This window comes from Lepus europaeus, chromosome 1 (assembly GCF_033115175.1).
Source record: "Lepus europaeus isolate LE1 chromosome 1, mLepTim1.pri, whole genome shotgun sequence".
Classification (NCBI taxonomy): Eukaryota; Metazoa; Chordata; class Mammalia; order Lagomorpha; family Leporidae; genus Lepus; species Lepus europaeus.
The window spans coordinates 93473593-93534540 of NC_084827.1; the positions used below are offsets into that span (position 1 = coordinate 93473593).

General features: G+C 42.1%; 1 protein-coding gene and 1 pseudogene across 1 annotated transcript; both read left to right on the forward strand.

Annotated features, from left to right (window-relative positions):
- The first annotated feature begins 10309 nt into the window (after window positions 1-10309).
- Window positions 10310-14931, forward strand: LOC133762950 (non-histone chromosomal protein HMG-17-like; annotated as a pseudogene).
- Window positions 14932-35224: 20293 nt separating this feature from the next.
- On the forward strand, window positions 35225-50281 carry TNFAIP6 (TNF alpha induced protein 6). The gene is made up of 6 exons (XM_062199682.1): window positions 35225-35401; window positions 39593-39730; window positions 41608-41769; window positions 43555-43783; window positions 45906-45946; window positions 49915-50281. Exons 1-6 carry the CDS (start codon window positions 35308-35310, stop codon window positions 50079-50081), a joined length of 831 nt encoding a protein of 276 aa, XP_062055666.1. The 5' UTR covers window positions 35225-35307; the 3' UTR covers window positions 50082-50281.
- Window positions 50282-60948: the final 10667 nt, after the last annotated feature.

Here is a 60948-nt window from a genome sequence, read left to right on the forward strand (position 1 = left end):
GCTATGTGTCTTTACCACTGTTAAAAGTAAAAATTTTAGTGAGATCCATTTGCATGGGAATCTTTGTAGGACATTATAAAATGTAGGTAAAATCAGTGCCTATCTCTATGAAAGTTAACTGTTTTCCTTTTTAAAAATTTATTTATTATTTATTTGAAATGTAGAGTTATAGAGAGAGGGAAAAACAGATTTTCCATCTGCCAGTTTACTTCCTAAATGTCTGCAACAGCCAGGAAGGGAGCCTAGAACTCCAAGCTGGTCTCCTACATGGGTGGCAGGGGCCCACACACTTGGGCCATCTCCCACTGCTTTCCCAGACACAATAGCAAGGAGCTGGATTAGAAGTGTAGCGGCTGGGACCCAAACAAGTACCCATATGGGATGCCAGCATTGCAGGTGGCAGCTTAACTAGCTGTACCATAACACTGGACCAAGATTTACTATTTTCACTTCATTAGGTGGAAGTGACTTCATGTGGGAATTCAAAGAGGAGGCTCAGATCATTCAATGTAAAAGTTAAAGCAAAGAAGAAGAAAAAAAGAGAAGAAGGAGGAGGAAGAGGGGGAAAGGAGGATTCTGATTGTGGCACTCATCTTTTACACAAATCCACTCCCACAACAAGTTTCCCCCAACCCACACTTATATACCTGGCTTTGGCCTGAAGATACAATGCATCCAGGCAGCAATCTGCCTTCCAATCTACTTTCCCAGAACTATCTTACATTAGTCACTTCAGCCATTCCCATCCAATTAGCCTTACACATTCCTGTGTCTTGTATTCATTCAGAATCTGAGTTGGAGCAATTCAGGCAACTGTTCACCAGATGCCTGGATCCTCTCTTCTTGGTTCTTCCTAAAGTTGGACTGACATTTTGCTAAGTTGAACTTTCAGTCACTTTTCCTAGTTGGAAAAAAAGTTATTTTAAAAAATATTCTCAAGGTGGCCGGCGCTGTGGCTTAACAGGCTAATCCTCCGCCTTGCGGCACCGGCACACCGGGTTCTAGTCCCGGTTGGGGCGCCGGATTCTATCCCGGTTGCCCCTCTTTCAGGCCAGCTCTCTGCTATGGCCCGGGAAGGCAGTGGAGGATGGCCCAAGTCCTTGGGCCCTGCACCCGCATGGGAGACCAGAAGTACCTGGCTCCTGGCTTTGGATCAGCAAGATGCGCCAGCCACAGCGGCCATTGGAGGGTGAACCAATGGCAAAAAGGAAGACCTTTCTCTCTGTCTCTCTCTCTCACTATCCACTCTGCCTGTCAAAAAAAAAATATATATATATATGTATATATATATATAAAATATTCTCAAGGTAAATAGAAAATAGAAGACAGAAATATACTTTAATTTAAACTCAAAGTTAAATTCTTCTCACTAATTATATTAACTATATTTTGAAATAGTATCTAATTCTAATTGCAAAGAATTAGATCTCCAGTGATCTCAGTTGAATTCCCCACCTCCAAAAATGTGTCTAGAAAGAAGTCCTTACATAAGCATATAATGTTTCTTTGGAAGCAAAGGCATAGTGTTGTGGGCAAGGCAGGGCATCAGGGAAGGACAAAGAGTTCAGAAATGCCAACACCCACGCCATGTGCACTGTCCAAATCTCATCCCCATCCATTCAGCATGACTGAAGACTCAGCACACTCACTCTTGCCTTCCATCAAGCCCCAGGCACTGTGACACCTTCTTGGAGTACACAGCAGCCCCATCTCAAATCCCATCTCCTTTGGATCTTCAATCAGGACCTACCCTAAGCACTACCCCTGCCTATGAAACAAATGATCCCAGCCTAGGTGGGGGCGATTCTCTCTATTGAGGTTGCCTACACTCACATCTCAGTGTGTGCTTTCTCTCTGCCTTTCAATAAATCCTGCTCATCTCTTCACCTTGATCTCTGTTTCCTGGTTGTATTCATACATATGGGAAGATAATAACTTGGACTAAGTCCAGTTGGGAGTCTCTCTGAGCCCAGCCAGGGCTCTTGATCCCCACAACAATGGATACTTTCATATTCTGTCTTTGTTATTTGTATTTTCTAATTTTTATTTACTTAGGGTTATTTCCTCAATAAATGAACAAAGCATGTGTAGATAATGCTTATACACATAAGTGAATAGAATTGAGATGGCAATTAGTTGCCAAGGATATAAAAATATGTAACAGAACAAAAATGAATTAATTTTTAAAAGTACTTGAATAAATGGGTTTCGTGTGCTTAAACAAATGGAAAGCTGGGATTCATAATGACTTTATTTCCAAGAAAAAGAGATTTGTCTTAATGGGATAAAAGCCAAACCATAATACATAAATTTGATGTCGAAGTTACAGAGCACAAAGGGCTTTTGTCATTTTTTCCTTTTCTTGAGTCTCCACCCAAATCATCAGTTCAGCACTTGTTTACTCTAGGATTTATTCTATGTCAAGCATTGCTAAACTTTGGGTAGGAATTCTAAGATGAGTAAGGCCTGGTCCTTGCCCTGGAGACATTCACATTTATCCTATCCCACCAGAGTACTGTAGTAGGCAGCCAATGGTAGACTGGTGTCTCTTAGAAGGGGTTTATAAAAAGACTAACATTGTTCCATGGTCTTTCCACACCTTCTACTCACTGATGTAGCCAAAAAAGAAAACCCGGGAAGTCCTTTTGTGTTGGCACTCTAACTTCTGAAATTACTGGGTTAGCTATATTCCATTCTGTTTTGGCATCTTTTTCCTGAGCTTAAGCACTGGTAGCCAGGGCACCCCCCTCCTCAAGGAAATACTCAACATTCTCATAGCGAAGTGACATCCTAACAGTAGGGATTCCATTTTAGAGTACCAGAGACTCCATCTTGAGAAAGCACCCTCCCACAGTGAGACTATGTTCTGAAACTAACTATGGTCTAAAACTAAGACAATAACAGTACACTGCATCCTACTTGGCAAAACATAGAAATCCCCTAGCATCATTGCTCAAGCTTAAAACAGATAGGCTACACCTGGATTAATGTTAAGATTGTAATCGGCCGGCGCCGTGGCTTAACAGGCTAATCCTCCGCCTTGCAGCGCCAGCACACCGGATTCTAGTCCCGGTTGGGGCACCGGATTCTATCCCGGTTGCCCCTCTTTCAGGCCAGCTCTCTGCTATGGCCCGGGAAGGCAGTGGAGGATGGCCCAAGTCCTTGGGCCCTGCACCCACATGGGAGACCAGGAGAAGTACCTGGCTCCTGGCTTTGGATCAGCGAGATGTGCCAGCCACAGCAGCCATTGGAGGGTGAACCAACGGCAAAAAGGAAGACCTTTCTCTCTGTCTCTCTCTCTCACTATCCACTCTGCCTGTCAAAAAAAAAAAAAAGATTGTAATCTATGTTCCACATATGATTTAGGTTGGTACCTGGACTAACGTTAAAATTCTAATTGATATCGTCAATACTAGAATGTAAAAATGAAGAGATTGAAGAAACGCCAGAAACAGAATTCAAAAATTGATTGTAGGATTACTTAGAAGTAATCAGAAGCAAATACATGAAGCAAACAAATCTGTACATGACAGAAAGAAAAATTTTTTCATGAATTTGAGATTTTTTTAAAGAGAAATTAAAATTTTTATTGGAAAGAATAAAAATTAAATCCATTTATTTATAAGAATAAAAATCCAATAAAAATTTTATGGAAAGAAGAAGTCAATAGAACAAATAAAAAATGTGGTGGAAAGCCTTTACAACAGAATCAGTGAAGCAGCAGAAACAATATCCAAGTTAGAAGACAAATTGCTGGAAATTTTACAGTCAGACCAAAAAAAAAGAAAAAGAAGAAGAAGACATTAGAAAACTAAAAAACATTGTTGGAAATCTATGGGATACCATCAAACACCCAATATATGGGTCATGGAAAGAGAGAATGGATTAGAAGCCCTTTTAGTGAAATAATTACAGAAAACTTCCCCAGTTTGGAGAAAGAAAGGGACATCCAAGTACAAGAAGCACATAGAACTCCTAATAGACATGACTAGAAGAGATCTTTACCACAACATTATAGCCAAACTCTTCACAGTAAAACATAAAGATTCTAAAATGTGCACAAGAAAAATGCCAGTTTATTTACAAAGGATTTCCAAATAGACTCACAGCTGACTTATCAGAAACCCCACAGGCAAGGAGAGAACGACGAAATGTATTTCAAGTCTTAAGAGAAAAAAACTCAACCCAGAATACCGTAACCTGCAAAGTTCTCATTTATGAATGAAGGTGATATAAAGACCTTCCATAACAAACAGATATTGAAAGAATTTCTTACCACTCATCCAGCCTTACAAAAGATATTTAAGGATAAGCTGCACACAGAACCACAGAAACATGCTCATCACAATGAAAGAAGGTCAAAGCAGAAACTCTTCCAGTAAAGGTACAAAGGAAATCCAAAATAAACAACAGGTATATTTATGGAAAAATGGCAGGGCCAAGTCATTACTTATCAATAGTCACCTTGAATGTAAACGACTTCAATTCTCCAGTTAAAAAACACAGACTGGCTGAATGGAAAAAAAAATCTATTTGCTGCCTACAAGAAACACATCTCACCAACAAAGATACATGCAGACTTAAAGTGAAAGTATCAAAAAAGATATTCCATGCCAACAGTAACCAAAAAAGAGCTGGTATAGCTATCCTAATATGAGAAAAAAATAGACTTTAACACAAAAACTGTTAAAAGAGACAAAGAAGGGCATTATGTAATGATTAAGGTATCAATTCAACAGAAAGATATTACTATAATAAATGTATGCACACTTAATTACAGGGCACCTAGCTATTTAAAAAAAATGTTGATGGATCTAGAGGGAGATATAGACTCTCATACAATAATAATGGGAGACTTCAATACCCCACTTTCAGCAATGCAGAGAACAACCAGACAGAAAATCAACAAGTAAACAACAGTTAATTGACACTATAGACCAAATGGACTTAATGGATATCTACAAAACTTTTTATTCTACAATTGCAGAATACCCATTCTTCTCATTAGTGCATGGAACTTTCTCTAGGATAGACCACAGGCCAGGTCATAAAGCAAGTCTCAGCAAATTCACATGCATCTTCTCTGACCGCAATGGAATGAAGCTGGAAATCTACAACTCAAGAGTCTCTAGAACATACAAAAACACATGGAACCTGAACAGTGTGCTTCTGAATGAAGAAGGTCCTAGAAGAAATGAAAAAACTGTTGATTAATAGGTTTTTTTATACTATTTGTTGAAGTCTTTACTTAGTATAGAGTTAATCTTCTGTGTATAAAGTTAATTGAAAATAGATATTAGTAAAAAATAAGAATGGGAATAGGAGAGGGAGAAGGAAGAAGGATAGGGGGTGGGGAGGAGGTTGGGTAGGAAGAATCACTATCACTGTGTTCCTAAAGTTGTATTTATGAAATGCTTTAAGTTTGTATACCTTAAATAAAAGGTTTCTGGGGGAAAAAACAAATCTAGTCACAGAAACATATACAAAATTTACCATTTCTATAAGGTCCAAAATCAAGTAACATTACATGATACTCATATATCAGGTTTTTTAAAAAAGATTTATTTATTTGAAAGAGTTACACAGAGAGGAGAGGCAGAGAGAGAGGGAAAGAGAGAGAAAGAGAGAGAGAGAGAGAGGTCTTCCATCTACTGGTTCACTCCCCAACTGGCCACAACAGCTGGAGCTGGGCTGATCTGAAGCCAGGCGCCAGGAGCTTCCTCTGAGTCTCCCACATAGGTGCAGGCGCCCACAGACTTGGGCCATCTTCTACTGCTTTCCCAGGCCATAGCAGAGAGCTGGATTGGAAGTGGAGCAGCCGGGACTCAAACAGGCACCCATATGGGATGCTGGCACTGAAGGCAGTGGCTTTACCCACCATAGCACTGGCCCCATCTTCATATATTATTTAGCAATGTTTACATTGTGATAAAATGGTTAGGTTAGGAAACAAAAAAGTTAAACAGAAATCATGTGCATGTTTCTTGGCAAGAAGTAGAGAAATGAAATAAGGTAGAAACACAAAATAGATACAGATACTGGTAATATTCTAATTCTTAAGTATGAGTGGTGATTCATATGAGTGTATTATTAAGAACTACAAAGTGTATTTTGGTTTATGCATTAAAATACACCTAATGACAAGGGAAAAAAGATCCTACCTCTTGTTTTAAAAAAAATATTTATTTATTCGAAAAGCAGAGTGGCAGAGAGGGAGGGAGGCAGAGAGAGAGAGAGAGAGAGATCTTCCATCCACTGGTTCACTCCCCAAATGCCCACACAGGCAGGTTAGGCCAAGTCAAAGCCAGAAGTCAGGAACTCCATCAGAGTTTCCATGTGGGTGGCAGAAACTCAAGTACTTGGGTTACCATCCACTTTCTCCCAGGTGCATTGGCAGGAAGCTGTATTGGACACATAGAATAGACAAGACTCAAACCAGGCACTCCAAGATGGGATATGGGTGTCCCAAGAAGCAGCTTTACTCCTGCACCACAACACCCACTGCTGTCCTTCCTCTTAATAGTGCTATAACGAGATAAAAAATAAAAAGAATAGTGCTATAATGAAAACTAAATTTCAACATGAGTTTTGGGGGATAAGCATTCAAACCATAGCAGAATATTGCCTGAAAAAGGAGCATGAGGAGGAATTTTGCCAAAATTCATTGAATTCAAACATATAGTGCCTATGCATTTTATTGTTTATAATTAATATCTCCGTACACATAATAATAATAAAGAAAAATAAAAATAAACCTTTAAGGAGTAATTCAGTATTGCTTCTTAGAAACAGAAGTTGTAATATCAACACCCTGAATTTATCTACTCAAACAAAACAGATTAGTCTGTCATCATGTTCTCCCAACCCAAGAACCTAGACATGGTAGAGAAATAAACAAGAATGATGCTGAATCATCAGAGAAAAGAAATTAAAAACGTAACCAGCTGACCTCAATGGGCTTTTACTGCAGCCACACATCACTGGAAATCCCTCACAGAGGAACTCTGTGGTTTTGCTTTACTCACAGGCCTAGTGGTTAATCTGTAGGAGGAACTACAAGACAGTCACTAAAAGTATGAAAGACCTAATAATAATAATTTTTACCTTCAAAAAAAATGTAACCAGTTTGCATGACATCATGTCTGACTAATATATAGAGATAGAAAAAGGAGCCCCATTTCTCACCAGTCAAAAGTAAACCTAAGATTAGTTAACTAATAAGTAGAACATAATGCTATTTTTCTGCAACTTTTTCATATGAAAAAAAAAATGAGATCTTTGTATAAAGACTTCCAAAATCAGGATGATAATTTGTTAGCCCTAAATCTTAAAGAAATGATACTTTATTTTCTTTTTTTAAAAGATTTATTTATTTATTTATTTGAAAGTCAGAATTACAGAGAGAGGTAGACAGAGAGAAAGGTCTTCTATCCTCTGGTTTACTCCCCAGATGGCCGCAACAGCTAGAGCTGTGCCGATCCGAAGCCAGGAGCCAGGAGCTTCTTCCGGGTCTCACACATGGGTGCAGGGGCCCAAGGACTTGGGCCATCTTCTACTGCTATCCCAGGCCACAGCAGAGAGCTGGATTGGAAGAGGAGCAGCCAGGTCTCGAACCGGCGCCCATATGGGATGCCAGCACTTCAGGCCAGGGCGTTAACCTGCTGCGCCACAGCACCGACCCCATGACACTTTATTTTAGTGAACTATCAAATCACTTATGGGAAAAAGTCATTCTTAACTATTTCTCTTTCTCCTCCTATGTTTGTTTTCATAACTATTTCAATAATAAGAATAGTAGTAGTAGTATTAAAGACCTGTATTAACAGCTATTTCCAGTTTATCAACTTTTTTGAAAAAAAAATTAAGTTGTAAACTTCTATTCCAAACAAAAAATGAAGTTCTTAGGAATCTCAGCTTGACCAGATATGAAACAATTTTAAGACTTTAATGGTGTATTGAGGAAAACTAAATTTTAAAAAAACACACACATTTGTCATTACCAAAAAAAAAAAAAATCTTTAGATGAAAATAACAAATACCCATGCTGCATAGATAATGCAGATATTTCCAGTAATCTGTTCAATGGAAAAAAAGCAAACACGTCAGTTCTTCAACGCCAATCTTTAGTTAATTTCCTATTGCAGGGATTTCATATTCACTTCCTCTTGCTGGATGACTAAACCAGATGATGGTAGAGATGGTAGGCGGCATTTACGCAGCTCCACCCTGCTCAGCCGCCTGGGCGAACAAATTCTCAGCTAGCGCATTCACTGCCTTTATCTTTTCCCTGTCTTGCAGTTTAGGGTTATCTGGACATCTGTGTGTGTAACTGAAGTTGTGGCAATACCAACATTGAGGTGGGTCTCATCTCCTGGATTTTCCTTATCCTCTTCATTGACATTCTCTGGGCGGTCTTTAGCAAGGAGGACCCCTGCTGAATCATGGCCTATAACCCCAATATGTACTCTGTCTCATATGTCTACTTTGCTCTCCTCCAACCTGACTGTCGGCACCTCTCACCCCTTCTTCCTGCACAGGAAGGATGGAATACTGGGGTCCACACCCCTAGGGTCTCCACATGGAGTAAGGTGGGCATTTCATCTGCAGTGCGGTGGGTAGGATTGGGCCTGGTCCCTCCTTTTCCCCACTTTCACTATTCTGGAAACTGTGCTGGTAATGGCATGAATGGAACGTATAAAGATGATAGTCCTCCGCATATCTGCTGCCTGTAACAGTCGCTGCCTCCTCACCCTTTTCTCCTTCAACAACATCAGACTGCGCAGTCTCCATCATCTCCCACACTGTGAAGGCACTTCCTGAGGTTATTCTTCCCTACGCAGTCTGGTGTGCAAATATGTCTTCCTTAATATCGTTCCTGCTGATGAAACCAGACCCATTTCTTTCTTTTTTCTTTCTTTCTTTTTTTTTTTTTTTATGACAGGCAGAGTGGACCGTGGGAGAGAGAGGCAGAGAGAAAGGTCTTCCTTTACCGTTGATTCACCCCCAATGGCCGCAGCACCACGCTGATCCTAAGCCAGGAGCCAGGTGCTTCTCCTGGTCTCCCATGCGGGTGCAGGGCCCAAGCACTTGGGCCATCCTCCACTGCCTTCCCGGGCCACAGCAGAGAGCTGGACTGGAAGAGGGGCAACCAGGACAGAATCCAGTGCCCCGACCAGGACTAGAACCCGGTGTGCCAGTGCCGCTAGGCGGAGGATTAGCCTATTGAGCAGCGGCGCCAGCCCAGACCCATTTCTTACACTGAACCATTTTACTGATCCCAACCCTTCCTTGCAGGTAAACTACGCCCACCTAAAAATCACATTGCTAAACAACAGACGAACATGGGGCCGGCGCTGTGCCAGAGTAGGTTAAGCCTCTGCTTATGGCTTCAGCATCCCATATTGGCACTGGTTCGTGTCCTGGCTGCTCCTCTTCTGATCGTGCTCTCTGCTTACAGCCAGGGAAAGGAGAGGAAAATGGCCCTAGTGCTTGGGCTCCTGTACCTGCAAGGGAGACTCAGAAGAAGCGCTTGGCTCCTGGCTTCAAATAGGCCCAGCTCCAGCTATTGCAGCCATTTGGAAAGTGAACCAGCGGATGGAAGATCTTTCTTTCCGTCTTTCCCTCTCACTGTCTGTAATTCTACTTCTCAAATAAATAAATAATTTTTTTTAAAAAAAATATTAAAAAGAATAAAACAGCAAAGAGTAAGGGGAAACTAGTGCCACAGTTGTCTCCTGGCTCCTAAAAATACAGAAGCTCCATAAGATGGTTCCTTTGGAAAAAAAATCACCATTTATGTTTATAATAGAATGCAAGGACTTTGGGCTACAATTCATATATGGCAAAGTACACATATTCTTCTTCTCATTGTAACCCAATGTAACCCAAAATCTTACTGAAAATCATAAAGTAAAAATGCAACAATTCATAAGCACAGAGAGAATGAGAGAAAAGATACTAGCAGCCAAGAGATGGCAACAAAACAAAATTATGGTGACCGACTGAGCAGACTAGAGGAAGCTGAAACTAAATGTTTGCAATAGGGATGAGGGTGGCAAAACCAAGATTTGGTGGCCAAACTCTCCAAAGGGCCAGAAATTATGACTACAAGTTATCTCTGAACGCAGGAAGCAGATGAGGCTGAGAACAAGGGGAGGGGTTGATGAGTCACATAAAAGCAATTCAACCACAGACCCTCCTCCCCACTCAGCACAGTCACAAAACATCCCCACTCCTCTGCAGAAGGCTAGGAATTATTACCAGGGAAAGTCACCACCAAAATCTCCCGGCTTAGGAATACCAGGAACATATGGCGCATGACTGGGGCAATTCACTGGCAGCACAGACCGGAGGCGAAAGTGTGCATTCTAAACAAACAATGAGATTCACCAACCCACAGCTCCCAGAGCCCTCTGCCACCACCATCCTGGAAAGAAATCAAAGGATTCCTTGTTGCAGAAAGTGACCTGCCCCAGAAAGGAAGGCTAACAAATACTGGCCAGAAACAGCCTGATCCCTGACCAGTCACTTTGCTATCCACTCTACCACTGGCTGCATCTCAGATCCGCAGAGCTTGCATTGCCCAGGGTCAGCTAACATTTGAGGAAAGCCCCAGGCTGGAAAGAAAAACAACTGGTTTGTGCAACCTTCCAAAGAGAGGAAAAAATAGGTTATATATAAAATATTAGAGACTATAATAACAGTCTTCACAATGAAATAGGAACAATGCCCTCATAATTTTGAGGAAAAATATTCAAACATACAGAATTGTATGCCCATGAAAATTACCAATCATTAATCAAGAAATTTTATTTATTTATTTATTTGAAAGATGAACTTACAGAGATAGAGAGGGAGATACAGAGAGAGTGAGAGAGACCCTCCGTCCATTAGTTCACTTCCATTAGTTCACTCCCCAAATGGCCACAATGGCTAAAACTGGGCCAGGCAGAAGCCTAGAGCCCAGAGCCTCATCTGGGTCTATTCATGGGTGGCAGGAGCCCAGGTACTTGGGTCACCGTCTGCTGCCTTCTCACATACATTAGCAAGGACTGAATCAGCAGTGGACAGCCAGGACTCAAACCAACATCCATATGGGATGCCCGTGTCATCCCAGACAGCAGCCCAACACGTTACATTTTAAAAGCAACATTCTTCTTCCTTCTTTCCCTCCTATCTCCCTCTCTCTCTCCCTTCAATCCTTCCTTTTCTTCCTTCCTTCCTTTCTTCTTTACCCTCCCCCCTTCTTTCTTCCTGCTCCCTCCCATTTATTCAAAGCTCAGAACCACACAGAGAGAGGGAGAGACACAGAGAGAGAGGGAGAGATCTTCCATCTGCTGGTTCACTCCCCACATGGCTGTAACAGCCTAGGGCTAGGCCAGGCCAAAGCCAGGAGCCAGGAGCTTCTTCCAGGTCTTCCACAAGGGTGCAAGGATCCAAGCACTTGAGCAATCCTCCACTGCTTTCCCAGGCACATTAGCAGAGAGCTGGATTGGAAGTGGAACAGCCAGGACTTGAACTGGCATGCATATGGATGCTGGTGACACAGGCTGCACCTTAATGTCACAATGCCAGCCCAAGTTGATTTCTAAACAAGATTGAAATTTAGGTCTTGGCTCATTTTTTGCCTGTGAGTGTTCTAGCGCCATTTATTATAAATCTATTCTTCCTCAAATTGAATTTCTAATTTGCCTTCACAAAAAATTAATTGGGCACATTTGTGTGGTCTGCTTCTGTGTTCTTTATCTGTTCTATTGATCTGTATGTCTATCCTTCTGCCAATACTACACTATCTTGATTACTGTAGCCATAACATAGGCCTTAATATCAGATACAGTGATTCCTCCGTGCTATTAATCTTTTTCAAGACTGTGCTAGTCTCTGAAACTTTCCATATAGCTTTAGAATAGACTTGCCCAGCCCTTTCTGGTGTAGGCATTTGGGGAGTGGGTAAATCAGCAGATGAAGGATTTCTCTCTCTCTCTCTCTCTCTCTCTCTCTCTCTCTCTCTCCTCTGCCTTCCAAATACATAAACAAATTTTAAAAAATTTAAGTTACAGCAAGGTATGGAAGAATACACACATATGTTAACAGTGGTATTGGGATGGGATTGGAGAGAATGCAGATCAGAAGTCTTTCAGCTTTCACCTTATATAGTTCTGTATTGCTTGAAATTAGAAAGACAGAGAGAGAGAGAGACAGAGAGAGAGATATCTTTCTTCTACTGGAGATCTTCCATCTACTGGTTCATTCCCCAGATGGCCACTACAGCTGGGGCCACACCAGGCTGAAGCCAGGGGCCAGGAATGCTGCTCAGGTCTCCCTCACAAGGACAGCAGGCACAGTATCCTCTGCTTCCCCGGTGAATTAGCAGGAAGCTAGACCAGAAGCAAAGGATCCAGGACTAGAACTGGCCCTCCAATGTGAGATGCCACAGGCTCAAGCAGCAGCTTAACCCGCTGCACCACAATATAGGTACCAAAATTACTTTTAGAATAAAATTGTTATGTGTATTTTTAAATTACTTACAATGTTTTCAGATATATGAGGTACAGGATGCATATTAGATTAATGCCAACATCAAGTAACTCTTACTTTTAGGCCATAAGTCAAATTAAACTTAATTGATTTAATTGAGGGTATAGAAATGTTATAATACAGGCAGCCTAAAAATTTAACTTTTCACCTAATTTATTATACTCTTTTAGATTTATGCTGTTTTTTAGGGATTATACCCAAATATTACTAAACAACTCCCTTGGCATTTTAGATAAAGGCAAATCTGGTCCTCATTAGTGAGTCATTCCTTCTGGCTCTGATGAAACAAACATGGAATTTCAGAGGCAAAGAAGTGGACCATTGATCCACACTTAGATAGTAAACAGGAGAGATTATAAAGTTCTTCCATTGTTTTCATAAGCAGAAGATGCTGTTAATCCATTCCTTCTGAGGGATGGATTTTTTTTTTAAGATTTATTTATTAATTTGAAAGTTAGAGTCACAGAAAGGTAGAGGTAGAGAGAGATTTTCCATCAGCTGGTTCTCTCCCCAGATGGCTGCAACAGCCGAAGCAGAGCTAATCCAAAGCCAGGAGCCAGGAGCTTTATCTAGGTCTCCCACCTGGGCACAGGGGCCCAACCTGAGCTATCTTTTTCTGCTTTCCCAGCCACATCAGCAGGGAGCTGGATCAGAAGTGGAGCAGCTGAGACTTGAACCAGTGCCCATACGGGATGCCAGCACTTCAGGCAGTGGCTTTACCCACTACGCCACAGCACCTGCCCAAGGAATAGATTTTAAATTTATTTTCTGAAGCCCTGTTGGATTTGTGTCTCTCCATCCCATACTCACAACCTCCTGTGACACTTGCAACTTGCATTCCCATGGTTGTAGCGTTCATCTGTCAGGGCTTTTGTTTGCAAGCAACTGAAATGTGGCTGGCTATCTTAAGTAAAAGGGAAATGAAAGGCCAGACGGGCAGGCTGGAGAAATGGGAATATTCTCAGGGCGGACTGTGTGACCTGATCAAATAATAGGAGTCTAGGCAACAGTCACCCGGTAGGACAACAAGGCCTCTGCCTCTGTGACAAATCTGATTTCCATCTGTTCCCACAACCATTCCCATCCTTTGCATGACAAAGTGCAGGAGAGAACATCCTAAAGGATGCCTGAAGGTCAGACATTGCCTCAATCTAACAAGGCCAAGGTGGCTACCACCTCTTACAAGAATACATTAGGAGATTTTTGTCAAAGGGCAGATGAGAGAGCTAAAATAGAATCCCACAGTTTGCATGGCGGCCCTGATCATGGGTAAAACTACCTGGCCCTAATAGGGAACTATTGTTAACTTACAGATATGATGCTCCGAGGCTGGCACCATGGCTCACTAGGTTAATCCTCCGCCTGCGGCGCCGGCACCCTGGGTTCTAGTCCTGGTCGGGGTGTCGGATTCTGTCCCGGTTGCCCTTCTTCCAGTCCAGATATGATGCTCCAAAAGTACTAAGAGCACAAGAGCACAGCTCTTGTATCAGCCTTGATTCTTCTTTTTTTGTTTGTTTGTTTGTTTGTTTCTTTGTAAAACCACTCATTTTCATGTAGGAATGATGTATACTTTCAATCCCAACAAAGTATAAAGTGATCATGTTTCATTAATAATCATAAGGAAGGGGCCGGCGCCGTGGCTCAACAGGCTAATCCTCCGCCTTGCGGCGCCGGGACACCGGGTTCTAGTCCCAGTCGGGGCACCGATCCTGTCCCGGTTGCCCCTCTTCCAGGCCAGCTCTCTGCTGTGGCCAGGAGTGCAGTGGAGGATGGCCCAAGTGCTTGGGCCCTGCACCCCATGGGTAGACCAGGAGAAGCACCTGGCTCCTGCCATCGGAACAGCGCGGTGCACTGGCCGCAGCGCGCTACCGCGGCGGCCATTGGAGGGTGAACCAACGGCAAAAGGAAGACCTTTCTCTCTGTCTCTCTCTCACTGTCCACTCTGCCTGTCAAAAATAAAAAAATAAAAAATAAAAAAAATTAAAAAAAAATAATCATAAGGAAGGGAGTACTTTAAAGTATAGAGAAGGTAGAAGAAGAGGCAAGAATGACCCCTGGACTGAGCAAAGCCCACACGCAACTGCATCCCCGCACCCAGCGCCTACATCCTCCACCACCACTGCCACGACCGCGCCCAGCAGAAAGACTCCAGGGGATGCTGAAGTTTAGGCAAAGGTGAAGGGCGAACCACAGAGATCCACAAGGTTGTCTGCTAAATAAGCTCCTCCAAAGCCAGAACCGAAGCCTAGAAGGGCCCTTGCCAAAAAGGGAGAGAAGGTGCCCAAAGGGGAAAAGGGAGATTGATGCTGGCAAGGACGGGAAGAACCCTGCAGACAATGGAGACGCCAGACGGACCAGGCCCGGAAAGCGACAGGTGCCGGAGACGCCAAGTGAAGCGTGTGTGTTTTTAATAACTGTGCGCTTCTGGTGACTGTACCATTTGAGATACTCTTTTTATCAAGTTTTTACAAAAGTGCAGAGTTTTGTTTTACTTTTTTTAAGCTATGTTGAACATAGCTTAACACTTCATTATTGTTTTGGAAAGGGGCATGGGTCACTAACAGAAGGATCCAAAGCTGGATTGATGGGAAAACTCCTTTGCCTTCGATTTTTGAGAGATGTCCTCTTGGCTCCCAGGAAGGATCCCCTGCCATTGACACACAGCCACCAAGGCATAAAACTAAATTCAATGTTACGCCCTCTTCCTCCTCCCTGTCTGCTTTCAGCATCATCTTAACTCCCTCAAACCCAGAGACCTGCTGGACCTGACCCCCAAAAATGTGTTACCAGCATGACGGGAAATCTGGACTTCACAGTGACCCCACTGAGGTGGCGTCCCCCAAAAGGGCAACAGTTCCTTTTCTACATAGTGGTTCTTCAGAATGATCATTCTGTCATTTTCATTTCCTTTCCTGAAAGTCAGGGTCAGCTTGCAAAAAGTTGTTGAAGAACACACCTGATGTGAAACGTCAACCCTCACAGCAAACTTCCCCTTCTCAGACATCCCATGAAGAGTTCGCTGGGTTTCATGGTGGCTTTGATTCTGCTGGTCCTTTGAAGAAGGGAGCTGAAAGTTGTTCTGTTCTGCTTGTATGTGACTGACTGCCCATGTCCTGCCATGATTGTTTATGACAAGAATCTTTAATAAAGCTGGATACAGTTTGGCTTGGGGGGTAAATAAAACAAAGTATATACAAGGCAAAGAACAGGCTATTATGGGTCATTCTTCTCAGCTATGGGAAATTACAATCAGCTTTAAATAAAGACGATGGACTTAACAAATGCTGTAATATCCTTGCCCTCTAAAGGCGGCTAAAATGACACTAAATTGTTCTGTTTTAAAACATCTCTAATTTAAAGATTTTGGAAGCTAAAAAGAATTTGTGAGGGTATCTGAGATAAGTAACTGATTTACACTATCGAGAAAAAGAAAAAACGCTTTGAGTTGATATGCTGCTAGAAATGCTGGAAATGTAAGGATTGGTTGCAAGACCTTACAGGAACCTTCATAACTCTAAAATCCATGCCCTAATCTTAATCAGATTAGCCACTGTCCTTTCCTTCTCCTTCTCCTATGGAAGACTAGAAAGTTGTTTTTCCCTTTGAAAGGGGTGAAACAGAGGGCAAAATTAATGGTAATAAATAATGTAGGTGGGTCTGGTGCTGTGGCGTAGCAGGTAAAGCTACCTCCTGCAGTGCCAGCAACCCATATGGCCGCCAGTTCGAGACCCAGCTGCTCCACTTCTGATCCAGCTCTCTGCTATGGCCTGGAAGAGCAGTAGAAGATGGCCCAAGTCCTTAGGCCCCCGCACTCATGTGGGAGACCCAGAAGAAGCTCCTGGCTCCTGGCTTTGGATCCGCGCAGTTCTGGCCATTGCGGCCAATTGGGGAGTGAACCATCAGATAGAAGACCTCTCTCTCTCTCTCTCTCCCTCTGCCTCTCCTCTCTCTGTGTAACTCTGACTTTCAAATAAAATAAATAAATCTTAAAAAAAAAAAAAGAGTGTAGGTAGTAGGGGGTTAAAAATTATGGATTAAGTGAATATTTGCATAATCAATGATGAGCGTCAACAATTTATTTCAGGACCTTGCAGCTAGGCTATATCTTTCAGACAAACATTTATTGGAAGACTTTTATCTGGGAATCAGAACCAGTCCTAGGATTCAGACCTAAAGACACTGATGTTGAGGGTTTCCCAACAAGACTGTGCAGCCAGATTAGCCCTTGAATGAAACTCACTATCAAGGAGACTTGCCTGAGCACTCAGCATTTCCAATTTTTTTTTACCCCCATTCTTAAATATGAGCAAACACTCATGGGATTATAGAATTGAGTAAGCATTAAACAGGAAAAATGTGATGACAAAAATTGAACAAAGGCCCAGCCCTGGCTGTTGCAGGCATCTGGGGAGTGAACAAGTCTTTGGAAGATCTCTCCTCTCTCTGTCTCTATCTCTCAGCCTTTCAAATAAAAGTAAAAATAAATGAATTTTTACAAATTAAGTAAAACATAAAATTTTGAAGTGGATTATTTCTAACTGAGAATTGTAAATTTAGATAAACTATCAATCAAGCATATCAATCAGGATTTTAGCAGGAAAAGAATGGTGCCATCTGGGGCAGGGGGTGGGGGAAGCAGGTAACGGAGGAGGTTTAATAAAGAGGCTGACTATACAGTTTTGGGCAGATTACTCTTACCGTGCCCATGCAAGAAAGGAGGAATGAGTTGCTCCTTCCCAGAGGGTACCTGTATGCAGAGGGCCACAAGACCAGAGCTCCATGCTTTAGCAGAGGATACAGACAACTGCCTCAACCTGGCAAGAAGGAGGTCAGGAAACCAATACCCCAACCTCACTCTCCATCTTCCTCCCTCCAAGCTCTTGCCTGTGCCTCCCATTGGCCACACACCAATGAAAGTCAGATGGCAAATGACTTTGATGTGGTATATAAAAATTGGTCTCTGGGGCCAGTGCTGTGGTGCAGCGGGTTAAAGCCCCGGCCTGAGGTGCTGACATCCCATATGGGCGCCGGTTCTAGTCCTGGCTGCTCCTCTTCCAATCCAGCTCTCTGCTGTGGCCTGGGAAAACAGTAGAAGATGGCCTAAGTCCTTGGGCCCCAGCACCCACGTGGGAGACTCACAGGAAGCTCCTGGCTCCTGGCTTCAGATCAGCGCAGCTCCGGCCTTTGCAACCATCTGGGGAGTGAACCAGCAGATGGAAGACCTCTCTCTCTGTCTCTACCTTTCTCTGTAACTCTGTCTTTCAAATAAATAAAATAAAAAATCTTTAAAAAAAATGGGTCTCCATGGAAATCAATAGGGTGGATAAAGTGGAGAAAATAAGTTAAAACATGTAAAAACTTGAGAATAATTTCACCTTTTGAATATCTAATCTATCTTGGCTACCATTGTTGTTGATGTTGTTAGTTTCATCACCACTATTGTTGTCAACGAGGAATTACTAACATTCACATGAAATCAAACATTGGCAAACTTTCTAACCATTTCCTAAACCCTTTTCCCTAATGAGATTCTTCAACACAAATATATAGCACGTAGTGAAAAATTTTATTAACACAAAAAGCAATTTCCACCGAATCCTAGGAACTTTTCTAATTTCCTCCAGATTTATTAGCCGTACGTCATTTGGAACAAGCATGTTATTGGACTTACTAGTAGTGATGTGTAATTCAGAAGTAGCGTGACTGGCGGAGACAATTGTTAAGCACTGGCTCAGCACTACCATTTTCCAGGAACATGCTGTGGCTTTAATATAACTTCCCAAGAAATAGCTTAATCAGATTACCACAATGTACTGTTTCACAAAATGAATACCATAATCCCCAGAGATGCCAGATAGGATGGAGTAACAGTTGGGGTGGGTGAGGCACATCATAATAAAATAATTGAATTGGTATGACCATAAAATATGATTAGTTTAAAACAGCCATTCGTATACAGAACATATTGTTCAATATTTCACTTCAAAAGTAATCAAAGTAGTACAAATTAAAATGATAATCAGTACCTATTTTGGTCTACAAAATTAGCAAACTTTTTTAAGATTTATTATTTACTTGAAATTCAGAGTTACACAGAGAGAGAAGGAGAGGCAGAGAGAGAGATAGAAGTCTTCCATCCATTGGTTCACTCCCCCAAATGGCCGCAATGGCCAGAGCTGAGCTGATCCAAAGCCAGGAGCCAGGAGCTTCTTTCAGGTCTCCCACGTGGGTGCAGGGGTCCAAGGACTTGCGCCATCTTCTACTGCTTTTGCAGGCCATAGCAGAGAGCTGGATCGGATGTGGAGCAACCGGAACTCAAAACCGGAGCCCATATGGGATGCCGGCGCTGCAAGCAGTGGCAGCCCCAGCAAATGTTTTTAAAGGCTACGCTACCCAGTAGTTGTTGGAGAGGAGGGAAAACAACACTCAGCTGTACCTTATGCTGTGAGAACAGAGAGGACAGAATGATCCAACACAAGGAGGAAATGATAGTATTTGTGTAGCGTTTTGGAGAAGTAATAAATCCATCTGGCAGAGAGAAGTTTCAGGCATAGCCACACTACTTCACATTACTATGCAACCACATTAGAAGAAAGGCAGGGCATTTTCGTACAATGGTGAGACTTCTGATGTGATGGAGAGTTGGGAGACAGTATCTAGAAACCAAGAGTTATCTGAAAATCCATGGACGGGGAAGGCACTATAGCCAAGGGGGTTAAGTGGCTTCTTGGGAAACTGGCATCCCATGTCATAGTGCTAGGTCGAGTCCCAGCTTTGCTTTTGATCCATCTTCCTACTAATGCATCCTGGGAGGCAACAGATGATGGCTTGGATCTCTATCTATCTGTTTACTTATCTATTTCTGCCTTTCAAAGTAGATGAGAATAAATAAAAAGCATTAAAGGCGCAGCTTGGGACACCCCATCCCATATAAGAATTCATCGGCTACACTTCTGATTCCAACGACCTGCTAACAGGCACCCTTAATGGAGGTCTCACATATGGATGGCAGGGGCCTAAATACTTGAACCATCACTGTTGCCTTTCACTGTGCATATAATCAGGAAGCTGAGATTAGAAGCCAGGCTAGGACTCAAACCTAGGCAATCTGTTATGGGATATAAACATCTCAAACTCCAACTTAACCTACTGCACCCAACGTTAACTCCATCCAGTTTCTAATCACATTATTTGTTGTTTTTTTTTTTTTTTTTTTTTTGCTGTTGTTTTTTTGTGTTCCTTATGTATTCTGGTTGTTAAGTCCTTTTCAAAGGAGTAGTTTGCTTATATTTTCTCCCATTCTATTGGGTTGCCTCCTAACTATGATTGTTTCCTTTGTTATACAGCTTTTTAGTTTTTTGATAATCCCATTTGTCAGTTTTTCCTCTTATTGCCTGTGCTTTTAGGGTCTGATCCAAAAACTCTTTGCCCAGATGAAATGTCCTAAGCAGTTCCCCTATCCTTTCTTCTAATAGTTTTGTAGGTTAAGTCTTTCAACCATCTCTAGTTGATTTTTACATATAGTGAAAGATAGGGATCTAGTTTTTTTTTTTTCTCCTGCATATGGATATCTCCTTTTCCATCATCAGTTATTGAGGAGACTTTCCTTTCTCTAATGTATATTCTTTCTGCATTTATTAAAAATCAATTGGCTAGGCCGGCCCCACAACTCACTAGGCTAATCCTCCGCCTAGCGGTGCCGGCACCCCAAGGTTCTAGTCCCGGTTGGGGCACTGGATTCTGTCCCGGTTGCTCCTCTTCCAGTCCAGCTCTCTGCTGTGGCCCGGGAAAGCAGTGGAGGATGGCCCAAGTGCTTGGGCCCTGCACCTGCATGGGAGACCAGGAGAAACACCTGGCTCCTGGCTTCGGATCCGCGCGGTGCACTGACCACAGCACACCAGCTGTAGCGGCCATTTGGGGGGTGAACCAACAGAAAAGGAAGACCTTTCACGCGCTCTCTCTCTCTCTCTCTCTCTCACACTGTTCACTCTGCTTGTCAAAAAAAATAAAATTAAATTAAAATTAAAATAAAAGTCAATTGGCTAGGGGCTGGCGCTGTGGCATAGTGGGTTTCGCTTCCGCCAGCGGCACTAGCATCCCATATGGGTGCCTGTTGACGTCCTGGCTTTTCCTCTTCTGATCCAGCCCTCTGCTTATGGCCTGGGAAAGCAGTGGAAGGTGGCCCAAGTGCTTGGGCCCATGCACCCGCATGGCAGACCCAGAAGGTCCTGGCTCCTGGCTTCAGATTGGCCCAATCATTGTGGCCATTAGGGGAGTGAATCAGCAGCTAGATGAACTCTCTCTCTCTCTCTCTCTCTCTCTCTCTCTCTCTCTCTCTCTGTCTGTAGCTCTCTCTACCTCTTAAAATCTTTAAGGCCGGCGCCGCAGCTCACTAGGCTGATCCTCTGCCTTGCGGCGCCGGCACACCAGGTTCTAGTCCCGGTCGGGGCACCGATCCTGTCCCGGTTGCCCCTCTTCCAGGCCAGCTCTCTGCTGTGGCCAGGGACTGCAGTGGAGGATGGCCCAAGTGCTTGGGCCCTGCACCCCATGGGAGACCAGGAGAAGCACCTGGCTCCTGCCATCGGATCAGCACGGTGCGCTGGCCGCAGCGCGCCAGCCACGGCGGCCATTGGAGGGTGAACCAACGGCAAAAGGAAGACCTTTCTCTCTGTCTCTCTCTCTCTCACTGTCCACTCTGCCTGTCAAAAATAAAAAAATAATAATAAATAAAATCTTTAAAAAAAATCAATTGGCTGTAAATACGTGGATTTATTCCTGGGTTCTCTATTCATTTACATTGATCTATGTGACCATCTTTATGCCAGTCCCATGCTATTTGGGTTACTATAGATTTGTAGTATGTCTTTTTTTTTTTTTTTTAAAGATTTATTTACCTGGGGCTGGCACTGTGGCATAGCGGGTAAAGCCACCGCCTGCAGTGCCGGCATCTCATATGAGCGCAGGTTCAAGACTGGGCTGCTCCACTTCCGATCCAGCTCTCTGCTATGGCCTGGGAAAGCAGTAGAAGATGGCCCAAATCCTTGGGCCCCTCCACTCATGTGGGAGACCAGGAAGAAGCCCCTGGCTCCTGGCTTTGGATCAGCACAGCTCTGGCCAGTTGCAGCCAATTGGGGAGTGAACAAGCAGACGGAAGACCTCTCTCTCTCTCTGCCTCTCCTTCTCTCTCTGTGTAACTCTGGCTTGCAAATAAATAAGCAAAATCTTTAAAAAAATAAAAAGATTTATTTACCTTTTTGAAAGGCAGTTACAGGAGAGACAGAAAGAGAACTTCCATCTGTTGGTTCACTTCCTCAAACGGCTGTGAGACTTGGAACTAGGCCAGGAGCCGGGACCTCCATCCAGGTTTCCCACATGGGTGGAAGGAGTCCAGATACTTCTGCTGCCTTCTGAAGTGCATTAACAGGGAACTGGATCAGAAGCAAAGCAACTAGAACTTGAACCAGTGCTCCAATATGGGATGCTGGTGCCACAGGCAGCAGCTTAACCCATGGCACCACAACGCTGGCCCCTGTAGTATGTCTTAAAATCAGATATTGTGAGGCCTCCAGCTTTGTTTTTTGCTCAGGATTGCTTTTGCTTTGGGGCTTTATTTTGTGATTCCATACAAATTTTATTTTTTTAATTTATTTTATTTTAGTTCAAAGTCAAAGTTACACAGAGAGAGGAGAGGCAAAGACAGCATGAGGTCTTCCATCTGATGGTTCACTCTCCAGATGGCTGCAATAGCCAGAGCTGCGCCAATCTGAAGCCAGGAGCCAGGAGATTCTTCTGGGTCTCCCATGCAGGTGCAGGGGCCCAAAGACTTGGGCCGTCTTCTGCTGCTTTCCCAGGTCATAGCAGAGAGATGAATGGGAAGTGGAGCAGCCAGGTCTCGAACCAGCGCCCATATGGGATGCTGGCACTTCAGGTCAGGGCGTTAACCCACTGAGCCACAGTGCCAGCCCCTCCATACAAATTTTAGAAAAGTTTTCTCCTAGTTCTGTGAAGAATGTTGGCATATTAACGGGATAATTTCTCTTTTTAATCTGCCAGCATGTATTCAGCTTTCATTTGTGTCCATTCTGCTATTCAGGTAACCTATTGAGTTTTTATTTCAATGATTATACTGCCATCAGCATTTATTGATTTTCCTTCATAACATTCTGATTTTGTTTCATGGTTACAATCTACCCTTACTTTCTGCTCTACAGATTCTGCTTCCTTCTGTGTTAGTTCTCTCAGTTGAATTTAATACTTCATTTTCATGATTTTAATTTTCCTTTAATACTTGATGATACTTGGATTACCATTCATATGTGTCTTTGAGATCCCATGTTTACCTGAGAATTCTACTTTTATTCACAAAGTCTATACCAGTTAATATTGAGAAGGAGTAGAATCAGCTATTTAAAAAAAAAAGATTTATTTTATTTATTTAAAGGGCAGAATTGCAGAGAAAGGAAGAAAGAGAGATACGAAGAGAAAGATCTTTCATCTGTTGATTCAATCCCTAAATGGTTGCAATGGCCAAGGCTGGGCCTTTGTTCATTTTTCCTGTTAAATGCTGACTCAATTCTGTAATTCCATGAGTGTTTGCTCATATATATGAATGGGGGTAAAAAAAAAATTGAAAGTGCTGAGTGCACAGGCGTGTCTCCTTGATTGTGAGTCACATGGATGCAGGGGTCAAAGTACTTGGACCATCTTCCACTGCCTTCCCAGGTCACAGCAGAGAGCTGGATTGGAAATGGAGCAGCCAGGACTCAAACTGGTGCCAATATGGGATGCTGGCATTGTAGGCAGCAGCTTAACCCATTATGCCACAAGGCCAGCCCCAGAATCAGGTATTTGTTGAGATGTTACAACAGCTTGACACATCAGTTCTTCCCTTCTGAGGGTAAACAGCTATTTTCCTCTGGCCCAAGCTCTCACTCTCTAGGTGATGCAAGTTATCACCTCTAAGAATGAACAGTTCTGCTCTCTTCTATTTGTCAGGACGGGGCTAACCTTACTGACCATTCTGGATGCTTCTCACAATCACACTAATCATTGCTAGAGAGATCCTTCCCATTCCTTATAGCTATTGCTACATCTTTAAAACAATCCTGGAATCCCTCCCACCTTTAATGGATCTTTCCTGCTTATATATTCTCCTGTACTGAGCAAATCTTAACTTATTCTCTTTGGAACTTTTCAAAATCCTGTTTGATGATAGCTTTTTTCCTAGTTTTTAATCTTTTTACAAACGTATTCTTTTTGAATTTTTGTCTTTCCTGGCAACTCTGGAATGTCTATATGGCAGAGATTTAAGTACTGTAAATTGTTTCTAAGAAGGCTTTTCAATCTAATGGTATGCACTTGGGTTTTACTAAAGCGTGGCTAGATAAACTCATTTTTAAAAAATATGTGGCTGGCATTGTAGTGCAAAGGGTTAAGCAACTGCCTGTGATGCCAGCATCCCATTTGGGAACCAGCTTGAGTCCCAGCTGCTACATTTCCAATCCATCTCCCTGCTAATGTGCCTCAGAGGGTAGCAGAAGATGGCCCAAATTCTTGGGCCCCTACTTCCGATGGGGAAAGCTGGATGGAATTCCAGGCTCCTTGCTTCAGCCTGGCCCAGCCCTGGTTTTTGAAGTCATTTGGGAAATGTACCTATGGATGCAGATCTCTTTCTCTCTCTCTCCTTCTCTCTCTGTAACTTTGCCTTTCAAATAAGTAAACAAATCTTTTTAAAAACTATATATGTATGTTCTTGTACATTTTATTTTTATTTATTTATTCTCTCAATAGCACCTGAAAGCAAGACATACCTAGTATATGGAAATATACATCATGGGCTTTCAAAAGCCTCATGAGAAATGTGTATTATGAAAAATCTATGCACAGACTTCAAATTTGCACCCAAATAAACTTACCTGTTAAATTCATTTTCCACGAACTTTGTGAAGTACCCATGTGTGTATTTGTATGCACACATAAACACACTTTGTCATTGAATTAACATTTCTGTCTTCAAAAGATTGGAGCTCTTAAATTCAATTAAGTAATTAATTAATTTGTTCAAGGAATCAAAGTTCATGAAAGACATGACTTCCGAAAGGAGTCTTGAAAACCAAAGTAATTAAAGAATCATGTTCTAGGAGCTGGAGCTGTGGTGTAGTAGGTTAAGCCTCTGCCTGTGGTGCTGGCTTCCCATATGGGCACAGGTTCATGTCCTGGCTTTTCCTCTTCTAATGCAGCTCCTTGGTAATGTGCCTGGGAAAGCAGTGGAAGATGGTTCAAGTGCTTGGGCCCGTGGACTCATGTGGGAGACCTGGAACAAGCTCCTGGCTCCTGGCTTCAGATCAGCCCAGCTCCTGCCGTTGCAGCCACTTGGGAAGTGAACAAGAGGATGGAAGACCTCTCTCTCTGTCTCTCCCTCTCTGTAACTCTGCCTCTCAAATAAATAAATAAATCTTTTAAAAATAGGTTCTAGAAAGTTTCCTGGCCCTTTAAATGCATTCCTTAGCTTTTGGGATAAAATTCAGATTCCTCAGTTTAACAAAGATACGGTGGGTGCCTCCCTCTGGCCATATCTCTGCCCACATCCTCCCATCTCACACCATGCCCACTTCCTCCAGCTATCCAGATACTGAAGAACTTGCTGTTCTCCAAAGCAGTCATCTGTTTCAGTTTCTGAGGCCCCCTCTATGCTTGTCTATACTAGGAACATTTTGGTCCTGGCAAGATTATTTCACCGAGAAACTAACAGTTTCAAGATCATTCTTTGTTTAAAGAACACATTTATCACTGTTGCCTACTGTGTTTCACCCCAATGTCTGCACTGTTGTCTTCCTTTTCAAGGGCGCCACAGCAGAGACTGATGAGCCAGCCTCCTCCCAGGTCCTGAGGCCACCCACATCTGTGAGCGCTGACTGAGCAGTGACAGTTATTAAATAGGTACAAAGACTGCCAACACCCAGTTTCCCTCTGCAGGAGATAACGTGTGGACTTCATTAACAGCAGTCAATGAACAGGAGACAGTCCAAATCCTGAAGAATATGACCTTGACAAGCCGGTTAAATTTCTTTGCATCTCCGTTTCTACACTTGGAAACTAAGTATGCCGGAAAGGCTCTCCCAGCTCTCTCCCAGCTCTCAAATTTGATAACAAGTTTAATAAATTTTACTATTTTTACTTTAAAGATGTATTTATTTATTTGAAAGACAGAGTTACAGAGAGAGAGGAGAGACAGCGATCTTTCATCCACTGGATAACTCCTCAAACGGCAGCAATGACCCTGCTGGGCAGGCTCAAGCCAGGAGCCAGGAGCTTCTTCCAGGTCTCCCACATGGGTGCAGGGCCCAAGCACTTGGGCCATTGTCTGCTGCTTTCCCAGGCACATTAGCAGAGAGCTGAATCAGAAGTGGAGCAGCCGGGACTCAAACCAGTACCCATATGGGATAGCGGCACTGCAGTCTGTGGCTTTAGCCTCTTGTACTCCAATTTTACTGTTTTGGTTTTTTTTTAATTCCTAGAAAAATTTTATTTTGGTTACTTAGTAACCACATCATCGTTGAAAATACTCAAATAGTGGTCAGCATTGTGGAGTAGCGGGTAAAGCTGCTGCCTGAAATGCCAGCAACCTGTATGGACTCTGGTTCATGTCCCAGCTACTGAATTTCATATCCAGATCCCTGCTAATGGCGTGGGAAAAGCAGTGGAAGATAGCCCAAGTATTCCATCTATGTGGGAGACCTGGAGGAAGCTCCTGCCTCCTGGCTTTGGCCTGGCCCACTGCTGACCATTGTGACCATCCGGGGAGTGAACCAGTGGATAGAAGATTTTCTTTCTCTCTCTCTCTGTTTCTCTCCTCACCACACCGACCAACACTTTTTAAAATAAATAAATAAATATTTAGGGAAAAAAAGAAAATACTCAAATAATATTGGAAAATATTTGTCAATGTCCCCTCATGAATCCTAAAATTCTTCCTGCTCGTGCTTCCGCTGCTGCACAGTATTTCATGATATGGCTGAGTTATCTTCTATTTAATTATTTCTTTGTCAACTGACGTGACAGTTGCTTCTTATCTGTCTTATTACAAGCAACAGTAGAGTGAACATCTGTGTAAGAAGGAATATATCTTCTAGTGCATTTCTGCTTTACTCACAGCAAAAGTCTGCGCTCTGGGCTTTGTCCCACCATAAATTTTCTGAGAAGAATTTAAGAAACAGCCAGGTCCCCTCCATATGCAGACATCCCAAAGTTCCATTAACATGGGGCATAGAGAATATTGACAATGCATAGGAAACGTGAAAAATGCAGCCAGGAGCTACCGAGCATCCACTGTAGGTGTTCTCTAGAAAGGATGTTGGTGCTGATGTGTAGGGCTCTGGCCACGTTGAGGTTCAGGCCAAAGTTGAGGGCTAAAGGGGGCTAAAGAAGAGTGTAAATCCATGGGAGATCAAGGACTCTCACTGCACAGTGAGCTTCTCTGTTTGCTGAGTCACTACAGTCAGACAGGAGATAACAGAGAACTCCTTATCTGACACCTTGTATACACTGGGGGTCTTGTGAAGGAAACTTTTAATCACAGGCCAGAGCAGGAAAGAGCCTAGAAACCTCTCTCCTGCTAGCATGGGGGTGGCTGAGGGAGTTCCGCGAGAGCCTGACCTGAAACATTGTCCCTAGTGAGAGAGAAGCCCTGAAACAGTGGAAGGCTGCGCTGGCGAACAAAATAGCAAGAGGAAGAGTAACTGCTGGCATAAGCTTCCAGTGGACCAATGAAGAGTGAAGAACTGACTTCAAAGGCAACAGGAACTACACACTACTAAATGCCAAGCATGATGCTGCGGTTTTTACAGTCAGCATCTCCCAGTAACATCTCTGAAAGGGGATATTACATACCCTCATTGCATATGGAATCGTGTACACATTTCTTTTCTTTCTTCCTTCTCTCTCCATCTCTTTTTCTTCTCTCTCTCCCTCCCTCCCTTCCTTTCATCTTTCCTTTCTTTCTTCCTTCCTGCCTTCCTCACTTTTCTTGCTTCCACAGATACTTGTTGAGAGTCTACACTGTACCAGATAAACTATTGACACTGTGGATTCAGAAGTGAACCACAAGAAAAGGTCCCTGCTTTCATGGATCCATATCCTAGTAGAAAATGACAGATGATTAAACCAACAAATGAATGAAAATGCAAGTGAATACATAAGCAAGCAGGTATAAATGACTGTGACCAGTGTCATGCGGCAATTCAAAATAGAGTGCTACCCAGAGAACCTTCTAGGGTGATGAAAATCTTCCACATTTTGGTTGTGAGAGTGGTGATCATATGATGCTACGTGTCTCTCAGAATTCACAGAATGGTACACCTTATAAATGATGTGTCTTCCTGAATGTCAATCACGCCTCAATAAACCTGACATTACAAAAAATACAGTTCTGTTGCCAGCACTGTGGCATAGTGGGTAAAGCCGCCACCTGCAGTGCCAGCATCCCATATGGGCGCCAGTTCAAGACTGGGCTGCTCCATTTCCAATCCAGCTCTCTGCTATGGTTTGGAAAGCAGTGGAAGATGGCTCAAATCCTTGGGCCCCTGTACTTGCATGGGAGACCCAGAGGAAGCTCTTGGCTCCTGGCTTCAGATCGACGCAGATCCAGCCATTGCAGCCAGTTGGGGAGTGAACCAGTGGATGGAAGACCTCTCTCTCTCTCTCTGCCTCTACCTCTCCTTCTCTCTCTATGTAACTCCAACTTTCAAATAAATAAACAAAAATCTTTTTAAAAAATACAGTCCTGTAATGAAAGTGACTAAAATTGTTAGATTGAGCAACAAAGTCCACCTTAAGGAAGAAGCAATTAAGCTGAGTTTGAGTATAAGAAAGAAGATGAAGGAAGAATTATTCCAGAAAAAGGAAGCAGTAACTGCAACATCCCTATGATGAGAAATACTTTGGCTCGTTCAAGATAGATAGAGAAGGGTGGCCGGCGCCGTGGTTCAACAGGCTAATCCTCCGCCTTGCAGCACCGGCACACCGGGTTCTAGTCCCGGTTGGGGCGCTGGATTCTATCCCAGTTGCCCCTCTTCCAGGCCAGCTCTCTGCTATGGCCCAGGAAGGCAGTGAAGGATGGCCCAAGTCCTTGGGCCCTGCACCCACAAGGGAGACCAGGAGAAGCACCTGGCTCCTGGCTTCGGATCAGCGTGATGGAGGGTGAACCAATGGCAAAAAGGAAGACCTTTCTCTCTCTCTTTCTCTCTCTCTCTCTCTCTCTCTCTCTCACTATCCACTCTGCCTGTCAAAAAAAAAAAAAAAAAAGATAGAGAAGGGTAAGGCTGAAGAAACAGGCAAGAGCCAGGGTAGGGGCAGAGTTGGAAACCATGATCAGAGATTGCTAGTTTGCGTTCTACAGGAAAATTTAAAGGATTTCTAAGCAGAGGATTCATGCTTTCAAAAGATCATTCAGGTTGCTATGTAGAGAATGACTTTAAGGGAGTCAGAGTGGAAGAAGGCAAACAGGAAGTCCAAGCAAGAGATGACAATGTCACCACGTAGAGAGCACAGAGCAGCTGAGCTATTACTGGCATTCTGTGAGTCAGGTTAACCTAAACCTCAGACTCAGTGGCTTAACAGCAGCATTTGGTCAGGTCTTCCTGACTGTGTGCTTCCCTCTTCTGGCGCCATGGAGAATAAGGCTTTTTCTATCTAGAATCCAGTCTCCTCAAGGGCCTCAGAACCCTCTTCATTTGGTCATCAGATGGCAAATGAGCAACCATCCGTGAGCAAACTTCCCTGGGCCTGGTCTGAAAGTGTCCCGTATCACGTTAACTCACATTCCAAGAGCCAGGATCTAGCTGCGTGATTTCAGAACGTGGCAAAGAAAGGAGGGGCATAGGGTCTGCAACTGTGCCCAAGTAGAAACAGAACCTGGTTTGGAAACCACCTAACAATCTCTGCCTTTTTATTTTGGCTATAGAGACCACAAGACATAGAAATGGGCTGGAGGAGACTAGCAACAGGAAAACAAGAACCAACAGTGAAATCTAGGGAATGGGTATTTAGCCTACAGTTAAGATGCCTTTGTCCCACATCAGAGCTCCCGGGTTCAAGTCTAAGCCCTGGCTCCTGACTTCAGATTCCTACCAGTGCAGACTCCAAGAGGCAGCAGTGATGGCTCAAGTAACTGGGTTCCTGCCACCCATGTGGGAGACCTAAACTAAGCTGCTGGCTCCCTGTTTCAGCCTAGCCCAGCCTTGGCTATTGTGGGCATTTGGGATGGGAGCTCTATGCCCGTCTCTGGCTTTCTGATTCTGACTGTCTCACTCTGTCTCTCTGCTTGTCAAGTAAATTTTTAAAATTAAAAAAAAAAATACTAAAATAAAAGTCTTCTTGGTAGGGTAGTCTTTTGGCATAGTAGTTAAGATTCCAGTTGAGTGGCTAGCAGCCCATATCAGAATTTCTTGGTTGAAGTCTTACTCTGCTCCTCATTCCAGCTTCGTGCTAATACAAACCCTGGGAAGCAGCAGGTGATAGCTCAGGTGCTCAGGTCCCTGCCATCAATGGGGCAGACTGAGTTCTGGGTTCCTGACTGCAGCCCAGTCAAGCCCCAGCCATTATGGGCATTTGGGGAGTGAACCAACAAATGGGAGATTTCTGCCACTCAAATACCTAAATAAATAAATAAATACATAAATAAATAAATAAAGATCTCTGCCCTGTGTTAGAGGATGTGGAAGGATATTTATATCCTAATATACAGCATATTTATTTATTTTTTATTTTAAAAATGTTTAAAGAGAGATTTTAAGTGAGCACATTTTTACTTGGGTTTCAAATGTACGTGTGCTTGGTTCTGTGCCATGCATAGCGATTTCTCTCCAAACATTTTGGATCACATTCATAAGGAATGAGTTTAAGTCTTCTATGTCCTCTTTTCCCATCCTAACCCACATGCAGATCCTAGAGTGGGTGGGGTATTCCTGTACTGTCATTTTATGTCCTTACTGGCAGTTTCCCTAAAAAAAAAAAAAAAAACACTTTTTTAAAAAGATTTATTTATTTATTTATTTGAAAGGCAGAGTTACAGAGAGAGGTCTTTCATCCACTGTTCACTCCCCAGATGGCCACAACGGCCAGAGCTGGGCCGATCAGAAGTCAGGAGCCAGGAGCTTCTGCTGGGTCTCCCACACAGGTGCAGAGGCCCAAGGACTTGGGCCATCTTCTGCTGCTTTGCTAGGCCATAGCAGGAGCAGCCAGGACACAAACCAGCATCCATATGAGATGCCAGCACCATAGGCAGAGGCTTAACCTACTACGCCACAGAGCCGGCTTCTTCAGTAAACTTTTGTAAAAAAATTGTCTGTGTGGAGGCTAAGGTCAAGATACATCCCAAGTGCCCTGTAGAGTAATCCAAAAGGGACCAACTATGCCATGTAACCCTAGCACAAATTTATGAATTAGGATTTGCCTGTCAACTCATAATGACTAATCTCTTTCCTTGAAAAGACTTTTTTGCTTATTTATTTCCATGTTATTTGAAAGGCATGGAGGCAGAGACAGAAAGAGAGAAGAGAGAATGACACCTGACACCTTCCGTTTGCTAATTCACTTCCTGATGGCCCTCAACAAAGTTGGGACAACCTGAAACAGGGAACTGGAACTGCATCCAGGTCTCCCCTGTGGGTAGCAGTGTCCCAAGTACTTGAGCCATCACCTGCTACTTCCCAGGACGCTGGATCAGAACTACAGGATCAGGAACTCAGACCAGGGACTTAGATATGTGATGCGGGCATTCCAAGCAGTGACTTAACTGCTGTGCCAAACATCTACTCCTGGAAAGATTGTTAATCTTACCATCCATTTACGTAATTAAATACACAATGCTCAGTGTTCTCAGGAACTTGTAAAATTTTAATTATCTGTTCTGGTCATGCTTTTTACAGTTTGATTGTCCCGTCAATTAAATCAATGCTTTTCAAATACATATATGTGCATCATAAATTTTTCCCGTATAACACAATAAAACATGTTTACTAAACAAATGATATATAATTGTCAAACAAAATTTTTAATACAAAAAAGGAAAAAAGAGAAGAAACAGAAATTAGAAAGCATTCAATCATGAAAGCATAACTGAATCATGCAAAGACACTTGATGTTTGCATGTCTTTTTCTAGACTTGTTCTTCCTTTGCACATATCTTTTCCTTATCAAGATAGCTTCACTCTAAATTTCATATTTCATAATCTAACTTTTTAAAATATTTACAATTAACAACAGGAGTCACTGTGCACTAACTCCCCATGCAGGACCTCTGTCTTTGATGAGATGTATCATGAGAGTTAACTGTAAAACTAATTCTCAGTTTGTGTGTGTGTATGACTGTGTGTGTAAACTGTTGAAATCTTTACTTAGTATAGATCTGGTCTTCTGTGTACAGTTAATTGAAAATGAACCTTAACGGAGAATGGGACTGGGAAGGGGAGAGGGAGGTGGAAGAAGGGTGGGAGTATAGGTGAGAGGGCAGGTATGGTGGGAGTAGTAACTATATTCCTAAAGTTGTACTTATGAAATCTGTATCCCTTAAAAAATAAATAAATTTTTAAAAAATGTTTAAAAAGAGATTTTAAGTGAGCACATTTTTACTTGGGTTTCAAATGTAAGTGTGCTTGGTTCCGAGCCATGCATAGCGATTTCTCCCCAGTCATCTTGAATCACACTCATAAGGAAAGAGTTTAATTATTTCATGTCTTCTTTTCCCATCCTAACCCACATGCAGATCCTAGAGTGGGTGGGGTATTCCTGTACTGTCATTTCACGTCCTTACCAACAGTGTGGAAGATGTCCTCCACTGACTTATTTTGTAACGCACTGAGCTCCACCCTTCTCTTTTCTCCCCATCTTGCTTTAGCCTTCTCTTTCCAAGATTACAAAAATGTGATCAATAAACAATATAATTTATGTTGTGGTTTTTCATACTGCGTTCTAAAAAATTGCATTTCCTGACATTGTCTCACTCTTCAAATGCAGTCTTCTTACAGTATCATCAGACATGTGATCTCTTCTGACTGGTTTCCCTTCCCTCTCTTTCTCTTTCCTCCGTCTGTCTACATTCACCCAATAGCCCTCTCCTCCCTGTGGTCTGAGACGGAGTATATCAAATGGATTTAAAATACAACTATTAGAGAATACATGTTTCAGATTTGACTTTAGAGTCTTGCTTTATTTTAAAGCTTGTACAGTAGTGAATCACTAAACCACTGTGCCTGTTTAGGAGATCTTAAGTTTGTTCAGTACAGTACTACCCTAATTCACATGTGGAGTGTTCCCCAACACGCCTTTAGGTGTCTAGTAGCTGCTTAGACTTATGGGTATTGGAACACTGTAGAAAAGCAACCAAAAGAGGAGCTGCCTGTACAAAAAAGCACTGTCCTGCTCTTGCTGAGATCTCAGCCAGTGATGACAGGCGGATAAGGAGCCACTGCACCTGCTGACCCAAAGATCAAGAAATTGCAGGAGGGGGTCACTTATCCGGGAAAGCAAAAGCAGCACATTTGACTGGTGGAGCCTTCTGAGCCCAGGAAAGGAACTTGTATCCACATATGTTCTCTCAGCTCCTCAAGAGGCACATTCTGGGTGCTGCTTACTAGGGGCCTGCTGGGGGAGTTCTTCCCAATACAAGTTCATAAACAACACTCCCTTTGCTATTCCTTTTTTCTTTTTCTTTTTTTTTTTTCTCCCTTTTGTCCTTGCCTGGATTACCTGCTGCATCTTTTCCATATAAAAACTCATTTCCGCTTTCCTTCCACACTAGAATTGAACACCAGCTCAGAGCCCACACCATTAGGCATTGTTTTCGGTTTCCTTCATGATAAGGAGGGCAAGCTTTTCAAACGCTGTACAGAGGTAAAGGGAAATATTTACATTCTGCATGAGAGCGGGGAGGAGGAAAGAAATGCTCCACTCTAGATTGGGCTAATCCATCAAAGTAACTCATTAAATGTTCTTGTTAAAACAAGTTGAACATTCACACCTTGCCATACTTAGAGCTTCATTAAGATGCAAATGAGCACAGAAGGGTATCTGTTGTTAGTTACTTGGTGGAAGTGAAGATTAATTGCAATCCCTTTCCTGCGAATAGTTTTTGATTAATGAGAACTAGGAGGAAATTAGGTGTTTGAAGAGAGATGCAGAAAGGCCAGAGTCAGGGACTATGACCAGGCAAAGAATGGGAAAGTCTGTGACAGTTCTGCTGTAACAGTGAGCAAGTAAAGTTATACTTACTTTAACCACAAACTTAAAATACTCACTTAATTCCACTTTCCAAAGAAATGCCCTGGTTTGCTCTTTCCAAATATCTATCTGTTCATCCTATTCTCCCTGACCATGGCTGTCTTCTCATGGTCACACCCACGTGGTCTAGACGACATCCTCTTTTGCAACAGAAACTCTATCAGTGAACTTGAACACAATTTCCTCATCTCTCATTTGCCAGGGGCTCAAAATAAAGATTTTGACACTTGTTAACTTTACTCATATCTCAATGAGTGTTCAGTAAATTCTGTATCCTCAGCCACATCCCCACAGAGAGATGAAACCATGGCAAGACTGTAATAACAATGCGAAGAGGCCCATAGGAATCAATGCTAACTCCAGAGCATGTCTTTTCAAAGGATTTCATAGCATTGGAGGGACTAAGGCAACATGGGAGAAATCATACTGTAACAGGAGCAAGCAGAAAGCTGTTTGATACAAAGAGTAGAGAAGCTAAGTAGCAGAGAATGACCAATAAGAAGGGGAAGCAAAAGATCACAACAGAAACAGACGTTAGCATCAGTGGCACAATAGGAATATTATCAGATATGTTACCCAAGGACTGAGCACAAAAGTACAGGAACATCCGGGATATTTGAAAGCATGGTGACTTCACTACGGTCATTATTACCTGTTATTTTGATCATCTCCTTCAAAGTTAGAGTGGTCTAGGGAAGCCAGGGCCATTTTTTGGTTACCTTTATTACTGTCTACCCGCCTCTCTCCCAACTCTTCAAGGTTGTGTGGCCTGGGGAAATTTGTGTAATAATAGGATACCCCATAGCCACTCAATTGTCCTAAGATGCTGACATTGGACTACTTTTCTGTATTTACCAGCTGACCTCAACCAGACAAGGACTGCAGCAGATACCATGCCAAGACAAATGCAGAGAATCAGTCCCACCTCACTAGAGAAGTCATAGAATTTGCCAAACTATGTACACTTTTTGTTTTAACTTTTCTATATAGACACTATTTAGGGAAAACTAACGAAACATTACCAGGTCAGGTTAAAGATTAATGCTTAACCCCAAACCCCACACCCCATAACTGACATACTGCAAATAAGACAGGTTTTCTCCTCTTCAAATTCCCTCGTAAGTTTGGCTTTCTCTTAACTACTGCTGAATCCGTACCAAGTTATACAAACTTCTTCCTAGACAAGTGTTGGTGACTGACAGAATAAATGAACTCCTTTCCGAGTAAGTGAATTTTACAATGTAGATGGGTCATTCTATATCCTTAGTTTGGGTTGCCAATGCAAATGAGTCAGAGGATTTGCTCCAGACACTGAGTTAATTGTGTAACTCTACAGCGGAAAAATGCCATTGGAGAGTTCTTGCTGACCTCACAGTTGAAAAAAACTATTTAAAAGATGTGGAAACCAGATGTTTCAGTCACATTTCAGCCGCTGCTCTGAGAATTTATCGTGAGCAGCCCCTGACAGGCTGTTGCGTCTCGGCCACTGAAGATATGATCATCTTAATTTACTTATTTGTCTTGGTGTGGGAAGAGGCTCAAGGATGGGGATTCAAGAATGGGATTTTTCACAACTCCATATGGCTTGGTAAGAAATTTTGTTCATGAGCTTCTTGCTGGGAGTGTCAATTCTTTGAAACCACAGAGGAGTGAGTGAAAGCAGTAAACTGTCTATTCTGTTCAAGGCAGATGTTTTCAAAGAAAATGCTTAGAAAAGATAGCCATTGGAAGGCATACACTATTTTGCTAAGTGTTTTTGCCTTTTAAAATTATAAGTAGCTTGTCATAAAGGGAAGTGTTCAGTAGAAAATAGAGATTAGCCTGTATATTCAATATGGAAACATAAATTTTGTGAGAGCAGATGCGGTAGCATTCTGATTATCTCTTTAATAACAGGAGAACATCAGTCTGTTGGTTTTTATTTCAATAGCATTTGTAGTCAAGATTTCAAATACATTGGAATGTACACAGATTTTACAGTCATTGCTCCGTGTACTCTGAACTGCAGTGTCTGTCTCAGTTTTTCCAAACATCTTTCAAATGCTTTGACAAAGTCAGCTTGCAGTATAGAAAAAAAGGCAAAAGGTTTATACCTTTTGGTTGCTTTTTTTTTTTTTTTTTCATACTGCTCGTACACTTTTCTATCCCTTTTGTTAGGCAGAGTGTCTTTTGTTTTGTCTTGTTAAATGTAAGGAATGACATAGGCCAAACGGTGAAGATAAACAATAGACCAAAAAAGGCTAAATACAGGAAACCCCAAACAGCCCTAGGGTACTCCAAACAATGCTTTAATTCTCACAATACAAGTTGATATGGCTTTATGCTCATTATTGTGTTTAATAGTGAAAAATGTTTTTAACTGCTTAAGGAAAAACTGAGATTCTTGCATGAAATAAAGAAATAAAGAGAAGGCAAAAGTAACCTACATCTTGGTTTTGTGCTTGCTAAGCAGCACATGGTTGTAGCAGATTTTTCCCTTTTGGCATGTTTCTCTCTGGTAATAACTACAACCATGAGGATTTCATTAAACAGCCTGATTTGTAATGCCTTGCCGCCTTTTTTTTTTTCTCAGCCTGAGACAGTGAACTAGTTTCAGTGTAATTCATTTGGCCAAGAGGGATTTTGGAATTTAGTACCAGCATGAGAAAATCTCTGTGTTTATTTTCATCTCATACATTTAGGAAATGTATCCATATTTGTGAGAAATAGAGAAAAATATAATCAAGCTAGTTAAGAGTTAAACCCATATGGATAAGCTTTGAAATGCAGTCAAACTGCAAGGATCAAGTAACTTGAAGTTGCTGCTTTTGTAAATGGTGTTGTATGTTACAAAAATATAAGCCTGGACAATAGAAGTTCTACCCCAAAGGTAGAGTGAAGCAAATCCAAATGCTTAAATAGTACGCTGCGAATCTGAGGCTCAGGATAATTGGAAATTGCTTCAATCTGGGACAAATTATTGGCCAGTCAGCCTAGCACAAATTGTTTACAGTTGGTTGGGTCAATATAATATTAGAAACTGTTTAAGGAGGCAAGCAAGTTGGGTTAGAAGGCAGGAATCTGCTAGCAACTATCCCGAACAGGGCACTGTAAATCCTCTAGGTTCCAGCTCTGCACTGGTAAAATGAGAAGGTTGAAACAGGGGATCCCTAAGGCTTATTCCTTAAATAGTCATTTAAAATGAAACAAAACAAAAACAAAAAACATTTAAAGACAAACGATTTCAGTCCCTTGACATGGACTGAAAATGCATGGATTAAGGCCTTGTATTGAATCTGGAAGCGAAGGGAAAGGAAAAGCAACAGATCTGGAGCTCCCAGTAGAATCCAGAAGCTATCTTTATTCCCATTTGATGGATGGGGTAACTAAGACTCAAATGGCAATTTATACAAGGTTGTACATCTCTTTCCTGGTAGAACTGGCACTGGAAACCAGAGCCAACATTCAATTGTTGCCTCTTGCTCAAAGGAGAAGGAAACATATTTGTTAAACACATTTTCTGTTTCTAAAAAATGACTATTGACTTGGAAAATTAATAAAACATTATTTCTTCTGAAAGGTAAAACTTTTAAAATTAGGATTTATTCTACAAAGATCCATCTTAATAGCTTAAAATTCTGAATTGGCAAATACTATAAAACCAATGCCCTACTCATAATTGTCAAGTACATACACTAAGTGCTGAAATCATTCATAAGGCAAGATATGGGGAAGTTTGGTGCTCTTTGGGGAATTTATCAATATATGATAAATTTATCAATATATGATATTTATCAATATATGATAAATTAAGTTGAAAATTATGTGCACGTTTGCTTTTTAAGTTACTATTTTATTACTGGGCGAATATCAGCAAGTACCATAAGTTTCAGAAAACTTACCAGGAAGAAAAATTTTAATTGTTTTTTAAAAATCTCAGTTTTCCTTTCCTACATATTTCAAAATTGGGATGAAATACCAAGGAAATCTGTTCAAGAAAACTTGACATACTTTAAAATAATTTCTTCAAAAAATTATTAAAATAAAGATATGTTAGACTATATTCTAAGGGAACAGATACAATTTTAGCAGTTTCAAAAATGAACAACAATCTCTATAGATTCGTAAGAAAACGAAACGTGTCTCCTTTCTCTACAAACAGCCTTAACTGGTCTTCTATTTCAAGATATAGATACTCATATTGCCCACTAGTGTTGGAACTCCTTGAGGATAGGACTTGTTCCACAGCACCTAGCACAATACCTCACAGTGAGTGCTCAAAGTAACCAAACTGGAAAGGACAATGGGGTTGCAGGCAACTTCCATCTTGACTGGTTATGACTTGAAGTTTCTGGTATTCTCAGATCCATAAGCAGCAAACTGACTCAAGCTTTTTGTATGTAAATAATGAGCATTTACTGTGTAATGTGTAACAGCAGGATCCCTTGGAATCTGGGAAAGCAGAGAAAATACCAAGCACCACCTCCCACTGAATTGTAGCAGTGTCAACTTCAGTCTGGGAATGATAACAAGGAACTATATTGCAAATACTAATGGATCTGTATTTGTTGCCTGCCAAGGAATATCTATTCTCATTACTGGAAATGGTCTTAACGGTGGGTGACTGCACGGATCAGCGTACAAAGACTTAACCATAATCTGGCAAACTATTGATGGAACTCTTGGAGCTAACGATTAGAGCTAACGTTATGACTCCTATCCTGGGAATTTCTTCACATTGTTTCTATGGTAGGAAACACTCCAAACTCAAAACAATCCTTTTAAACAGTGATTATTGGAAGACGGTACATAGATGACTTGTCACTGCCCAAAATATGTTGGGAACAGCATGTCAACTAAAAGACAAACCAGATAAAAAAAAATTAAGGAACTAACTGGTAGTTAGCTAAATGTGCCCAGTTGCTTCTCAACTGTGGTTGAATCTATCTTTTCCTTAATGCAGTATTGCTTTGCTTTGAATTCCTTCAGATGTTTCCTTCGGTTTTGATTTGCTTACTAAAGTCCCAATTAAACAGCCTTAATCATTTCATTCAAATGGATATTTTGGCTTATTTCTCCCCCTCATTATGAGCCTCCATCAGGACGAATTTTCGCTGGTGTCTGTTGCCTTCACCTCCTATTGCTCTCCAAGTTTTTATGATGTAACTCCCTCCAAACAGCTGAAACGTTATCACTTGAAGATAATATAGAAATCATGTCAATTAAAAACGTTCAGGCTGGGGTGAGCATTTGACCTAGTGGGTTCAATACCAGTTAAGGTGCCTGTGTTTCATATCAGATTGCCAGAGTTCGATGCTGTTCTTGCTCCTGATTCCAGCTTCCTGCTAACATTGATCCTGGGAGACAGCATTGATAGATCAAGTGGTTGGGCTCCTGCCACTCAGAGGGATCAAATTCAGCTGGATCAAGTTCCAGCTCCTAGCTTCTGTCCTGCCCAGTCCCGGGGAGGTTGCAGGCATCTGGGGAGTGAAATAGTGGATGAAAATTCTCTCTCTCATAAACTAATTTTAAAAAAGAAAAAAATCTCCCATAGTATTGGGTCAGAAACATAATTTTGCCTCGAGTGCCTGTCCATGCCCCTCAAACTCCCCTAAAATTCCCCTGATTCACAATTTTTCCCAAACTTTCCAACAACGAAAAGTTAGCCAACCAAGGCAGCTAACTCAGAAGGCCTTTTGGCAAGAAACAATAGCTGATGTCATCTCCCAGCTGAGGCCAAATTCCCTTTGTTTCAGAAGCATGGATAATAGTATCTTGATGACTTTTTGTGATTTCACAGAACAGGCAGCAGGCGTGTACCACAGAGAAGCTCGCTCCGGCAAGTACAAGCTCACCTACGCAGAAGCTAAGGCGGTGTGTGAATTTGAAGGCGGCCGTCTCGCCACCTACAAGCAGCTAGAGGCAGCCAGAAAAATTGGTAACTAACCTGACAGTGATCTTTCTTTTTCTCTTTAAAAAAAAAAATCTACCTTTCCTGTAACCCTTACGAAGACTTCTCTCCCCAGTCTTTTGTGACAGCTCTCTAAACTCCCATGTCGTCTTTGCTCTCTGACTTCTCCCATCATCTCTGCCTAAGGCTGGTCAGAAGCCTCTAGACCAAACAGCCTTTTTGGGGTCACAACTCAGTGTAAATTAAGAAAATAAGTATCAGGAGCCAGCATAGTGCCGGCATCCCATATGGTCACCCGTTCGAGTCCCAGCTGCTCCTCTTCCAATCCAGCTCTCTGTTATGGCCTGGGAAAGCAGTAGAAGATGGCTCAAGTTCTTGGGCCCCTGCACCCATGTGAGAGACCCAGCTGGCTTCAGATCAGCTCAGCTCTGGCCGTTGCAGCCATTTGAGGAGTGAACCAATGGAAGGAAGACCTTTCTCTTTGTCTCTCACTCTCACTGTCTGTAACTCTACTTCTTAAATACATAAATAAAAATCGTAAAAAAAAAAAAGAAACAAAGAAAAAAGAAACATCAGTAGAAGTTGAATCTCATTATTCCAATATCATTTAAAGTTTATTAATTTTCATGCAGTTGCTTTTCACAATTGATATTGTCTACCTCTTCTTGACTTCTGAGTATTGGCTTTCTTAGCTGATGAAAGGTGCTACACTTGATTTTTACTGGGAAAGCAGTAGAAGATGGCTCAAGTCCTTGGGCCTCTGCATCCACATGGGAGACCTGGAAGAAATTCCTGGCTCCTGGCTTCGGATCGGCACAGCTCCGGCTGTTGTAGCCACTTAGGGAGTGAACCAGCGAATGGAAGACCTCTCCCTCTCTCTCTGCCTCTCCTCTCTCTATAACTCTGACTTTCAAATAAGTAAAATAAATCTGAATATATATATGTATATGTATATATATATATGTATGGACAAGGAAGATAAGCAACTAAGAAAGCTAGAGGAGGAAACTTAGAAGCTGATGTCAGGAAGTTTGTGAAAATCCCAAGAATTAACTGGTGCCATTTGCTTTTTTATGCAAATATGGGCAGCTACCATCTCTCCTGAATTTTCAGGACAATGGGTCGCCCCCATTCAGAACTCTTTTGTTGACAGGAAGATGCTTGGCAAAGCTTATTCAATTTTTATAAATTACCCAAAACAAACACACGGTTGCCCCTCAGAATGCCTGCCCCTCAGAATGCCGAAGGATTGGTCCCAGCGCCCCTCTATGGATGACAAAATCCAGGGATGCTCAAGTCTCTGATATAAAATGGAGCATATTGGCATATCACCTCTACAAATCATCCTGCTTGCTTCAAAACATCTCTAAATTACCGATAAAACCCCATACAATATAATACTTGTACACAGTTGTGCTGTATTGTCATTGTCTAAGGCATAAGAACAAGTCAAAATGTACATGTTCAGAACACAGTTTTTCTGTGTGTATTTGAATGGAAGAACATGGAACCCTCAGATATGGTGGACCAACTCTAAAGGTGTTCCCGGCAACGTCCCAAAGTCTCTCCAGACAATTGCTGCTCTATAACCACAGGGCTGTGTAGGCCAAAGTAAGTGGAATGATGCGCACAAAGGCCACGGTCTTTACCAGCCATCCTGGACCTCTTGGGTGGTATTGGCAGGTATGAAAATACCTCTGAAACTGGGCAGGAGAAACAGGGCTGAGCTCTTGTTTGAAATTTGTGAATTCATCTTTATTCAAGTCTGTTAAAATATTGTATATTAATTGATGGAGAGATGTAAATTGAGTAAATTTGTTGGAGTGGTCATTTTTGTTAATGTGACCTTTGCTCAGCTGAGGGAATTGACCAGTGACATCCATAACCCCTCCTACCTCTTGCAGGATTTCATGTCTGTGCTGCTGGATGGATGGCCAAGGGCAGAGTTGGATACCCCATTGTGAAGCCAGGGTCCAACTGTGGATTTGGAAAAACTGGTATTATTGACTATGGAGTCCGTCTCAACAGGAGTGAAAGATGGGATGCCTATTGCTACAACCCAAATGGTTTGTTAAAAATAATAATTTTGTGTTTCCAGTAAGAGTTACATGCTACTAAGAGGTTGTTAAAAAGAATTGGCTCCTTCTTCCAGGAATATTTCTATTTGGTAATTATTAGTCAAGGCTGTTTATAGAGTCTTTATGCTGTGCCAGACACGAGTTATACCCCTTCATCTACACTCTCACTTAATATTCACAACCCGACAAGGAAGTATTGTTATACTTCTTTTTAGGAATCAGGAAATAAAAAGCTGGCACTGTGGCATAGCTGATAAAGCCTCCACCTGCAACATCAGTATCCCATATGGATACCGATTCGTGTCCCTGTTGCTTCATTTCACATCCAGTTCCCTGTTAATGGCCTGAGTAAGTAAAGCAGCAGAAGATGGTTAAGGTGTTTGGGCCCCTGCTACCCATGTGGGAGACCTGGATGAAACTCCTGGCTCCTAGTGTAGACCTGGCTCAATGCTGGCAGTTATGGCCATCTGGGGAGTGAACCAATGAATGGAAGCTCTCTCTCTTTCTCTCCCTCTGTAACTCTTTCACCATAAATAAAATAAATCTTTTTTTAAAAGGGGAAACTTAGAATCAGAGGCAACAAAAGTTAAAGAAGTGAAGTCACTTACCCCAAATCAAATATCCAAGAATTCAGGTCTTTTCTGTACCAGAGTAATTCCTGGCCATAAAGGAAATATTGCAGGTTATAAATTTGGCATAATTAGTTAGCTAAAACAATAACATGATGCTACCAACTGTTAATTGTTCAAAATTATTTGTTTCATAGAATGTGAAAAGGAAGACAAACTAAAATCTTTCCCTAATTTTATTTTTACATAAATGCTTAGATTGCCAAACTAAGCAATTCTCAATCTAATAATTATATATTGTGTATACTAATTATCATTATAGAGTATATTTTAGTCATATTGTTCCAAGGTTGCTTTCAACTAGGAAATATTTAATGAGAAAAAATTCAGCACGATTACTACAACAGTTACTCTTTATTCATGTCCTTGGAGAAAAAATTGACTTTCTTTTGTAGATATTTCTATCAGGACAATGTTATAAAGTGTTACAGAATATTAGAAAGTCTTTCTTTGTAGAATTTTGATTATAAACATCCTGGGGTGGTTTCCCATTTACACCTACCCTATAAGAAATTCCATAACAAGGTAAAAAAGCTATAGTGAGGTTTTACTATATTATTATATAATTTATTATTTAATGGTGTTAAATAATAAGCAACAGTTTCTCATGTCTCATTAACTGATATCAAAATAATATGCACTCCAAGTAGAAAGACTTTTGCCTGGGGCCATACCTCGTCACACTTAAAATATGAATAAACACTTACAATGCATTTCAAATGGGACTATAATGTCTACATCATGCTTCAGGCTTATTTGGGCCATACAGTACTATACTACTGTATATTTAGCCTTATACTTAATCACTGTTAATAATACATGAATCTCCCTCTTCTCCCTTCTTCTCTCGTTCCTTTCCTATTTCTTCAAGGGCTGGCACTGTAGTTCATGTTCATTTTAGAAAATTTTAAAACTATTGATGAAAAATATTTATTACTTGGCTTTACACATATATATTGTACTATATGTGTTGTATATTATATTAAACCATTTTTAATAAAAACTGATAAGTTTTCAATAAGCCATTTTTAATAAAATTTAATACATTTTTAAAAAACATAAATTGATAGATAAGAAGTGAGTATCACTTTTAATAGGGATAATTTTTTAAAGCTTTCTTGTTTTCTTTTCTTTTTCATTTCAGCAAAGGAGTGTGGTGGTGTATTTACAGATCCAAAGCGAATTTTTAAATCTCCAGGCTTCCCAAATGAGTATGATGATAACCAGGTCTGCTACTGGCACATCAGACTCAAGTATGGTCAGCGTATTCACCTGAGCTTTTTGAATTTTGACCTTGAGTATGACCCAGGCTGCTTGGCTGACTACGTTGAAATATATGACAGTTATGATGATGTCCATGGCTTTGTAGGAAGGTAGGAATAAATTAAATCAATGTCCAGTATTTTGTCTGATGCTTATTTAATTTTCTCACCAGGGTCCCTACAAGGGTATTTCAGAAAGTTTGTAGAAAACTGAGTTAAAAGACAAATTTATTTTGGTGCAAAACGTTTGAAATCCATGCATAACTCTTGCATGATATGCATTTGTGGTCACCTCATACTGACTTTTAGTATTTCTACTCTCCTCCAACAAATATTCTTTTCACCAAAGATTTTTCTTAGCTCACTACTACATGTACTTATTATTAAAATAGTGATAGCTGCCTTTTTTGTACTGTTAGGCTGTAGGATTTCACTGGTCTATTTATGAAGACCTTAAAAGTTGGCTAACAATAAGGAAGAGGAAGACTTATGTGAGTTGAAAATGTTGCTAGGATTTGAAGCATTCTAATTCCATCCCCCACCTAAAAGTGATTATAAATTCTGAAATTGTTGGTCTTTCTTATTCACTCACAGATTTGATAGCTTTTTATGTCAACTTTTAAAAAAGATTTATTTACTTTATTTATTTGAAAGACAGTGAGAGAGAGAAAACTTCCATTCACTGGTTAACTCCCCCAAAACCCACAACAGTGGGGGCTCAGCCAGGCCATTGCCAAGAGCCAGGAATTCCATCTTGGCCTCCAAAATGAATGGTAGGAACCCAAGGATTTGGGCCCTCACATGCTGCCTACAGGTACATTAGCAGGAAGCTAGAACTAAAGTATGGAGTAGTTGGGACTCAAACCTGCACTCTGATATGGAATGTGGGCTTCTAAGCTGCAGTTTAACCAATGGCAGCACAACACCCTATGCCCCTATGTTGACTTTGAAATGGGCAATCTAAACCAAGAAAAACAAAGGCATCTCTTACATAAATGAACAGTTTTAAAAGAAACTTTGGTTTTTAAATTTTATTTTAATTTTTTTTTTTTTTTTTTTTTTTTTGAGGGAGAGAGAGAGTATAGACACAGAGACCTCCCATCCACCAGTTCACTATTCAAATGCTCACAACAGCAAGGCTGAGCAGGGGGAAGCCAGGAATCTAGAACACAATCCAGGTCTCCCATGGGTAGCAGGAATACACCCACTTGAGCCATCACCTGCAGCATCCCAGGGCGTGCATTAGCAAGAAGCTGCAATCAGGGGTGGAGCTGGCTGGGATTGGAACAAGGCACTCCAATACGGGATGCTGGAATCCAAACAAGTACCTTAACTGCTAGGCCAAATGTGTGCCCCAAGGAAAAATGGTTTTTTTGTGTGTTGTTCTTCATTTTGCTCTTTGGCTAACTGATCACTACTGTTGAAGACAATACAAATAGTTTTGTAAAATAGTTTGAAAAAGACACAAAGTATGGTTAGAAGAATTAAGGAGGTATTTTTTGAAAGAATGGACCTCTTACCTTGGGAATTAAGATAATTCTATTCTAAAACTGGTTTCAGAAATCAGCTACAGAGTAGTTACATAAAATCATAAGCTACTAATTTTAGAAGGCTTTCAAAAAGTTAATTTATATTTATATCATGTAATTTACCTTTATAATAGATTCTCCCCTCCTCTAGAATGAATTACATTTGTAGAAACTCACAAAACCCTCTATTTTACATGATGGACAAGCAAGTTCCTTTCAAGTTTTGAATTAGACAAAAAGAAAATGCTGTTATGTCTATAAAGTCCAACATAATTTTTCACACTTAATTTAATCTATCCTAAATTTTAGAACATTAATATTACCAATTATGCAACCACTGTTCTTTAACTGTGAAGAGAACTTTATAGAATTAATCAGAAACAAATTTTTTATTTTTCCAAATAGATTCAAATTTTTCTAATGTACAAATAGTCTTATACTACTTACACTAAATAGAAATGCCACAAACCTTTTCTTTAAATTTCATTTAACATTGTGAGATTATTTCAAACCACAAAATTCTGTTGCAAAACCTTTTATCCCTTACAAATCCAAGTAAGAAAACAACAAAAATAGTTTTAAATTGCAGAAAATTGAGCCATTACATAAGAGAAACAAAGAGGTTTCATGATCAATAAGAACTAGTTCAATGGCTGTGTAGTATTCATTCGTGTGACTTCTCTTTCCTAAAATTTCCCTTTCAGGTACTGTGGAGACGAACTTCCAGAAGACATTATTAGCACAGGTAATGCTCAACTTCAGGAACAAACTTTGTTTTTTCACTGTGTCCCTAAAACTGAAGAACCTTATTTTTATGGGTCATTAGTTACTGCTTTTTTAAAATATTTATTTTATTTATTTGAAAGACAGAGTTACAGAGACAGAGAGAAGGAGAGATAGAAAGAAATCTTCCGTCTGTTAGTTCACTCCCCAAATGGCCACAACGGCGTGGCCCAGCCCAGGCTGAAACCAGAAACCAGGAGCTTCTTCCAGGTCTGCCACATGGGTGCAGAGGCCCAAGCTCTTGGGCCGTCCTCCACTGCTTTCCCAGGCACATGAGCAGGGAGCTGGATCACAAATGGAGCAGCCCAGACTCAAACCGGTACCTATGTGGGATGCCAGTATAACACCAGCCCTGATTATTTACATGTTAAAGTTAGGAAAATGTAGGCCAAACATAGCTTGCTGTCTTACCAAATGCAAAGATTCTAAAATGTATACTTATAGAAAGAGTTATGCCAATTCCTCACACTAAAATAACCCTTGTTATTTGCAGGAAACATAGTCTGAGATACTCTTGAATCTGCAGATTTCCATAAGATTTATAATTTCCATAAAATGTGACACTAAAATGGCTGAAATTTTGCATTGGCAAAGGACTGAAGTAATTTATAAAGTTGTTTTAAAAATGCCTTCTATCTCTAAAAAAAGTTGTATTTACTTATATTTAATGCATTTTTATCTTAGTAGAGTATTTCGCAGAGAGTGTTTTGAAGAGCACAGTTCTGTGAGATGCTTGTACTAAGTGTTTCACAAGTAAAGGGCCCTAACATATATAAATATAGAAAACACTGGGTTAAATGTCTTTCCTTATGGGAAGATAACCGGGAGTACTCAATTGCTAGTTATGCAGAATATACCACAAAAGGCTAGATACAATACATAATGTTTTCTATATCTCCAAGTCATCTTGTGTGACTTTTGTTCCAAGAAATATACCTCAAGACACATCCTTGTTGGAGCATAAATGTATCACAATAAGCAACACTATTGTTTAATTATCACAAACTGCTTTTTTCCGGCTAAAAACCTTTACCTTCTGGGAGGTCTTCATTTTCTCTTTTTATTTTCATCACCAGCACCAGCAGTTGGCACTGTTACAGCTTATATTTTTCCTCCCAGTCATCAAATTATCACAATACTTCTGCAGCAAAAACCAACAATGCTACACTGAGCTGCAATGTCTATGGAATCTTTAAATTCAGATACAAATAGTTAATTACTCCCGCACTCAGTCTTGAGGTACACCAGACTATAGTATATTTGTCATTATGACAAGAGATAGGACTTCCGGCTTTATCCTTGAATGATTAATGCTTAGACCTTATTAGTTCATTTACTCTGTCACAAACTTCCCAGGAAGGGTAACCTATTGAACCTTTTATTTTTGTCGTAAGGACATATTTTGTGTCAACAGAAAGTTAAAAGAAGCCATTGAAGAGCTGTAGGAGGTAGCTGGAGGATGTGAATAATCCTATTAAAATAACAAACAAACTTATAGCAGGAGTTCAAAGGAAGCCTGAAATTGGACATTTTTTTCTTGTTTAGTCTAAAGCAGACAACTTATTCCAAGTGTAATCAAACCAGTGTTGTTTTTTGACACAACTTATTTCTGGCAGCTCTTTGTATATTAGAGGTATCAACCCCATTTTCTCTCAGTCCATCTCTTGCTCCTTAACTCTGGTTTCTTTCAAAATGCAGAGAGGTTTTTCATATTATGCAAATATGCCCATGTGAGCAGCTCAGTATGAGAACCAGAGCATCAGGCCAGTTCCACAGCTCACTAGGCTAATACTCCGCCTGCGGCGCCGGCACCCTGGGTTCTAGTCTGGGTTGGGGCACCCGGGTCTGTCCCGGTTGCTCCTCTTCCAGTCCAGCTCTCTGCTGTGGCCTGGAAGGGTAGTGGAGGATGGCTCAAGTGCTTGGGCCCTGCACCCGCATGGAAGACCAGGAGGAAGCACCAGGCTCCTGGCTTTGGATCGGCACAGCATGCCAGCCATAGCAGCCATTTGGGGGGTGAATCAATGGAAGGAAGACCTTTTTCTCTGTCTCTCTCTCTCTCTCTCACTGTCTAACTCTGCCTGTTAAAAGAAAAAAAAAAAAAAAAAAAAAGAAGTTCCTGGCTCCTAGCTTCGGATTGGCCCAGCTCTGGCAGTTGCCTCCATTTGGGGAGTGAACCAGCAGATGGAAGACCTCTCTCTGCCTCTGCCTCTATGTAACTTCATTTCAAATAAATAAATAAAGCTTTTTTAAAAAAAGAATTGTAGACAGGGCTTATCAGGAAAAAAATAAAAAGAGAGAGAACTAGAGCATGAACTTTGTGAAGCCAGATTGCCTGGGCTCAGATGTGGCTCAGCCATTTTAGCCCTGTGGCTTTGGTCAAGGTACTTGGTCTCACTGTGCCTTGAAAAATGAGTATTTTAAGAGTATTCATTCCCCTCCTCCCCGTTAACGCCCTGGCCTGAAGTGCCGGCATCCTATATGGGCGCTGGTTGCTAGTTGTAGTCCTAGCTGCTCCTCTTCCGATCCAGCTCTCTGCTATGGCCTGGGATAGCAATGGAAGAGGGCCAAAGACCTTGAGCCCCTGTACTCATATGGGAGACCTGGAAGAAGCTCCTGGCTCTGGATCAGCGCAGCTGCGGCTGTTGCGGCCAATTGGGGAGTGAACCAGCAGATGGAAGACCTCTCCCCCACCCACCCCCCTCCCTCCGCCTCTCCTCTCTCTGTGTAACTCTGACTTTCAAATAAATAAATCTTTTTTTAAAAAAGAGTATTCATGGGGCTGGAATTGGGGTGCAGTGGGAGAGCTGGTTCCAGTCCCAGCCACTCCACTTCCAATCCAGCTTCCTGCTAATGGGCCTAGGAAAGATAGCAGCTAATTGTTCAAGCACGTGGCTGCTACCCCCAGATGTGACCTGGTTGGAGTTCCTGGCTCCTGGCTTCAGCCTAGCCCAGCCCACCTGTTACAAGCATTTGGGGGGTGAATTAAACGATGAGATATCTCTCCCCAACCTCCACCCCTCTCTCTCATTCTGCCTTTCAAAACAAGAAAGAAATCTTTTTTTAAAAAAGTACTCCCTCATAGAGTTCTTCTGGAAACTGAGTTAATAGATGAAAGCAAGCTAGGATACTATATATGTGTATATAGTATACACGAATATAGTTTTTATTTTGAGTTTCTGTTTTGTAATGAATTCTGGATTTGGGATCTGGTTTAAGAAGGCTTTTCATTCCTGAAAAACATAAAAATATACTTACATTTTATATAATAAATTTTGTATCTTTTTTTAAATAAAATTTTCTACTTATTGAAAGGGAGAGTGACAGAGAAAGAGGGGGATAGATATCTTCCATCCACTAGTTCACTTCCCAAATGGCTACATTGGCCACAGCCGGTCCAGGACAAAGCCAGGAGCCTGGAACTCCAAGCGAGTCTCCCACATGATGGCAAGGGCTCAAGCACTTGTGCTGTCCTCCCTCCACTGCTTTCCCAGTCACATTAGCCAGGAACTGGTTCGGAGGAGGAGCAGGCAGGATTCGAACCTGAGCTCTGTATGGCATGTTGGTGTTTCAGATTTGCTGCTAACCAATGTAAAGCTAGTTGCCTTGGCATCATCTAGTAAATAACCAATCAATACCTTACCGGTTTGAACCACCTGCCATTCTCCTGTAACTCTCTGGAGGTTCCTTCCACAAATATCGCCTTTTAAAACAGAACCTTTCGGAGGGACAGAGGAAAACATGTGAAAGCCTATCACCCTCCTGCACTTGGCATTGAGACCGCAGACTCTAGAACCTGAGGCTCACCTCTGATGTCTGGAGTCTTGCTCATGAATGTTTGTGTTCTCCTAAGAGAATGATGGCTCTTTGAATTGTGAGCTAAATCAAAGGAAAGTAACATCTTTGCTCTTTGTCGTGCCCCTCCCCTCACAGGAAACGTCATGACCTTGAAGTTTCTGAGTGATGCTTCAGTGACAGCAGGAGGTTTCCAAATCAAATATGTTGCAATAGATCCTGCATCCAAATCCAGTCAAGGAAAGAATACAAGTACTACTTCTGGAAACAAAAACTTTTTAGCTGGAAGATTTAGTCATTTGTAAACCAAACCAAAAAAAAATTAAAAATATAATGTTTTTGTTCCCATCTTTTGGGATATCTTTGATCTCATTGTTATATTGTTACTACTGTTAACATTAATTTATTACTTTTCTAAATGTGAAAGCAATGCCTAATTTTGGGAATATTGGAAATTCAGAAGATTTTAAATAATAAAATCTCTCATAATCCCACTGCATAGAAATAATAAGCATTAACAATTTTTTATAAATTTTTCTTTCAGTTTTTTATTTGTGGTATATGTATATATGTATCCATAAGTATTTGTATTTAAAATTTTAGAATCCTGACCTATGTACAGTTTTATATCTGGGATTTTAAAATTTTAGACCTTAAGCATTTTCCCCAATCATCAACTATTCTGTGAAAACATGTTTTTGAACAGCTGTAAAATATTCCTTACTATGATTCTTCCATTCTTTATTAAACCTATCTTTATTGTTGAAATTTTAGGTTGTTTCCATATTGCTGCAATAAATATCCTTAAACACACATATTTGTGCAGTTGCGTAACTTTATGGAACATGGTCCTAGAAGTAGAATTATTGGATCAGAAGTTAATCAAAGTAGAATTTTTTTTTCTTTTCTCCTTTTTCAAAAAAATAGAGAGGCAGACCAATAGACAGAAATCTCCCAATAGCTGCTTTACTCTCCAAATGCTCCCAACAGCTGGGGCTGGGCCAGGCTGAAACTAGAAGCCTAGAACACAATGTGCATCTCCCACGTGGTTGGCAGGAACCCAAGTGATATACACAGGGAGGTAGGTAGTGTTAGCAGGAGGAGCTGAAGTTTGACAGCATGGTCCTATAGCCCTACCTGCTGCAGCGCTGTCCACTCTGGCCCTGGGGGCAGCCCCAGCCAGCCTGCACAGCAGCCTCAACCAATCCATGCAACAGCCAGCACTACTCAAGCCACGCCCCTTTTCCTTGCATCAACCAAAACCAACCTCTCCTGTGCACCACCCAAACCTCCTTTCTGTGCACGTCTAAAACACCCTTCCATGTAGCAGAAACCACAACCTTGATTTTTTTTTTTTTCTAACTTAGGACCCGTGCCATTTAGAAATATACAATAAGGCAGCAGGCTGTGTTCCCTGAGGACCTTTACGTCATTATAATAAAATTACCACAGCTGACACTCCCACTCCCATAATGCATGTTATGCCATGACACTTCTGAGATTTCAAAAAAGAGCACAGAAATGGGCAATATTCAAGCCCCGCTCCAAATTCCAACTCCCTGTGAGTGTTCAATTCAGCCCAGATACCACCTCTAGATCATATAAAAAGATGCTCTGAACCTGTTGATTGTGGCTCTCTCTCTCCTGAGTGTACTTTGCTTTGCCTGTAAATAAATTTTGCTTTCCTGATCACCTTCGTTGAACTCCCTATTTTGTGTAGACAGGAACTTGGAAAAAGCGCAGCCAGGGACTACTCTACAACATAAGTACTTGACCCACCACTCATTGCCTCCTAAGATGTGTATTAGCAGTATGCTAAAATTGGGAGCACAGGCTGTGCTTGAACCCAATCACTTTATTATGGAATACAGGCATTCCAAGTGGCATCTTACTGCTAAGTCAAACTCCTACCGCTCAACCCAGTGTCTTAACCAGTAAGCCAAATGCTCATTCCATAATTTTCTTTGGTTAGGTGTCATGGGCACAGCAGAACTTCCCAAATTCATGCAGATGCTTAAACTTAGATGTCTTGATTCTGGTGGGTTAAAGGTAGAAACGTCATCTAACTTGGCAGTTAGGAGATGGGGCCAATGAGAGCTCTTAGTCTTTGGTGATGGGCACTCAGAGGGTGGTTTTTGTGAAAGTATTGATTTTTTGAGTTGAAGATTGGCCTCGCTGCTCTCTCTGCTTCCTGGACTACTATCTGATCATTCTTCTGTCCCTGCCATGATCAGCCTCTACAGATGTTGGAATATGGGGTTGCCTGATCCTGATCTGTAACCTCCAAGCTGTAAACTAAAGTAAAATTTTTTTTCTTTCCCAAGAATCTCCTGTTGGGTATTTTACTTTAAGATATTAAGTATAGAATAAATTCATCTTTAAAAAAGATATTAAGTATATATGTCTATATATATCATATGTGTTTCAATTCCATTTTAAGTTTGCAGTTTGTTTTTTACTTTTATAATGGATTTTAATATGCCAAAGGTTGGGGCTGGAGCTGTGGCTCAATAGGTTAAGCCTCTGCCTGCAGCGCTGGCATCCCATATGGACACTAGTTCGAGTTCCAGTCGCTCCACTTCCAATCTAGCTCCCTGCTAATGGCCTGTGAAAGCAGTGGAGGATGGCTGAATTGCTTGGGTCTCTGCACCCACATGAGAGACCCGGAAAAGGCTCCTGGCTCCTGGCTTTAGTTGGGCCAACCCCTGGCCATTGTGGACATCTGGGGAGTGAACCAGTGGATAGAAGACCTCTCTGTCTCTTTCTCTTTCTGTTGGTAACTCTGCTTCTTAAATAAATAAAATAAATCTTTAAAAATATATGCTTAATATAAACATTTATTTTCTGTCATTTTTATTGATTTTTCTGGAGGTCTCCTCTGCATTTATGTTAAGGATTGTTGAAAGACAAAAATCACAAAATTTAATTTCAAGATCTTAACTGGCTTTTATTTGTGATTCTAGAATTTGGGAATATCACTTTTTTTAAAAAAAAGAATGAATATTCTGATGAGTTGAGCAGAAGAGCTTTTTAATAGCCAGAAAAGTGTTGAAGAACGTAGAAACAGAACCAGAACCAGATTATCGGTCATTTACTTGTCTTGTAAAGGTTAAAACACAGGGACTTTCCTATCAAGCTGGCTAAAACTGCCCTACTTGGGATTGGCTATTTTCTCTCTTTCTCTCTCCCTCCTGATATCATGAAAGGTCAGATAAACAAGTTAGTTTCCTCCTGGTGACATGGAACTTCCACATGAGTAACTGTTTTTGTTCAGTCTGATGGACCTAGTACAGGAATTCAGTCCAAACTGAGCCTGCTATAAATATTGTTTAATGAGTGTTTCTATTATAAGATGTGATATTTATTCACCTACATTTGACTTTATTTTAGCACTTTGTCTTTTTAAGTCGGGGAGTCACAATTGCTGTTCTATATATGAGAGGGGAAGGATTAGTATCCAATGAAATTCAACAAAAATTTATGTGCAAAAATTTAGTGTGGTTCTGAGCACTTAGGAAATAACAGAGAACCAAGTAAACAAAAATCCCTAGGCTTGGGGCAGGCATTTAGCCTAGTAATTAAGATAGAAGCATCTGAGGCCTCTACTGTGACACAGCAGGGTAAGCTGAGTCTTACAATATCTGGCATCCCCTGTCAGAGTGCCAGTTCAAGTTCAGCTGCTCCATTTCCGATCCAGCTTCCTTCTAATGCTCCTGGGAAGGCAGCAGAAGATGGTCCGAGTTCTTGGGCCCCTGACATTCATGTGGGGGATCAGGATAGAGTTCCTGGTTCCTGGCTTCAGCTTGATCCAACCCTATTTGGAGAATGAACAAGCAGATAGAAGATTCTCTCTCTCTCTCTCTCTCTCTCTCTCTCTGTTCCTTTCAAGTAAATAAATATTTTAAAAGATAAAAAGAGGCAAGAGGCAAGCATCCCACATCAGAGAACCAGGGTCTGATTCTCATCTCCAGCTCCTGATTCCAGTTTCCTGTCATTGCATTATTTGTAAAGGGATTAGAAAAAGAAATGTGTCGCCACATTCTTCCTCCTACTCTTGCCCCTTAAAGTCTTCCCACGGCCAGCATCCTGAAACCACTACTGTATCAAAGCCACATGCAGGACCGATGACAACCAAAATTATCCATCATGCCCACTGACTGTATCCTTGCAATGATCTAATATAATTTTAATACAATTGCCTTGGCTGACACCTCACTCCCATCATGCACCTGAGGCATGACACTACCCAGACCTCCTAAAAAAGCCAGAAATGGAAGAGTCACCAATTCCTGGAAATCTCTGCCCTTTCCTAGACAACGTCACCCAAAGCACCACACCTTATGCCTCCAGATCACAAACAGGTTACCCTGAACCTCTGAGGGCTGTAGCTCACTCTAGCACATGCCTGCACTTGTCTTATATGTACTTTTGCTTTTGTTAATAAATCTTATTGCCCTGGTAAACTGTCTCATCCTTGAATTTTTTTTTAAGGTTTATTTACTTATTTGAAAGACAGCATGACAAAGAGAGAGTGAGAAATAGAGAAGTATCATTAATCCACTGGTTCATTCCCTAAGTGCCTGTAACACCCAAGCAGGGCCAGGTCATAGCCAGGAGCCAGGAACACCTGTCTCCCAGGTGTGAGGCAGGAACCCAACCACTAAGATCATCTGCTGAATCCCAAGCTGGATTGGAAGCAGAGTAGTAGGAGGGAAACCAGGCACTTCAATAGTGGATATGGGTACCCCAGGGGGCACCCACTGTTGCAGCCAACTGGGGAGTGAACCAGTGGATGGAAGACCTCTCTCTCTGCCTCTCCTTCTCTCTGTGTGTAACTCTTTCAAATAAAATAAATAAATCTTTTAAAAAATAAAAAACAATCTCATTGTTCGGCATCTTCCTCCTATCTGTCACACCTGGGTTCCACATCATTTGAGTCTTTGCGGGGCCTTCACTTCATCAAGTCTGCCACTTTCTCATGGTCCCTCATTGCCGCAACGTCTTCCATTCCCTTCTCGTAAAACTAAATTCCATGGATCGTCGTTGCAGTCCTTCTTGCCCTTCTCTTCTTAAACTCACACAGCAAAATCCCAGCACTGGTTAACCCAACTCTCTTTCTAGCGTGTCTTTGCCCTTGTGTAGCCAAGCATGACTGGAGGAAAACACAGCCCCACCAACCACTCTATTAAAATCCAGGATCACAAACTTAAGATGGGCCCTTCATATTGCCTGGCAATCCTGCTGTTCTGCTAGTTCAGAAGACCATTTTGGCCAGCGCCGTGGCTCACTAGGCTAATCCTCCACCTGCAGCGCCAGCACCCCAGGTTCCAGTCCCGATTGGGGCATTGGCTCTGTCCTGGTTTCGTCTCTTCCAGTCCAGCTCTCTGCTGTGGCCAGAGAAGGCAATAGAGGATGGCCCAAGTGCTTGTGCCCTGCACCCGCATGGGAGACCGGGAGGAAGTGCCTGGCTACTGGCTTCGGATCGGCGCAGCGCGCCGGCCGTAGCAGCCATTTGAAGGGTGAACCAACAGAAGGAAGACCTTTCTCTCTGTCTCTCTCTCTCTAACTCTGCCTGTCAAAAAAAAAAAAAAAAAAAAAAAAAAAAGAGAAGACTATTTAGTACTTCTTTCCTCCCAAGCCTCTTACATCTACTTCTCCATCCTTATCCTTGGCTCTGGACTCTTCATTGAGGAATGCAAAGCAAGGGATCCCCATATGCTCTCACTCTCTAAATCCCCACCCGTCAGCTTCTGTGTCCCTACACTCTGCCTCCTTCCTAATAGGTTTGTAGACTGAGTCCACAGGGTGTGATGTTGCATGAGACAATGCATCTCCTTCGTAAAGTGTATTTGTTCCTTTAAATGGCAGTATCGCAGAGGAGAGAGGAGAGACAGACTCAGAGAGATCTTCCATCTGCTGGTTCACTCTTCAACTGCCTGCAATAGTCACAAAGCCAGGAGCCTGGAACTGCATCAGGGTCTCCCATGTGAGTGGCAGGGACCCAAGGACTTGAGCCATCATCTGCTGCCTTCCAAGATGCACATTAGTGGGAAACTGGATCAGAAATGGAGGCAGGACTCGATCCCAGGCACTCTGATATGGAATGCAGGTATTCCAAAGTGGTTTAACCCACTACACTACAATGCTCACCCCTAGACAATGCATCATTATTTCCAGACTTTTATCTGAAGTGTAGCTTTGCCTTCTAATTTAAGTGATAAACATGGAAGTATTAGTGGTGCTATTAACAGATGGGGGGGGGGGGGCGGGTCCACGCCACACTAGGGGCATTACCAAATAATCAGCCTCAAACCAGAGTCGCTCAGGGGAAAGATTTATTTACTTGTCACAAGTTAAGGAAACAGTAGGAAGGAATAGCTGCAGAAAAGAAACTGCCTTCCAGAGTCGCAGTTTGCTAAGGGTTTTACAGCTGGGGTTAGGAAAGTGCCCAGAATGTAGTAAGGGGGGGGGGGGGGGGGAGTCAGGGTACCTCCTCCTCAAGCAGTTTGCCTCTTCCTGCAGCTTTGAGCACAATGTTGCAAGACAAGTGGGGGAAACACCCTGTGAAAAACAAGCTTGAGAAAGGATCACTTAAAACTGTTCCGGGCTCTCTGCCTCTGTTCCAGCAGTCCCTTTTTTGCCTAAAGCCTGCACTTTGGGTTACAAAGTGCCTTCCTCCAAGACAATTGGCTCCACATTCTTGAGGGGCGGGGGAGGGAGGCAACTGCTTCCTGCTACACCAGGGGTTTAAGGAGTAAACCTCCCCGGCTGTAAGGTCACCAAACCTGTCAGCAACGAATCAGCTTTGAGGAGTTTCCTGCCAAAGATTAGCTAACGTTACTGTTAGAATCTGATTGTTTCCTTCAGTCTTCCTAGACACCAGAGACATCCAGGCAGATGTAGTTTGCAGTTTAGCCCTAACGCTTGGGACACGGCAGCCACCACCTTTGAAGCAAGGCCCGTTATTTTGCACAGTCCTAGGCAGACTAACTCTTGAGATTATGTTCTCATCAGACTTTTAATGACTTTTCCAGCTTTTCATTTCAGCAGGGGGTAGCTTCTGCTCACCCACTGAAGGTGCCTAAGACAGGAGGGGTATTTCAACCTCCCTGGGGCTGTGGGCCTAAGTGGGACACCGACCTGTCAATCTTCTTTGGGCAGCATACCCCTCATCTGTACCACTGGGGCCAGCAGGGACACAGGAGGGCTGGTGCATACATTTGTTTTTAAGGCATTGTGTACATGATTTTGATATTTTATCAGCCATCTCTTCCTCCTTGGGTTTTGACTACCTTAAGCAGCCAGTTATACATGTGTCTTTGGCATAATGGGTAGAACCGTGGGCACACAGAGCAATAGCCCAGCCTAGGTTCCGGGGTATCTACACTATTCCTGATTTGTATACCATCTACTCCTTGTGACTGTGGTTCTTTGTAAACCCTCTTGTTGGGCTTCCTCTGAGTCTCCCTGAGAGTACTCAGGCTAAAGCTTACAAAGGGGCAGGGAAGGTAACTGGAGAGTCTCTTGTAAGTTGGCTAAGCTGTTCCCTTTTATCACATCAGAATCTCCCACTTCGGTGTCCTTTTCAGTGTAAAATGGCTACTTCTTTAGGTTTTTCTACGTCCTGTACGGACAGAGAATATTTCACTTCCCTTTTGGGAGCCCTCTTCTCAGATGGCCCCGTGAGCATGGGTCACTGGGAAGGTCTATCTGCAGTTAGTGTAGGCTGTTAAAGTCTTTCCTCGTCCAGTTCTAGCACACGGTCAGGGCTGTCCTTTTGTACAGACGTCCCTGAAGGGATTCGTAGCTTCAGCCCTGGAAAGAGACTCTCGGCTTCCGCAGTTCCGCGTGGCCAGCACTGTTGAGCACTGATCTTAAACCTGCTCCCCTCAGCAGATCGTAGTTTCACATTAGGCAGTGGTTCACTTCTGAGATCCTCTCTACTTGAGTGCCCCAGGTGTATCCCTTCAGAGCAGTCACGTGGTAGGGGGTTCTGAGGACACCGGCCACCACGTGGCAGGATTCAGGGTGATATCTGGAGTCTCCAGCAGTAAGGCTTGGTGCTGCATCATCCAGTCAGCAGCCAATGGTCTTGTGTGTTGCAGTAACAAATATGTATCACATATTTGAGTTTTAGAATTTTTTACTTTAAATATGTATTTCTTTATTTGAAAGGCAGAGTTAGAGAGAGAGAAAGCGTGCGATATCTCCCATCTGCTGGTTCAACCTCCAAATGGCAGCAACAGCCAGGGATGGGCCAGGCAAAAGCCGGGAGTTTCTTCTGGGTCTACCATGTAGGTACAGGGTCCCCAGCACTGATTTCCCAGGCACATTAGCAGGCAGCTGAATCAGAGTGAAGCAGCTGAGTCTCAAACTAGCGACCATATGGGCTGAGGGCGTCACAGGAGGTAGCTTTACCTGCAATGCCGCAACCCAGCCCCACATATTTGAATTTTAAGAGGATTTGGTAATGGGTTTCAATATAATTAGTTTTTTTGGTATGAATAATGAATGTTTCAGGTGATATACATGTTAATTACCATGATTTGACCATGATACATTGTGTGCTTGTATTGAATTATCTCAGTTTACCTCATAAATGTGTGTGGTGATTATGTCAATTCAAATAAATCCATTTTTTAAAGCCTTCTTTAGTCCGCTTCCCTGACAGGTATTGCCTTTACAGACAAACCCACTGCCTCTAATTTCTGCCTTTAATTCATTTTTAAACCCACTTCAGGTGGAACTCCTTCTGCTACATCTACTGAAACTGCCCATCAAGGTCACTATCCACTGCCTAGGACACCCACCACCCCGTGTCAGCAGATGGATGATCTCTCTCTCTCTCCATCTTTGAAGATTTATTTATTTACTTGAAAGTCAGAGTTACACAGAGAAAGAAAGAGAGAGAGAGAGAGAGAGAGAGAGAGAGGTCTTCTATCCACTGGTTCACTACCCAGTTGGCCATAATGGCTGGAGCTGCACCAATCTGAAGCCAGGAGCCAGGAGCTTTTTCCAGGTCTCCCAAGTGGGTGCAGGGGCCCAATGACTTGGGTCATCTTGTACTGCTTTCCCAGGCCATAGCAGAGAGCTGGATCAGAAGTGGAGCAGCCGGGACTCAAACTGGTGCCCATATGGGATGCCGGCACAGCAGCCGGCAGCTTTACCCACTAAACCACAACACTGGCCTCTATCTTTCAAGTACATAAAAATAAAACTTTTTTTTTTTAAAAAAAGAGGTAGAATTACTATATTACAATTAAAGTAGAATTTTTTTTTTTGCTTCTGTTTAAAAAAAATTAGAGGGAAAGAGGGGGAGAGAGAGACAGAGAGACAGAGAGAGACAGAGATCTCTCATTGGCTAGTTGTCCCCTTATGCTCCCAACTGTGGTTGAGTCAGGCTGAAGCCAGGAACAGGAAATTCAATCCAGATCTCCCATGTTGGTGCCAGTGACTCAAGTACTTGAGCCATCATCTGCGCCTCCCAGCGTCTGCAGATGTTTTGTCTCCAAGGCGTGAAAATTTTAGAGAACAAGGGGGCACTGCAGGTGGTGGCTTTACCTGCTATGCCACAGTGCTGGCCCCAGACAATGAGATTTGAAACATCACCTTTTGGGCCGGCGCTGTGCTGAAGTGGGTTAACTCCCTGGCCTGAAGCACTGGCATCCCATGTGGGCGCCAGTTCTAGTCCCGGCTGCTCCACTTCTGATCCAGCTCTCTGCTGTGGCCTGGGAAAGCAGTAGAAGATTGCCCAAGTCCTTGGGCCCCTGCACCTGCGTGGGAGACCCGGAAGAAGCTCCTATCTCCTGGCTTCGGATCAGCACAGCTCTGGCCTTTGCGGCCATCTGGGGAGTGAATCAAGAGATGGAATACCTCTGTCTCTCTCTCTCACTCTTTTTCTCTCTGTGTAACTCTGACTTTCAAATAAATAAATAAATCTTTAAAAAAATAAACTTCACCTTTTATAGTATGCAGAATAATATTCCATCCTTCTAAAATATCTCAGTCCTAATCTCTGGGACTTGTGAATGTTACTTTACGTGGCAGAAGCAATTTTGCAAGTGTGATAAGTACCATAAAATAGGGAGCTTTATCTAGGATCGTGCAGGTGGCCCAAAGTCATCACAAGCCTTTCAAAAAAGTAGATGAGAGAAGTGTGAGAAATGACAGGGAAAGAGATGTGACAAAAGAAGCAGAGTCAGAGAAATGTTCTATGACCAGTTTTGAAAATGGAGGGGGGCTGACGCTGTGGCGCTGTGGGTTAATGCCCCAGCCTGCAGTGCTGGCATCCATATGGGCGCCAGTTCGAGTCTTGGCTACTTCTCTTCCAATCCAGTTCTCTGCTATGGCCTGGGAAAGCAGTGGAAGATGGCCCAAGGACTTGGGCCCTGCACGCGCATGGGAGACCCAAAAGAAGCTCCTGGCTCCTGCCTTCCGATCAGCTCATTTCTGGCCATTGTGGTCATTTGGGGAGTGAACCAGCGGATAGAAGACCTCTCTTTCTCTCTTTCTGACTCTACCTCTCTCCGTAAGTCTTTCAAATAAATAAAAATAAATCTTTAAAAAAAAAAATGGAGGAATGTGGTGCAGGGGGTTAAGCCACCAGGTACAATTCAATATGAGTGTTGGTTTGAGTCCCAGGTACTCCACTGCCAGTCTTGCTTTCTGCTCCCACGTGGGAGACCCTGATGGAGTTCCAGGTTCCTGATTCTGGCTACTGCAGTCTTTTGGGGAGTCTATGTCTCCCCCCCAACAACTCTGACTTTCAAATAAATAAATGAATCTTGAAGGAAGAAAGGGAGAGGAAGGGAAGAAGGGAGGGAAGGAAGAAAGGAGGAAGGAGAAAGAAAAGGGAAGAAGGAAGGAGGAAGGGAAGGAAGTCACTTCTGGAAGCCAGAAAATGTGCAGGAACAGATTTTCCCCCGAGTCTTCAGAAAGGAACAAAGCCCTGCCAACACTTGCATTTCAGGCCAGTGTGACCCATTTGGTCTTAACTACAGAACTGTATGATAATAAATTTATTTTTAATAAAGATTATTTAATTGAAAAGCAGAGAGCAAGAGAGAATCTTCTATCCATTGGTTCACTTCTCAAATATCAACAACAGAGAAAGCTTGGCCAGGCCAAGGCCAGGAGCCAGGAACTCCATCCTGGTCTCCCACATGAGGACCC

Coding starts and splice junctions, on each gene's coding strand:
- TNFAIP6 (XM_062199682.1), top strand. CDS start 35,308: ATGATCATCTTAATTTACTTATTTGTCTTGGTGTGGGAAGAGGCTCAA. Junction 35,402..39,592: donor TCACAACTCCATATGGCTTG/GTAAGAAATTTT, acceptor GTGATTTCACAG/AACAGGCAGCAGGCGTGTAC. Junction 45,947..49,914: donor AGAAGACATTATTAGCACAG/GTAATGCTCAAC, acceptor CTCCCCTCACAG/GAAACGTCATGACCTTGAAG.